General features: G+C 53.7%; 2 protein-coding genes across 6 annotated transcripts; one reads left to right on the forward strand and one right to left on the reverse strand.

Annotated features, from left to right (window-relative positions):
* The first annotated feature begins 305 nt into the window (after nt 1-305).
* On the forward strand, nt 306-12,009 carry INSYN1 (inhibitory synaptic factor 1). Of its 3 annotated transcripts, none has more exons than XM_042941452.1 (3): nt 306-913; nt 1,341-2,064; nt 11,264-12,009. In XM_042941452.1, exons 2-3 carry the CDS (start codon nt 1,909-1,911, stop codon nt 11,984-11,986), a joined length of 879 nt encoding a protein of 292 aa, XP_042797386.1. In that variant the 5' UTR covers nt 306-913; nt 1,341-1,908; the 3' UTR covers nt 11,987-12,009. The 3 variants fall into 3 exon arrangements, with proteins under 3 accessions (XP_042797386.1, XP_042797387.1, XP_042797388.1); XM_042941453.1 differs by lacking the exon at nt 306-913 and adding an exon at nt 4,927-5,098 and having other exon boundaries at nt 1,977-2,064; XM_042941454.1 differs by lacking the exons at nt 306-913; nt 1,341-2,064 and having other exon boundaries at nt 11,265-11,338; nt 11,434-12,009.
* Nucleotides 12,010-32,359: 20,350 nt separating this feature from the next.
* On the reverse strand, nt 32,360-60,228 carry CD276 (CD276 molecule). 3 transcript variants are annotated; one of them, XM_042941456.1, is made up of 10 exons: nt 60,194-60,228; nt 46,667-46,805; nt 43,770-44,108; nt 43,249-43,563; nt 42,269-42,607; nt 41,766-42,062; nt 38,551-38,685; nt 37,610-37,651; nt 36,126-36,161; nt 32,360-33,904 (listed from the first exon to the last, which is right to left on the reverse strand). In XM_042941456.1, exons 2-10 carry the CDS (start codon nt 46,749-46,751, stop codon nt 33,663-33,665), a joined length of 1,830 nt encoding a protein of 609 aa, XP_042797390.1. In that variant the 5' UTR covers nt 46,752-46,805; nt 60,194-60,228; the 3' UTR covers nt 32,360-33,662. The 3 variants fall into 3 exon arrangements, with proteins under 3 accessions (XP_042797390.1, XP_042797389.1, XP_042797391.1); XM_042941455.1 differs by lacking the exon at nt 60,194-60,228 and adding an exon at nt 47,821-48,176; XM_042941457.1 differs by lacking the exon at nt 60,194-60,228 and adding an exon at nt 47,821-48,176 and having other exon boundaries at nt 33,815-34,034.
* Nucleotides 60,229-69,632: the final 9,404 nt, after the last annotated feature.

The following is a 69,632-nucleotide window of genomic DNA, read 5'->3' on the forward strand; positions in this document are numbered from 1 at the left end:
CCGGGCCGGGCCCGCCGCGCGCCCCCTCCCCTCCCGTCCCCTCCCTCGCCGGCGCCTCGCCTCCTCCTCTCGCTCTCCTCGCCTCCTCTGCTCCGCCCGGCGCCGCTCCCGCCCGCGCCCGGGCCGCCGAACCCAGCCGGGCCGGGCCCCCTGCCTCGCGCGCTCTCGGCCGGGCCCGGCGGGGACCCGGTCCCCGCGGCCGCCACCGCCCCTCCCCCCTCCCCCCGGGGCCCGGCGGCTTCCGGACCTTTCCGACCGCGGACAGAGCGGTGGGAGCGTTCTCGCCCCCGGCGGGCGGGCGGGCGGCCGGGCCGGGCCGGGCGGAGCGGACCGTTGCGGCCGCTCCGGGCGCCGCGGGTGCCGGAGCGCGGACCTTCTGGGTCCCGGCTGAGCGCGCCCCGGGCGCCCGGCGGTGCCCGCTCACTCCGGGGCAGGGCAGGCAGACCTCGGCGGAGCCCGGAGCCGGCCGATCTGGACTGGACAGAGCGAATCCCGGACTGTGCAGAGCCCGGGGGATGCCGGGCGTGGGCTGAGGGGATCCCGGCGCCCTCCGATCCCTCCGACTTTGGCTCACGCGCTGGGACCGGCCCGGCGTCGCCTTGGTCGCCCTGCGCCCGGGTCACCTGTGGCCTCGGAGCCCCAAGCCCACCGGACCCTCGCTCGGTCCCGACCCGGAGCCCGGCGGGGGTTGGGGGAGATTTTTCCTGCCCCCTTCCTTGGAGCTCGGAGGCCCCGCCCCCTCCCACCGTCCAGATGTCTCCCGTGGCGGCTCTGAGGACCTCCCTGAGGCCAGGGGCCGAAGGGTCCAGAGAGAGAAGCCCGCCCTAGGGAGCCTTTGGGGGGGCCCCCCAACCTCCTCCTGGGGCTTGGCCCCCGACGCTGCTCGGAAGGAAGGCCGGTGCTCCCACCCTTGGTGAGTCCGGGAGCGGAGCTGGGGTTCTGAGGGAAGGCGGGGCTGGGGAAGGGAGGGTCCGCTGCGAGTGAGGGCACCCGGGGGCACTGGGAGGGAGGACAGAAGGACTGGAGAGGCCCTCTGGCAAACCAGCGGGACCAGGCCTGGCTGGGGGTGGGGAGGGGGGGAGTGGAGGCACGGGGGAGCTGGGGGAGCTGGGGCAGGGTGCCCCGTCGCAGGCTGAGGACTTCTGCCTCCAAAGCAGGGGCTCCTTTTCCTTCTAGAGGAGGGGCTATGCTGTAGACCATCTGCCTCCACCACCCCTCCCCACAAAGAAAAAAATTCCCCAGCGACGAAGGGTGCAGGCTGGCAAGAGGAGGGAGGCAGCAGCATTGCCGGCTGGTGCTGCAGCCTGGGAGGGCTGACGCCAGGCTTGCTCTCTCTGCAGGGGGCTGCCCTTCTCCTCCGACCAGCTCCCTTTTCAGAGCTGCCCACAGCTGGAGCCCCCTCCACATCTGGAAGACCCCAGCCACCGTCCCTCTGCAGGTGTCAGTTGCCTCAGGAGACCTCTGCCTTTGCAACTGCCTAGGAGTTGTGAGGGATGACTGCTGCCTTCCCCCATCCCAAGGGCATCTCCTACCCTTAGTCCCTGCAGAGTCATCCCCCTGCCTCTGTGTCCAGGCTCAGCCAGAGATCAGCTCAGCACACGTTCAGGCACTTCAAGTCCTGGAGGCCACTCCTGAGACCCGAGGCCCCTCCACCTGCTCTCCTGTGTCCTCACCTTGACCCCCTCTGTCAGACTCTGTCTTCCTCTGGGTGTCCCATTCCCCACCCAGAGGCAGAGGAGGCGGGGTGGCAGGGGGCAGGGGCTGGGTGAGGGCCACCCAGGGCCAGGGTGGGCTGGGGGGCCGTTAAGATGTGGAGCTCTGCCTGGCCGAGGGGGGCTCCGTGGAGGCAGACGCAGCGTGTGCCCGGCTGGGGGGAGTATGGGCAGGCCCGCAGCCACGTGGTAAAGGATGAACATTCGGGGCACCCCGGACCTCGGGCAGCCCAGTGACGACCCCAGCAGTGGTGGCCAGCGGGAGCGGATTCGACAGCGAATGAAGATGGTCATCGGGCAGCTTGAGGGCATCCTGCAGGAGCTCAAGGAGGTGGCCAAGGAGCTAAGGGAGGTGAGTGAGGGGCCGGCCAGACCCCAGGCCAGTTTTCCTGGGCCCGGCACCAAAACATGCTCATCCGTGTTTAAGTGTGTATGTGTACTCACAGCTGTGTGCACCTGTGTCACTTTGCTGGGGACTTCTTTTTCCTTCTTCTTTCGCCAAATCTGCTTTGCTAGAAATCTCACCATACTCCAGGACTGGAAGGGCCTCAGTGTTGCAGAGTTGGGCAATGTGTTGTGGGCCCGTGGCCTATGGTTAGCCCTCCGGGCTGCCAAGGTGACAAATATAGACTAAATCCTACCATAGCCTCTTAGTGGGAGACACTCTTCTGGGGCCCAAGCTGGCTTTTGACCCCACCATCTGCCTCGCAGACTCTGACCTACTCAGAAGGTGGCTCTGAGAGAGTGTTGCTGGCCCTACTGAGAAGCTCTGAGCATTCTCCAGAAATCACACAGATAACTCAGAACCCTTGATCCGGGAAAAAGTTAAAGCCAGCTAGGCCTGCCCTGCCCTGAGGTGGGAATGTGTCTGGGGGGCCACTAGTGGGTACCAGAGTTCCTGGGTACCTTGGCAGGGGCAGGAGTCTCGTCTAGAGGCATGCATCCCCGTCTACAGTTGTGAATGTTTTTGCCAAGGCTGAAAAGTCACTGAGAGATCCCGGGATGTGTGTCCCTCTCTGTCTAAGTGGAGCCCGGTTTAATTACTGCTTCCCACATCGCTGGGGTAATGAGGTACACACGTCCTCAGCCCTGCCCCTTGGGCTGTGTTCGAGCCCAAAATGCATGACCAGCGTTCTGGGCCGCTGGCCTGAATTTGCCCACTGGGTGCCATTAAGCCGGCCAGGTGGGCTTTAGGCAAATTTCAACTCCCTGTAACCAGGGCCCCTGCAGAGACAGCAGAGAGAGTGATTGAATGGGAGTTATGGGTTCATTCTTTCCGCAGCCAGCTGGGCAGGGAGGCTCCTGGAGGATTGAGGAGAGGGGGGTGATGGTGGGTACCCACTCTGGCCTGGAGAGCCAAGGAGCAGGGCATGTTTGAAGGGAGCTGTGTCCCAAGCAGAGGGGTTGTGGAGAGGCTGGAACAAGAACTGAGGTGAGGCAGGGCAGTCCCCTCAGCCCAGAATCAGCGTTGTGGTCGAAGACCAGATGCCCCTGAGCAACTCCCAAACTGGTTGGTCCAAAGGACTACAACTCCCCTTCATCCCTCTCTACCCCATCTTTTCCAGATGCTCCTGTGGGTCCGTCAGGGCCATGGGAACCATCCAGAGTCTCAGTCTTGGGCAGGGGCATGGGACCTGTGCCCCAGTAGGCCCACCCAGAAAAGAGCCAGGATGGACTCTAAGCCTGGGAGTCCTATGGCCCGGAGCCTACTCTCAACTGAGCATCTTCTGAGATCTGCCTCTCCTGTCTCCCCAAGCATAGTCACCCAGAGCTTAAAGACATCTCACAGATCACCCATACCAGCCCTGTCCATTTTCTGTTTGAAGAAACTGAGGCCCAGAGAGGGCTGGGGGCTTATCCAAAGTCACAGAGCCTACTAGTGGCAGAACTAAGCCCAGAACTCAGGTTCCCGTGGCCTATTCTGAGGCTGGAGCAGGGGGACTAGTGGGTGACCTTTTTGCATTTTGACAGGGGCCTTCTAGAGATGACACCTTCTGCTCGTGCTGTGATGCTCTGAGGGGATGCCCTTTCGAGGATGAGGCAGGGAGATCAGAAGCACTAGGATTTATTTGCAGATCTGTTAGATGTTCCCTCTCTCCCTTCTCAGCATATGTAGACCCAGCCCCATGTCCTGCACAGCAGAGCTTCAGGGTCACAGGCCGTGCAGCCCAGAGGCCTGAGCCAGGACAGAGAGAGATGAGTTCCCTCCCCCTACACACCCTGCAGGCCATGTGCCTCCACCCAAGACTTTGGCAGGTTGCTACGGCAACCAGCGTCTACCCCGTATGCCACAGCCTGCCCGCTGCCAATGGCACCCAGCTGGGAGGGGGGCAGGCCTCAGAGCTCCCCCAGCCCCCAGGCAGGGTCTGGACATGGGGAGATGGGCAGAAACAAGTGTTGGGGAAAGCAGGTAAGGCTCTGGGAGGCCCAGGCAGAAGAGGAGACACCATAGCTGACTTCCTGTGGGATGGGGTTTATCAGGAATGGGGTTACCTGGTGGGGGTGCCAGGCATTAGTTTGGGGTAAAGGGTTGCAGCCCTCTGTTCCCTAGAACCTGCAATCTTGGCTCTTGATCCTGAAAGGGGGCTTATAAAGCTGGATCTACCTGGCTCTTCTCAGTCCCTTTGTGTGGCGTTTTTCCATCAGGGGCATGGGTCGACCCAAGGTCTAGAGGGTGGCAGGCACTTCTTCCCTCATTATACCCCCTTCCCCAGATACCACCGGGTCAGCGCTCATCGGCTGGGTTGTCATCAGGAGAGCACATACCACTGATCAAGGCAAACCCTCCTCATCCTCTTGAGCACAAAGCCTGAAACTCACAGAGAGATGGGAGACCCTAAAGCACTTCCTCCTGAGGCCCCTGAGCCTCAGTCTACTCATCTCTGAAATGGGGATGCTGATCATTCACATCTCAGAGTGGTCTTGCAAGGGTTTATCGGAGGCTTGGCACGTGGCAAGGTGGGGGGGGGGGCGCAACACTCACACCCCTAAAGGTTTTGGAGTTCCCTCTCCCATACCTCCCTCACCCTCCCAAACCCCTGCTGCAGCTCTGTCACTGGCTCCCCAGGTGATAGGGAGCAAGTTCTGTCCCATGGGTGAGGAAAGTACCCTCATGGACTAAGTAAGGTAAAGAATGTAAACGTGCGTTGAAAGCTGAAGTTGTGTTCCAGAGGGATGTGACTGTCAATCATTAATTAGCCCTCATCCCTCCTAGGCTCTCCAGTACTCCAGGACGCCAGGCCAATCCCAGCAGGCTCTCCAGACTCCTTAAATTTCTGCGAATCTCAACTTAGATAGAGATGCAGCACAGCCTTAAGGCCAAGAGCATGGGCTCTACAGCCAGATGTCTCGGGTTCAAATCCAAGCTCCACCCCCTTCCTAGCTGTGTGAGCTTTGGAAAGTTACTTCACCTTTCTGGGCTTCTGTTTTCTGTTTTCTGGCAAATGGGGATACTGAATCTTAGCCTGCCCACCTGCCCCAGGGTTGTTGTAAGAATTAAATGTGATACCATGTATAAATTACATGCACCGTGAGGGACACCAAACTAGCTCCACATCTTTTAGAGATTATTAAGGAGATATTCTTGCACCAGCCAGCTTCTTACTCCATGGATGGCCTTGTTCTTTTGGAGTCACATCAGCTTCTTAGCCATGATCAGAGTGGTCAGAGCCAGGACCCTGGCCTCCTGGCTGGCACCCTTCAGTATCTTCGGCAGTAGGGCAGTGTCGCCCTCTTCCAGCATGGAAAGAGGTAGAGAGCGATGGTGATGGGGGGAAGGGGTCTCCAATAAGATGCCTTTTGAACGGAGACCCAAAGGAGAGGAAGGTACAAGACGAATGGGTATCTGGGAGAAGAGCCTTCCGGGCAGTGGGAGCAGCCAGTGCAAAGGTCCTGAGAAGGAAGTGTGGAAGTACGCTCGGCATGTTGGGAATCAGCAAGGAAGCCAGGGTGGCTAGAGTGGAGTGAACCAGGAGGAGAAAAGCAGGAAGAAAGGTCAAAGAGAGAGCCAGGAGCTAGATCACACAGAGCCTTAAAGGCCTTGGTATGAAATTCAGATTAATCCTCAGTGAGAATCCCCCACCGTCTCCAGGAAGCTCCTGCTTGTGTTTCTGGGTGGGAATCTGCCTCCCCATTGGGCTCCCTGTTCCTCACCAGCTGGGGGACCCCAAGGGCAGGGGGAAGGGCCCTTATCCTTGGCCCCTTAGATGGTGAGCGCATCTTAACCAGGTACTTGGCCTCCTCCTCCCCCTCCTCCCCAAGATGTCACTCAGCATGGGGGCTCAAAAGTGATCCTCGAGTTCGAGTTCGCCGCTGGTGACTGTCATGTCGTCACTGACTCTTGGGTGGGACCTAACTTAGGAGCATAGTGGCCCACCTGGCGTGGCAGCGGAGGGTCCCCCCACCTGATTTGCATGGGGAACAGGCCCAGTGGCAACCATGCAGTCCCATCAGCAAGGTGCTGCGTACGACGTGGCATGGAAAGCCAAGGGCCGTGCGGGCATGAGATGAATGTGGCCCAGCCAAGAAGCAGCTGGGGCAGGAGAGGCTGGGGACCACGGAGCTGTGCCAAAGTGGGTCAGCGCCATCACCCGCAGCTCAGCAAGAATTGTGCGGATTTTTTTCTTCTTATTTTTTTTTTTTTCCCTCACCTTCCTTTCCTCCCTCTTTCCCTTTGCGTTCTCCTCCTTTGGACAGATTCACAAAGCTCCCTGGCCAATTAGGCCAAATTGCAGGATGAGAGTCATGAATCACAGTCAACTCTCCCCACCCCCCACTCCACAGCCCCCCCCCCCCCGAAGACAATAAATAACATAATCACAGAATTAAAAAATAATCAGTGGTCATAAATAATGCAGATCCCCAGTTATGTAACCAGCTGCCTGGGGAGCTGGGCGGGAGGGGAGGAGGTAACAGCTTGTTGAGTGAGGGGAAGGGGCCAGAGGTGAGGGAGATGCTGGTTCTGGGACTCCTGGGTCCTCGGTCCTGGCTCTGGGGCCTTAAGGAACACAGATGTGCTTTCCTTGGAGAGGGGGCTCAGCCGGGGCTGGAGAGAGGGCTGGGGCGGGCAAGATAGGACCATGCAACTCCTTCTCAGAAAAGCAGCCCCAACAGTTTTTATCAGCCTCCTGTCTCAACTCATCCACTCATCCCATGGCTGTATTTGTGAGGAGTGTGCCAACCCCTGTGCCAAGCTAGGGGTGCCATAGCGGACAAGATGCTCCAGTCCCACCCCTCATGGGGCTTACTGTCTAGTGGGAAGACATCAATCCTGTAACATACATGTATATGCAATTGCAGCAGTGATAAATATTGGAAAATATTTTAAGGAAAGGTGCGGAGTGCCTTGAGAGCCTATCCTAGGGAACCTGTTCCCCACGGAGGATCAGGGAAAACTCCTGATGGAAGTGAGATGGGGTGAATAGAAAAAGAGGGAGCATTCCAGGTGAGGCCCAGAGGCCAAAGTGGGCTGGGTGGAGTGGGTAGAGCTGGGGAGGCTCGCCTGGCAGGGCGGTGGCTGCCTGCTGGAGAGAAAAGTCCCTGTGGCCAGAGTTGTGGGGTTTGTGTTTGAGACACTCGGGGGTTTGGGGAGCAGGGCGGTGCTGGAAGCAGAGGGGTGACGCGGTCCTGTTGGCTGATTCTGAGATGCCCTGAATGCAACGCGCAGCAGGAGCTGGGCAGGAAGCTGCCAGCAGATGGGTGCTCCTGTTCAGGTGAGGTTGCTGAGGCTATGAGCAGGACAGAGGTTGGGGGCGCCCTTGGGATGGGGCCTGGAACCCCGAGCCGGTCTGTCATGGCACTCAGCCCTGCCTTTCTAGTGTTCCTTCTTGCCTACTCTAGATCAGCTAATTCTTGTTCTTAAGGTGCCAGACCCAGCAGTCAGGACTCCTGACTTGTGGTCTCAGCTCTGCTCCTTCCAGTTTCTGGTCCTCAGTCTCCCCCTCAGCAAGCACAGTGAGAGGGGTGAAGCCGACAGCGACTCCAGTCCTCTGGCTTTGAGGCTCTAGGATTCTGCGATTTTTACGCTGTCATTTCTCTCTCCATTTGCTCTCTCCCCATCTCTTTCCTTCTGTATATATAATTATTTCCCTGTCCTCCAAGACAATCCTAAATTACATGTAGGCAAAATGATTATTAAATCTCAGAAAGAAATCACAGATTTCAAGGCATCCGAAGCAGAGGGGCAGGTAACGTGGGGCCTGCCTGTCCTTTGCCCGCCCCACTGGCCCCACAAAATGAAGTATAGGGACAGGTGGTGGGGTTTGTGGACTGACCCAGGCCCTGCATACAGGCTGGGTACCCTTGGCACATCATTCCTCTTTCTGGTCCTCACTCATGTCATTCATCAAGTGGGTGTGCCTGTCCCTAATGGTCTGGGCCAGCTTTGCCTTTGAGTTTCATTACCGTTTGGCGTCTAGACCCTCTTCTGCTCCTGCTCTGTCTGGAGACAGAGCAGAGAACATAGGTGCCACCCATGTGCTGGGGTTTGGAATATCCCATTATTCTGCCACAAGCATTGGAAATGTCCCCCTCAGAATGCCATTCTGTGGGTGAAGAAGTGACTCCCATCAGCTCTTGGGCCTGGTGCCAGGGGCCTGGTTCTACCTTTTCACCCACTGGTGCACAGTGGAGATTGATAGTCTTTGTTGTTCTACCTGCTTTCTGGGCATCATGTCATTAACTACTCCCAACAGCCCTGTCAAGTAGGTACTACTAGAATTCGCTTTTATGACGACACAGGCACAGAGACACCGGGTCATTTGGCCAAGGTCACACAGCCACTCGGTGGTTGCACCTAGCTAGGTCTGACTCCAGAGTCCAGGTTCGTAAGTGCTTGGCTGTGCTGATTCTACAGTTTAAATCACGTTCTATTAAACCCCCATCACCTTGGTGAGGAGAGGATTGTCCGTCCCATTTTTGTAGAGGAGGAAACAGACACGGGGAGAGAAAATCACCTGCTTCAAGTTCCTTAGCCAAGATGTGGCCGACTTGGGATTTGAACCCAAGCCTCCCTCTGTCCTGTCCCTCCACACCCCAGGATGGAACCAGAGAAGGGTGTTCTAATGGAGAAGGGGAAGGGCCTGAATGTGAAGGCTGCCTGAGCAGGTGGCCAGCCAGAAGTTCTTGGGTGGGAAGGAGTATGTCCAAGCCTGACAGCTTTAGGGCCCCTGCCCTGTGCACCCTGGGTCTTCCTCACGGGCATTAGGAGCCCAGCTTCTGGGCTTGGCCTGGCCTCAGCCAACCCTGTGTGGTCACACCCAGTCATTTAATGACATTTCTATTAGCTGTGTCTCCATGCTTCCACAGCAGAAGGCTCAGGCTGAACTTGATCAGGAGAGCCTAATTTGCCCCAGACACTCAGGGCCTCCCTTGAGACTGGCAATGCTCTGAGGTGCTATGTCTTTACCAGCTTAAATCCCCAGACCCCTAGTCCAGTGGTTCTCAAAGTATGCCCCCTGGATCAGCAGCACCCAGAAGCGTGTTGGATGTGCACCTTCTCAAACCCCACCCGCGTCCTACTGAATCAGAAACTCCGGTGTGCATCAACCCACTCCGGTTTGAGAGCCCCTGCTCTGGGCCAGGACTCCCACCCCTCAGGTGGGGCTTGGGTTGGACAGGGGCTTCTGGGGAAGATGAGCTTCTCTGAGGTAGGGGGAGTCACTCAGGGGTGGGGGACACAAGAAGGGATTGCCGGATTGGAGGGTGGGGCCCTCTCCACATTTCTTGCCCAAGCCCAGACATCACAGTAGCACCTCACGGTGGTGAGCAGTCTTGCAGGGGAGCGGCAGGAGAGGGTGGGAATCTCGGCTCCCCCCTGTTACTGGTGCCTCGGGTGCAATTTCTAGAAGCTCAGGAGGTGATGATCTCATGGGTGGAAAGCCTAACGCTTAGTTGGTGCTCAGAGATGGGAGATGATGTCATTTTTATCACCAGTGCCCCACAGAGCCCCTTTACTGCCCTTCTCACCGTTCCTCAATGAGGGCCCTGGTGAGGATGGTAGTGCTGGAGTCATTGTATTCAAATGGTGGCAAATGAGGTTTGAGATCCAGAGAGGTTGTGTGACTTACCCAAAGACACACAGAGCAATGTCTAAGCTGAATCTAGAACCCAAGTGTCTTGACTCCCCCAGTTCTGCAGGCTCCAGCCAAATGATCCCACCACCCCTGGGGCCTGGGGCCATGGGGAGTGGGTACCCCTAGGCATGGACACCCCAAAACAGCTTCTCAGTCATCCCTATAAACCCAGAGTCGTAGAATCTCAGAGATGGAAGGAACCTTGGAAATAAACCATTCACCCAACCTCCCCATCTACAGATGAAGAAACTGAGACCTCAGAGGGAAAATGACTGATCAGGTCACCCACGTAGGACCCTCTGACTCCTAACCAAGTAAACTTCTCACTGACCCATACACCTCCTGGCCCACTGTTTATGCCCTTGCTTTTGTCTTGCATTTGGGGGCATCCCCCACCCCCACCCCTCACCAGACACCTAGCACATCACTGGACAGCAGTCATCCTCATACAAGTTTGTTGGACTAGGGGCTTCCTTAGTTAATTCATTACCTCACTGCTCTGACCCCAGGGAAAGAACACCAGAGAGGCACCGGGAGCTTGGGGACACACTGTGTATGTTTTGTCCTTGGGTCTCTTGGTCCCTCTGCTTTGCTATTGTTGTTGTTTTGCTGTTTTTGTTTTTGGTCTGAATCGTTTCCCCCTTCTCTTACTCTGCCCATTCTACCCTCTCTGATGGGATCTCCCTTTTCCCCCCCTCACTGTCTTCATCCCTGATTTCTGCACTGACAGGGTCTAGGCGAGGAGTCCTGAGGCAGGGCACCTCTATAGAGGCAGGGTGCTCCTTCATGTGGGATGGGTGGGGTGCTGTGGTCTCTGTGACCGAGCTGCCCCCCACCCCCCGAGTGCATGTGATGAGCGGCCCTGGACCCAGGATGAAGGGTTTTCTTATTCCTTCCCCAACGAGCCAGGGTTGATCTCCACTCATCAGGGGACAGGAAAGGGAAGGAAGGAGGAGGTTCTGGGGTACGTGGGGGTATGGTGATGGAGACTCATGGGGGACAGTCACTGACCAGCGGCACAGGCTGGTCCAGGATGTTTTGGAAAACCTGGGCAGAGTCTTCCTCGTGGTCACCCCGTATCATTTCCTCTCCAACTCATCCATCATGTGGTCTGCTCATCTCTCCACCGTGTGGCCTGGCTGGAGTGTCAGCTTCTGTAAATGGCCGCCTCTCAATCAAAGGAAGATGGAACTCTGAGCACCAGAACAGCAGCTGGCGTGGGGGGAGAGGGGTGTGTGAGTGGATGGGGTGTGGGTCTGGAAGGAGGGACTGAGGACTAGAAAATAGGAGAATGGCCCAGACAGGCTCTCCTCACCCTCGTCCAACGTGGGCCCTCATTGGGGCAAACGAACCTGTGACCTCAAGCCCAGTCACCATCCTCTGGGGTCATCAGCCAGGCATCTAGCAGGGTGGGACAGGGGCACGCTCATACCCGCGTGATGCTAGGCCCCCCTCACTCGTCTCTCCTTCCGTGGCCAGGTGGTGAGCCAGATCGATAAGCTAACCTCAGACTTCGACTTTGAACTGGAGCCAGACGACTGGACCACGGCCACTGTGAGCAGCACCTCCAGTAGTGACAAGGCGGGCGTGGGCGGCCCCTTCGACCTGGGTCACCTAGACTTCATGACAGCTGACATCCTTTCGGACAGCTGGGAGTTCTGCTCCTTCCTGGATGTATCTACCCCCTCGGACTCCGTGGACGGCCCAGAGTCGACCCGGCCAGGGGCTGGCCCCGACTACCGGCTCATGAATGGTGGCGTGCCCATCCCCAATGGGCCACGAGTAGAGACCCCGGACTCCTCCAGTGAGGAGGCCTTCAGTGCTGGCCCCACAAAGGGCCAGCTGCCCCAGCGGACCCCAGGCACACGGGAGAGGGTGCGGTTCAGCGACAAAGTACTCTACCACGCTCTGTGCTGTGACGATGAGGAAGGGGACGGTGAGGAGGAGGTGGCAGAGGAGGAGGTGGGCCTGTCCCCAGAGCCTCCCCGTACAGAGGCCCACGTGGGCCCCCTCAAGCCCTCCCCGGCTCCCTACAAGCCGAGACGCTCTCCAGTGACCAGCCGCCGCTCAGGCCCCACCTTGGCCCCTGAGCAGACCCGAAGGGTCACAAGGAACAGCAGCACCCAAACAGTGTCAGACAAAAGCACGCAGACGTTGCTGCCCTACACGGCTGCCAGACAGAAAGCCAAGGGGAAAAACTAGGGGCTGGGGAGGGGGCTGAGGGGCAGTGGGCACATAGAGCTATAAATATATATATATATATATACATATATATATATTTAAACAAACGCAGTCATAATAAAATTTTAAAATGCTAAGGATCCAACCCCGAAGGCCCCAGAGGTTTCACGGAGCTCATCTTAGACACAAAGATGCCTACTCACCATCTAGGTCCCAGGAGGTGCGGCCGGAACCACCCTCCCTTCCTTCTCATTGCAGGGCTCCCTAAAGGGGCGTCCAAAAGCATGTAAATTAGGTGGGACTCCTCTTCCAGGCCCCCGAGCACAGTGGTGGAGTCTGGCTGCTGGCCTGGGCCCTGTCCCAGAGGGGATCCATCGACAGGTAGCAGGCTCCCAAGGAGCAGTGTCCAAGGCCAAGGGCTAACCGTAGGTCTGACTGCAGGATGGAGGGCCTCGGGGTGGCATCACTCCACACACACCTCCCCCCATACTTTCCACTCCGAGGCTTGTGCGTCTCCTTCCCAAAGGCAGACTTACCTGGAGATACACAACCCCACCCCACTCCCCTTCCATCTCAGGGTTCCCCAGGACACAGAGAAGGAGCAAGCTATTCCCATGGGACAGGCCTCCCTGCTGGGAAGCTGGGCTTCCCCAGACCCTAGAGGACCAGACTAGATTTGGAAGGGGTTTGTTTGGAGAGACTAGACCACCCCCATCCTTCCAACTCCTATCCTCAGCTTTGTCCTCTAGGGCAAAGCCAGCCAGCCCCTGAGTTGGCCCTGTGCAGAAACTGAGGTCCACGTGACAGGGCAACCAGCGGCCAATGTGGGGCTGTGAAAGGGCTAAAGGCAGGCTCCTGAGCTCCTTCTCTAGGCAGGCAGACCCAGAGAGGAATCCCATGGCCTTACTCTGCCCCTGCTTCCTCACACAAGGACCCCGAACCCACCCTCGCAGGTCTTGAATGACACCAACAGAGACGAGATGGGAGTCTGCAGGTAACAAGCCTTCATCTGGGGTGGGGGACCGACCCAGGCACAGCATCTGGATATCCTGGAGATCATAATCATAATCATTGCTCACACTTATTGGGCAGGCCTCTGGGCCACTCCTATGCTAAGTATGTTTTATAGTATTATCTCATGTAATCTTCGCAATAACCTCATGTGATAGGAAATGTTCCTTAGCCCCATTTTTCAGATGAAAAGGCTGAGGTTCAGAGATGTTAAGTCACTGGCCCGAGGTCACAGAGCCCGTGCCGCCCTGCCTCCCATGAGCGTGTGGTTCCCAGGCTATACCTGGCTCTGCTGTCTAGCAGCCGTGTGACCTTGGGCGAGCCCATTCGCCTCTCTGAGCCTCTCTACCTCATCTACAAAATGGGTCTAATAATCTTCACCTACCTCACCGGCTGCTGTGGGGCCTCAACAAGATGGGAAACGTGAAAGTCCTTGGGAAGCGCCGTGGCCCTGGATAGGCACTGTGGTCAGTGTGACCCCAGCCTGGATTCCAGCGTTTTCCAAGGATGAGGAGCTTTGAGGGGGGTGTGGGAAAGAAGTCACAGTCACGGGAGCTGTCCGCGGGTCACTGCTCTGCTTCGTCCTCCACGTCAGCACGATACACCGCCGTGCGCTCAGAACAGGGAGGTGTCGGTGGCGGGGGTGGGGGGGAGGTCTGCTGCACGTTTCCATTAAAGCAGATTAACAGCCCACCGGGACCCTTTGGAAGGGTCTCTGCTCCTCACAGGGGTACCTAGGAGGGCCTGACCAGCAGCCGGGTAGTACCATTGTCTCTGCCCGAGGGGAGACAGAGAGATTGTGCAGGCCACCTGGCGCGGAGGCCAGGGAAGCTATCTGGACGGCCCATCCTGATACGGGCCGGGTCGAGGATGTGTGGGCTGCAGCGTGGGGATCGTGGACTGAAGTCAGAGTCCTAAAGAGCTAGCCACGGTGCGGCCTCCGGGGTGGAAATCCGGGGGTAAGATGGGCCGTGCTAATGTCTGCCCCGGGCCAGGCCCGAGAGCCAGGGGTCTGAGCCCTTCTGTCTCCGGCAGTGCGGTGATAGGACGTGGCTGGGAGCACGAATGCCAGGGGCTGCCCCGAGGAAGGGGCCCGCTGGGTTCTGCCCTATGTGACCAGGAGGAGGGGGCAGTGAGGGAGTGCCCGGTACCCCTAGCTCTGAGGGGAGACATTCTCTTCTTTTTTTATATATATATGAAACCAACTTTATTGAGGTGTAATTTATCAGCTTTTTCGAGGTACCATAGCTGCATATCCTTAACGTGTACAATTGGATGAATTTGAATGTACGTACACACCCATGGACCCATTACCATAACCAAGGTAGTGAACATATTTATCACGGCAGAATTTTTTTTTTTTTAGTTTAAATCCAAGTTTGTTAACATATAGTGTAGTAATGATTTCAGGAATAGAGTTTAGTGGCTTATCGCTTCCATATAACACCCAGTGCTCATCCCAACCAGTGCCTTCCTGAATGCCCCACGCCCCTTTAGCCCATCCCCCCACCCAACACCCCGCCAGCAACCTTCAGTTAGTTCTCTGTATTTAAGAGGGAAGACATCCATTTCTACCTCCTAGACTTGTCCTGCCTCTCCAATGGCAAGATTGTTTCTAGACTTACAGCCTCTCATCTTTACAACAGTCAGGGGAAAGAAACCTACAGAATGGTCCCCATTTCACTGAGGAAGAAACTGAGGCCCAGAGCCAGAGATCTCTGAGAGAGCCCTGGGTAAGGCTCTGTCCTCTCCTGGCAGTCCCCCCCCCACACACCCACTCTGGCTCTGTGATCACATGTGGTCATGGCTGACATCTGTCGGTTGTTCCCTGGTTCACCACTTGGGTACTTGCCTCAAATGAGCCAAAGGGGCCAGGGGGTCCTGGAAGAGGGAAATGGGTATAGGTTCTGGACCAAAAAGTAATGGACTCCTCTCGTAATTACACCACACCCAGTGTGGGCCTCCCTGACAGTGGTGGGGGATGCCCGTGGCTTGCTTACGACCTGAAACGCAGAGTGTGGCCACGCAGGGAAGGAGCTGGGACCGTCAGAGCTGTTGAACCGTGGAATGCACCACTGCTGAGTAGTGAGCTCCCTGTCCCTCAGGCAGACACAGTCATCCCTGAGACCTTCTTCCAGACCTGCCCGCACCTCCACGGACAGCCCCTCACTGCCCTTCACCCCCACCTTGAAACCTCTGCCAGTTTCTGGGTATCCTCACCCACCCTGTCTATCAGATCCCCCTGTTTCCAGAAAATCATTTCACTGACCGGCTACTGCGTGCTCAGGCTTGTGCTGAACCTTGCTGGGGCAGAGGGGGAGGGAGGTGGGCACTTGTGGCAGAGAGAGGTCATAACGTAATAAACAGCTCACATTCACTGAGCATGTACTATGCACCGGGCAGTGTCCTAAGCATACGCCTCCTCTCATTTATTCCCCACAGCAAATACGAGATCAGCAATTTTAGTCATGCCTGTGTTCCAGGTGAGGACAATGAGGCTCTGAGAAGTTAACTTGCCGAAGGGCACGGGGTGAGTCATGGCACCAGAATTTGACCCCAAATTCAATGAGCTGGCACTCAAACATCTGCTGCAGCCAAAATCGGTGGTGGAGCCATGGTCTCGTCTCTGAGGGTGAGGGAGGGGCCAGGGGTCTGAGAGTCAGGTGGCCCAGTGGGGATGGGGAGGTGTTGAGAGCAGGAAATCTGTGCATGACATCCAGTCTTTGGAGAGCTTGGCGATTGTTGACGCAAATGCCGTGGCCCTTGACAGAGCTTGGCACCAAATGGATTATGAGTCCGATAAATGTTTGTTCATTGAGTGAATGAGCCCCATTTGCAGAGGGGGCATCCATTGTGGCTTCGTTCAATCAACTTTTATTGTAGACCTCATGTGTGTCAGGTCTCACACTGCTTATGCACGGTCACACCCAGCTCCCCTGTGAGAATCTGGTCTGGTATGGCTGGGGACTGGACAAAGTCAAAAAGGAAGGGAGGGAAATTTCCGTGCTGAGAATCCAGAGGCGACACTGGGTCCAGACTCTGGCCCCCGGGAGAGGAGCCAGGTGCTGAGGCAGGAGAACAGCTTGATGAGGAGACCACTCTTAAGGAGGTGGGCACATGGCAGTGTCCCCGGTGTCTGAGAATCAAGAGGCACCACTGTCTCCATTTTAAAGGTGGACAGATGATCTAGTCTGCACAAGTGATCTGATGGGACCACGGGCAGAAAGGACAGAAAACGATTCAGAGACCCAAGCGCCACCCCCCAACCCTTGGAGGCAGAGCGAGGCCAAGTTGATAGAGGGGGAAATGGTGGGGAGGAAGCTGGGATTTCAAGGCAGCCCCAGCCTTACCCGCCTCCCCCTCCTGAGTTCCCTTCCTCCCTGCCAACCCCTCCCTCTCCCATTGGCCAGCTGTGACTTGTGTAAGAAAACTGACGGTTATTGACTACCTCATATACGCCAGGCACTATGCCGCCTCTTTGAACTAACAGTGAATGACAGGTTTAGTAATGCCCAGCACATAATAAGTTGCTCCATAATTATTTATCGAATAAATGAACGAAACGCAATCTTCATTTTATAGGTGAGGGTGCTAATGAATGAACAAGGAACGTGTTCCAAGTTGCACGGTCAAAAATTGGTGGAGCCAGGGATTTGACGTGGCTAGTATTATTTATACAAGAGCTACTGTTCACAGAATATCTACCACGTGGTGTGCTAGGCACCGTAAATTCTCTTCCCTGCTCCACCGACAACACCCCTCCAGGTAACTGGAACTATCACCATTTTACAAATGAGAAAACGGAGACCCAGAGAGGTATAGTATCCTGTCCCAGATAACCAGCTCCTAAGTACAGAAACGAGATGTGGATGGAGACTTCACACTTCCCCCGTGCTTCGGGGGGCCTGGAACCCCTGCAGGTTGAGACATTGCCAGAGCACAGATTCCCCCCCCTCCCCACAACTCACCAGTGCTCACCAGAGCTCAGGCCCCGCCTCCTTCCACTCAGCCCCCTCAGGCTTCTGGGAGCAGGAGGCAGGACTCCTAGAACCTACCCCCACTTCCCTGTGGGTCTGGGGCACTGCCCCAGCAGAAAACAGCCCCAGGTCTAGAGTAACCTTTCCTCTTCTCATCTCTCCAGCAGAGCCTGGAAGACGAGACCCTCAGCCCTTTCTGGTCTGGACTGAACTGGCATTTGTTAGGGGCTAGAGTATGTAGGAAAGGCTTCTGGGAGGAGGAGGGACTTGAAATGGAATGTATTTGCAATGGAGCAGAACTTGGGCAGCTGGAAGAGGGGGCAAGGGGCATTTGGGGCCGGGGAACTATGAAAAGATGGCTGGGCGGTCATTCAGTGGACAGCAGAAAGAGGCCTCGCTACAGCACAGGGTACCAACCCTAGCACCATTTCGGAAAGATGGGAGCATCTGCTCAGAGCCACTGCATCCTCTGGACTGTGGGATAAGGAATCCGGCTTTCCCGTCTAGTCTGAGACTGGGAGAATAGATTTAAGAGAGCTGGGTAATGCATTACCCAGTAGAGGCCATCGTGATAGGGACCCACTTTAATGCACAGATAAGAACAGTGCATGATTAGCGCATTGGTGAGTAAAATAGATATGCTAAAGCCCTTGAAAGTCATTGTGCCTTAACAGGTTAAACATCCCTCCTGCAGTGCATTTTCATTAAACCTTCCTCTCCCATCAGGACAGGGGTTGGGACACTGGGGCCACATTTGCTCCCTTCTACAGGAACTAGCCGAGATCCTGATGAGACCTGACTCTGCCCACCTGCCTGCCCTGAAAGCCAACTACACAGAGGAACACAGCCGCTGTCAACACCTACCTCTCCCACTTTACCTGTCCCCAGCCATGCCAACCAAGGAGACAGAGGTGGGTGACCTCAGGCCAATGCTGTCCACGCCCAGGCACCAAGCCTGACCGGATCTGACTCCCTGCCAGGAACACTCAAGCTCACACACCTGCCTGAGGCTCTCAGTTCCCCATTCAGGCTGCTCTCTCTCCTATCCCTGCTGGAATGGGCAGAGGGCAGGAGCTCCCCGCCATGGGCAACCACACGGTGGTGGGACCCAGCAGGGCACGCTTCCTGTCACCTGCCATCTTAGAAGTGCCACGGAACTCCAGTCTCCAGGAACCAACTCACCTACCGTTTACTCTGCCCCACCTATCCTCCACCCTCAAGAAGGCAACACAGGGCAGGGATCACTACAGGCCACAGCGTGTAGAGGAACAGTGGGAAAAGGCCTGGGGACCCTGATTTTTGTGGGGATTCTCTATGGTCAGCAGTAGGGCCTTCCTAGGAGACTTCTGTAGGGATGGAGAATTTTCCCTGATCCAAGCAGTATACTGATTGTGGGAAGGGTTCCAAAGGAGGTTGTAATGCTATGTCTACTTTGGAGACGTAGCGAAGGGAAGAAGTTCACTGGTGGCCCGGGAGTGCAAGGGACAGGACAGAACTCTGGCACCTGCTCACAGATAGCAGTCTGCTCATAGTACCATCTCCCTCCGCTTGGCCCCCAAGACTGACCACTCCCTCTGGGGACAATGTTGGGAGTAGGTGTATTTGCCCCAGAGACCCAGGGTGACAGTAGAGAGTTACCAACAGACAAGAGAGGGTGAGTCCCAGGTGAAGATGTTTGGGTACAGCCTATGATCCCAGAGGCATGGGGCAGGGTGGAGGGGGCGGGGGGGGGGGGACAGGAGTTGTCTAGGAGAGGAGCCAGGAGCATGAGCTGAGAGATCAGCCTGGTGAGGAGACAACTTTAGGACAAGGCCCAGGGGTACCCAGCCTGATACTCCTTCCCCAAGCGGTTCACTGCAGTGCCCCCAGTGCCCAAGAATGAGGCGTCATGCCTCTCAGCATTGACTGCACCCCAAATCTGGTGTAGGCAAGAGGAGGCGTCTTCCAGGGTGAGCCCTAGCCACAGAATACATTCTTGCCCACTCAGCAAATGGGTTCCTACCTTTCTCAAAAGGAAAGCCCCGTTCAGGCCCTTCCCTCTGGCTTCCTCATAGAAGGGTTTCTTGGGCTCAGGCTTTGGCAGGGAGCTGATCAGGGAAGCTGCAGGAGGTCCTCCTGCCCCAGAGGGAGCACTCTGAGAACTTCTCTAGCCCAGAGATCCCCGCCTCCAGCCAATTTTCCTGGGCATTTCTCTTCCTCTCATGCAGAGGTTGCACATTGGTGGCCTGCACACCTGTTTTGCTCCCCACACATTGTTTTGTTTTGTTTTAAGTGGATTTTATATAAAAATCAGATTTCAGTTTTTTGGGGGAGAAAAATCCCCTCAATTTCGCTATTAAAAAATTGTCTTAAAAAAAGATCTGACATGGGGCGTCTGGGTGGCTCAGTCGGTTGAGCGTCCGACTTCGTCTCGGGTCCTGATCTCGCGGTCTGTGGGTTCGAGCCCCGTGTCGGGCTCTGTGCTGACAGCTCGGAGCCTGGAGCCTGTTTCAGATTCTGTGTCTCCCTCTTTCTCTGACCCTCCCCTGTTCATGCTCTCTCTCTCTCTCTGTCTCAAAAATAAATAAGTGTTAAAAAAAAAAAAAAAAAAGATCTGACAATATTGGGCTGGTATCCCACATGGAAACAGCAGAAACGGAGCGGCCAGGACCCCCTCCAGGTGGGACGGGTGCTCACCAGTGCCCACAGAACCCCACCTCCGGGCTACCTCCCCTGGCGGCCCTCAGTCATTTGCCTTGGCCCCTTCAGGTATGCAAGTCTGATAACCCTGCTGCTCCCACCTGCCCTCAGTTCCTTTTTTTTTAGTGTTTATTTATTTACTTAGAGCGAGAGAGAGCACACACAGGGAAAGGCAGAGAGAGAAAGTGAAACAAAATCCCACACAGGCCCGTACTGTCCAACAAGGGGCTCGATCTCCCGAACAGTGAGATCATGACCTGAGCCAAAATCAAGAATAGGGCGCTCAACCGACTGAGCCCCCCGGGTGCCCCGATTTCATACTTCTTAATAAAGGAATCTTCAAATCGAATAGGTCTTGTAGCTGTTCCATCAATCCACTTGGAGCACCAGTTACAAAGCTGCCCTACTCTGACATTCAGCTTCCTGCCATCTCTATGCCTCGCCGGTGGGCACCAGTGAGGGCTGGGCTGGGCTGGGCTTGCCCTGCTTACCTGGTATCCTCAGACTGCTTCTCACTAAGACCCCACCTGGGTGTGGCTGTGGCAGGGCCTGGGGTCTGAGCTCTCTCCGAGAGGCCCAGCAGAGGACACCCACTCCAGGTCGTCCCTCTGTGCTCCCCCACCCCACCCCTTCCCGGTTATCAGGGAGCTACGGGTTTGTAATGAGAGCTTCCTTCCTTATGGAAAAAGCAGCTTAGTGTTCTTGAAACTCACTTTGCTCTCTTCCCCCACCCCTTTCTGCTCCTTTTCCTCCTCGGTTCATCAGGTACAAAGCGAGCATTGTCCAGTCATCCTGCATGAGGAAGCTGACACTTCTCCACTTTTTAAAGACGTGAGCTTGAGGCCACGGACACAGCAATAGAGAACATCTGTATTGAATCAACCGTCCTCTCATCGGAGTGCCCCAGTGACCAGTGGCATGCCTAGGATAATTGGAGATAAGGACTCAGCAGCTGGACAGGCTTAGTCTACACTCGGAGTTAGGGCTCAGGAAGAGGCCAAGGATAGGACTCAGTCTAGTGTAAAGGTAAGGTTTAGTCTATGATCAGAGGCCAGGGTCAGGGTGTGACCAGGGTCAGGACTCAGTTTGTGATCAGGATCCAGGGTCAGTATGTTACTAGGGTCCCAGGTCAGTGTGTGACTAGGGCCAGGGCTCAGTGTGTGACCAGAGTTGGGACTCAGTACATGACCAGGTCAGGACTCAGTCTGTTCTCTCTGACTCAGCTCCCCAATCTCTAGTATAAGCCACTCTTTACATACAAAATGCAAAATAGCTTGTCACCGTCCTGCTTTAAAAGCTCTTTTGAGGGGCACCTGAGTGGCTCAGTCTGTTAAGCATCCGACTCTTGATTTCGGCTCAGGTCATGATCTCACGGTTTGTGAGATCAAGTTCAACGTCGGGCTATGCACTGACAGTAAGGAGTCCGCTTGGGATTCTCTCTCTGCCTCTCTCCCCACCCCTACCCCGCTCGCATGTGCGTGCACACACGTGTGCTCTCTCTCTCTCTCTCTCTCTCTCTCTCAAAATAAATAAATAAATAAACTTTAAAAAAATTGTAAAGGGGTGCCTGGGTGGCTCAGTCGGTTAAGTGTCCAGCTTCAGTTCAGGTCATGATCTCGCGGTTCGTGGCTTTGAGCCTCGTGTCGGGCTCACTGCTGTCAAGTGTGGAGCCCACTTCAGATCCTCTGTCTCCCTCTCTCTCTGCCCCTCCCTCTCCCTCTCTTTCTCTCTCAAAAATAAATAAACACTTTTTTTAATTAAAATAAAGTAAAAGCTCTTATGAAAAGAAGGAGGAAGAGAAAGAAAAGAAAGAGAAGAAGAAAACTTCAGTGGTTCCTTGGTGGCCTTTAGGACTATAATGAGCATTACCCGGACTCGGCCAGTCTCAGCTTCCATTCAAGGCAACGAGCTGCTTTCAAGGCAACGAAACAGGCTTCAAGTGCCTGTTTCCCTCTTGCCTGTGTGCTTTTCGGGACTGTTTCCCTCATGGACTGACCCTGCTTCTCCTCGGTCCTGTATAGCAGTTAGAACTCGGGCTCTGCAGTCAAGCAAAGCTGGGTTCAGACCCTGCCTTTGGCGCTTGCTTGCTGTGGGACTTTGGGCAAATAGCTTAGCTGCATGGGATTACAGAGGACAGTTAAACAACACCCGCGCGTGGGCCGGGGTGAGGCTTTCAGAGTACGCCCACAGACAGGTTTTAAGGCATATTACTCATTGTAATCATCCATTATTCCCCGCTGGCTGACATGTTTGATCAACACTCAGCATCCCATTCCTGCCCCCTCCTAGTGGCCTTGCTGGCCGTCTGTGACTGGAAAGCTAAAAACGACACTTCCCAGGCCCCCTTGCAGCTGAGACTCTGTGTGTGAGCTAGGTTCCAGCAATTAGAGGCACTTTGGCAAGACTCGGAAGGCAGATTTGGAGGCTGTCGATGGCTGCTCTGGGCTGTTTTCAGCCAGCAGCCCAGTTGTGGAAACACAGGAGCATTTCAGCATTGAATCTTCAAAGTCAAGGGTGCGGAAAGGCAGCAGCACGATCTCTGATCCCTGGGCCGGGTTATGGCAGCATCGAACCCAATGATTCCAATGATTCCTCGCCCCCCCCCCCATATTCTTTTGTCACCATAACTGATGACCACAATTTAGAGGCTTAACACAACACAGATTTACTCTCTAATGGCTTTGGAGGTTGGGAGTCCAAAATCAATCTCACTGAGCTAAACTCAAGGTCAGCAGTCCTGTGTTCCTTCTGGAGGCCCTAGTGGAGAATCCATTTCCTTGCCTTTTCCAATTTCTAGAGGTTATTTGCATTCCTTGGCTTATGGCCCCTTCTTCTGTCTTCAAGTCAGTTTCTGCTTTTGTCATCCCATCTCCTTTTTTGTTTTCTCCCTCTTCTGATTCTGCTTCCTGCCTCCTTCTTATAAGAACCTTGTGATTATATTGGGCTCTCCTGGATAATCCAGGGTGCTCTTTCCATCTCAAGATTCTTCACTTAATAACAACCGGCAAGTCTCCCTTGTCATATAAAATAACATTCACAGCTTCCGGGAACCTGGTGGGATATTCAGCCCACCACAATGCCTTTCTGACTGTGTCCCAGCTGGTTAGTTCTGTGGTGTTCTGGGAGGCATTTTTGGAGACCCAGCCTCAAGCCTGCTCCTTCAGCCCTTCCAACAATTTCGTAAACACCCAGGACCCTGCATTCAACCTCTTTCTGCTTAAAATCCAGTGCCTGTTTCCTGCACCCAACCATGACTAAAAGTCCAAGTAACCTCCAAGACTCAGTTCAAATGTCACCATCTTTGGGGAGCCTTCCCCAATTCTTCCAGGACTTCTTCCTCCTTCCTCTGGACCCCACAGCTCTTCCTACTTCAAGTTTGTATAAATGTTATCTCCCCTAGTGAATCATGGCCACTCCATCCAACCATAGCCTGGGATCTCACATAAAGGAAGGCTGCGCAAAGAAATGAACCAGAGGCCACTGGCTGAGAGCCACTTCCTGAGCATCAGCTTTGGATGAGGATAGAGGCAGGCATGCCCTGGGAAGGACAGGGATCAGCCAGGGTGGGGCCAGGCTGCCTGGACAGCCAGCAACGCAAGGGGGAAAGCCAGGGATGGGAACACGATCTCAACCCCACAAGCCCGTGAGGCTCAGAGGAAGAGCAAAAGGTATTTTCGGATATCGAAGAAGCAAATCGGTAGGCGGACACATGTGAAGCAGTACATTCTTTAGCTCTAGAGCTGCTGCCCAGTCTGGGCCTTTGTGGCCCTGAGTCCAGAAATGCAGAAATAATGACATGGGACAGGAGGATAAGGCCTTGATACCCAGAAGAGTGTGGAGGGTCAAATCTAGGAAAGATACCAGTGAGCAGATCTAGGAAAGATACCAGTGAGCAGAGGACCCGTCTCCCTTCACTGGGGTGCAGAAGAAGCAACAGGCCAAGTGATGTCCCCAGTCCATGGCAGGCCCTGACTCTACCTTGCCTGGGACGGGACAAGCAGTCTATCCCCAGAACCCAAAAGGGGACATCCGTGCCTGGGTGTAAATGTAGCAAGAAAATGGTCCTTAAAGTATCAAATCAAATTCTGTGTGCCAACACAGATGAGGTAAGTATGACGATCGGGCAAGAGAGGAGGAACCGCCTGCCAGAAGGCCACCTCCACTGGCAGGCAAGAACTAAAGAGCCTGAACTGGAAAACCCAAAGTTTCTGCCCTGCGTGCGGCTGTTGTGTGCTGTGACATCGGGCAGCGCCTTCCCCCGCCCCCGCAGGGTCATGCATATCTATAGTGGGAGCTGTAGACTCTGTGCTGAAGGACTCTGTGAACAAGGAAAACCAGAAAGAGCTGTGCCAGGCAAGGGGTCAGGAAGGGCAGAGGGGTGGGAGACGCAGGCCCTGGGCCATGGCAGGAAAGAGGCTCCGGCCGGGCAGGGAGGCCTGGAAGGCCTGAGGTGTCGCTAATGAGGTCCCGACAGACGGAGCTGGGCGTGAGTGAGCTTAAGGAACCAGCCCTCCTCCATCCCGGCACTCAGCACACTTCAAATTAATAATTAAAATGCTTCCTGTCAGATTCCAGCCTGACACATAATTAGAGCAGCTCCAGGCTTTAGGCGATGGTGATGAAAACAGTTCTTGTTAGAAAGAGACTTTTCCGGGCATGAACAGGATAAGGATAGAACCCTTCTCTTCAAATTTCTCCATCAGGGCCTCCCCTCCATTCCAGACAGATAGGGACAGAGGCTTTCCTTTTAGCTTGAGGACAGGTGGGGGCGTGGGGAGGGGCAATCCGTGTCTCCATCTGTACCGGAGGAGGTAGGACAAGGTGCCATCCTAGCTGACATGAGAGTGTGGCACAGGGATTTGTGCAAGAAGGTGAGCCGGTGGGGGCTCCTTGGGGTTTCGAAGGCCGGTCAGACAAATCTGGAGGCCAGCTGCCGAATCCCATCCCCAACATGAACACACAAAGTGTTGATATCATATCTTTTCCCCACAGGGCTGCTGGGAAGTCGCTGAGCTCAGCTACTTACTATTCAGGGGCCAAGGCGCCCCTGGCCCCACCCCACCAGCCCATGGCATCCATCATTTCCTTCTAGAGCACAGCCTTCCCCCACTCCTATCAACAAAGTGGGGCATAGAACCAAGAGTGCTAGCTTGTGGGCCAACAAAGTGGGGCATAGAATCAAGAGTGCTAGCTTGTGGGCTTCTCAGACCCCCACGAGCAGAGGTCAGAGGTGCTGTCCATGGTTCCAGAGAAACTCAGTTTTCAGGCTTCTCTCTTGTCAGTTCTCCCAAGAGCCTCTGCCAGTCTCCTCCCTCCCTTGAACCATTCCCCCAGATGCCAGATGCCAGTCCCTGTGCCCTGTGAAACTGTCACAGCTCCACACCTGCCACCAGGCCAGGCCCCCCAAGAGAGGGAAGGGATCCCGCTGCTTAGCTCATTGAAAGAGAACCCTTTACCTTGATGGGCCTGCCCTCGGGAGTTTGGGACTTGGAGCTCATGCCAAAGCTACCTATGAGCAAAAGAAAATAATTTTAAAGCAATGTTGTGCTACTTCATTGACGTTGCCTTCATAAATATTTCAAAGGTGTTTATTAGGAAAACTACAGGAGTGGAGAGGAGGCTGCTGAGGCCCGGCTGCTGAGAGATGCCCCGAAAGGTCTCAGCTACCACTGCCACCACCACCAGTGAAACATGTACTCCTTCTGAGGGGCTGGCCTGTGGGGGCTGCAAAGAGAAGGCCACTCTGTTGGGCAGCCGACCCCTTGCAGGAGGCAGCTGCTCAGAAACCATGCTCCTATCCTCAGATTGAACCCCGTAGGGCTATATAACAGAGTCCTAGGACACAGCACTGAGCTGGGGGCAGGGGCCTCTTGGGTTTTCCTCTGAGCTTTGCTGCTAGTTGCTGGGCAATTGCTCCCCTCTTCTGAGCTCAACAGTACAATGGAGGAAGGCTGAGGGTCCCTTCCTGGGCAGGCTGACATACCCAGATTGTGGATGCTGTCCTTTGCTCTCCTCCCCCAACACCCCCACCCCGCCCTCGCCAGCCAAGGCTGAGTCGGACCAGGAGCGGCGGGGCCAGAGCAGGTGCACAGGGCCAGACTACCCCCCTTCTCCGGAGCAAGTCTCGGCTTGCCTCACCCCCCTCCAGGGGGCAGGGTCTGGGGAGGGGGTAAGAATGGTATCTACCTGCTGCCCCACCATCCCTCTCGCGGGGGTGGACAGGAATGGAGGCACCATGGCTGCCTCCGATGCAACTCTCTCCTCAGAAAGAGCTTCTTTCTCTTCCCCAGGCCAAAGCCAACAAGCCAATTAAACCCCGAGAAAGCAGGATCGATCGGCAGGCCAAAGGATTACATTGATCCACAATACTGGTACCCAGGGGGCCGTGGCTGCTTCTCCCTTGCACCTGGGGCTCCTTCAACTGCCATCTTCAGCTGAGCAATGAGCAATCCTCCCCGCCCCTGTCTCCATCCTCCCCCACCCCACCCCCACCCTGTCTGACTGTCTGTCCCCTCTCTTTTGGTCTCAAGCCATAACTGTCTCCTTTATCTGCCCTGAGCCTAATGCCATCGGCGCCGACTTCTCCTTTCACACTGTGTAAGTGCAGGTGGCCCCGTGAAGCCCCTGTCCTTCGGGTGATCTGTCTCCGTCTCAGTCAACCAGGGAAGGAGGGTGTTCCTCTCCACCCCATTTTACAGATATAGCCTACAAGGACACAGAGCATTTAGTACCCAGCTCCCCAAGGGTTAGCGCGTAGTGTTTTCTACACAGAACATGGGAGTGGGCGAAGGGAGCTTAGGGAACCTTCTCTGGTAAATAAAAAAAAAAAAAAAAGAAAAAGAAAATGACTTGCAATTACCATATCAATTGTTTCTGGGTAAATAGGTACTTCTAAGAGATTTTTAAAATAGATTATTCCCTTAAATAGGTTAAGCACCCTTTGGCAGCCTCATTTACATTACTCATTTGCTGGGAAATTCTTTTTTCAGGGACAGTGCAGAAGTAAACTTCAGCCTCAGTCCTTTCCCTTCGGAGACCAGATTAAGGTGGTCTGGGCGCTTCCTGGCCTGCAAAGCACAGGGTCTGCTCTGTGCCCAGGGCTGGGTGGGGGAATCCAGACCTGCTCTGGGGAGGAGGTGAACTCCCAGAGAATGGTGAAGGAGCCAGTGAAACACTGAGGTGCCGTCAGAGATGGGGAGGTGGGGGAGATCTGCATAGGAGGGAGGGGAGAGAGGGCAGATCCCCTGGGAATGGGGGCAGGGAGGGGGGGATCTTGAGCAAACGCTCGTAAATAGGATTGAATGTGGTGCATGCAACTTCTGGCACTCTATCAATCATCTCTGTCCCCTTCTCCCTCATCACCCATCACCCATTCTGTCTTCCACACAGAGCAGAACGCACTCACTCCTGTCTCAGCACTGCAGAGGCCATTCCACAAATGCCCTGGGTCTGGAATCCCTGGCTGCCAGCATTCTCTTGTGCTGACCCAGATCCTCCCAGCTGCAGCGGGCCGGCGGGCACCCAGAAGGGCAGCATGGATAGAGACGCCAAGGAAATCAGCACCCCAGCCATGTCACCCAGGCCCTTAGCATGGTCACCCAAGGAGGCTGAGCCCCATCTTGCAACCTGGGCCCCTTCGGGTTCCTGGAAGGTTCTCTGAAGGTGCCATCAGTGAGCACATGGACTTCAAAGCAATTACGAAAGCTATAGGGAAAAAAAAAAAATCGTGCGTTCGTTCATTAGCAGCAAATTACACTTGATTATCTTAGCGAATAAGGCAAAATGTCAGGTCAGCGACTGGCAGAGACTCATGTTGGTCCTTCCTCCAACACCCTAAGAATGGGGGTCACATTCTGCAGGAACCATTTTGGAGAGAATACCTAAAAATGAGAGCAGGAAGGGAGCAGAATAGGGTGCGGACCAGGCCCCCCCGGAGAGCCCAATGGCCCAGGGAATTAGGGGACCAGGTAGGCAAACTTGGGAAGGACTGGAGGCCAGACACCCCACAAGAGGGTGGTGGGGGGCAGTGGTAGAGGAAGGATGCTAGATCTGGCTGGTCTGTAGTATAGCGGAGGCTTGGGATATCCTGGTGCAGAAGCAAGTCTGAGACACGAAGGGAAGGAAGTTGGAAGAGTACAAGGCTGCTTCCTTGAGCCTGGCACAGGCGCGCAGAGAGCGGGACAGATGGTCCTTCCTTCTGTGGAGAACGCGGTGCTCAAGGGAGGGAGGGAGCCAGAACCAGCCACGTGGCTGTGCACATCTGGAGGCCTGGGGGCGACCAGAGATGGGGGGTGGGGGGGGAGAAAGGGAGGCAGTGGGAGGAGGAGAGGGGAGGGGCCCTGTTTCCTACACTGAGCTGAAGGGTCTGAGCCATCATCCATGGCACCCCATCCTCCCTCATCCCCCCTCTCCCCCCAGAGCCTGGGTGCCTGGTCTGAGAGCAAGGACTCAGGATTCCTCCTCTCCCCTGGGCCCCACAACACAGGGCCCCCTTTCTTCATGCACATAGGATCACAGATTCCCTCAACCTTCTTTGCACCTGTGTTTTCTGCACTTCCTGTAGTGAGAAAAAATGCCCCCTGGTCTGATACAGTGATCACTGAGAACAGTTGGCTTGTGTCAGGTGCCTTGTCTCAAAGGTCTCTGCCCTGGATTGTCCCTCTGAGCCCTGTTTTGGATTAACTTGTACGCTAGGCTAGAGCCTCTGGGTCACACATATCAAATATTTAGCAATGATCTCAACCAGTGGCATCAGAACTTCTAGGAATGGAGCCAAGGCAGCAGTCTCTTAAGTGATTCTAATGGGCAGCCAGGGTTCAAAACTACTGGACTAATGGAATCTGGAGTTGTATCACCAGGAGCATAGTGCTCAGGATCAAGGAGGTGAGAGAACGATCTATTATAAGCTGAAACATTATCAGGCCAGGGCTTCACTCTGAAAGGACAATGATGAAACATGGCCAGGGGAGGGCAGTGGGGGTGGAGAAATCATACCCGCCAAGGAAGGTTGAGGAGAAGAGGATGTTTTGCTGCTCAGACACTGGGGAAAGGCTGGGAGCAAAGGTCGGAGACCCTCTGTCTCTGAGGGCTGGGATGTATCTACCCCATGAGATCCTGTGTTTTTTGTGTTCTGATGAGCACCATCTCATTAGTGGTGAAATAGTCACCATAACTACCTGGAGGTAGGGGAGCCAAACGGCAGGTTATGAACATCCTCAGACACAAAGTGCAAAAGACTTAACTTGCCCTGAGGCATCTGCATCCGGTGAGGTGTTGATAAATATCCCCCTATCCATTACCCAGGTGTTCTGGGTACAGGATGTAGGAGGCAGCCTAGCCCGAGCACACACTCAAACCTCCACGCTGCTCCCACCCCATTCAGCAGGAGGCAGACACACTCACTTCCAGAACTGGAGTCCCAGAACCATGAAGACAGAGGCAGCGGGCTGCCACAAGGCAGATGCTGAAGGGGAAGGCGGTTGGTCCAAAGTGGGTTGGGGAGGAAGAGATGACCACAGACCCCCACCTACTCCTGGGTGGGGCTCCATCCCTGAGGTTCCTTTAAGCCCATCTGGGAATTCCCAGCACCCTTCCTGCCCTATCTAGAATCCATTCTGCTAGTGGCCCTGAGTGCTCTTTGCCTGCTCATTCTTGCTGCCACAGGGACTGGTGAAACAGGCTGTCAAAACAATCAGCAACTATACCAACATTTAAAAGACACAGGCCTGTGTCCCTGAGATCTCACTCCCCAGAAGTGCTCCCATACTACAGAAACTCAAGCACAAATTTGTAGTATTTGTATCCAAACTACAGGAACGGGCAAAATATATTCTAGAACAGCAGTACTATGAGATACTTACGTACCCCTTCAAAAAGAATGAGGGATGTCTTTGCAAGAAGCTAGACACAAAATAGTACGTACTGTAGGATTCTATTCACGTGAGGTTCAAGGACAAGCAAAATCCACCCATGGTGAAAGCAGCCCGAATAGCTGCAGTTGGGGCCATCGAGTGGGAAGGGGCACAAGGTAACTTTCTAGATTCTGAAAGTGTTTTATATCTGGATCTGGGTACCTTACCTGGGTAAATGTGGAAAAATCCATGGGGCCATACATTGAGGACCAGCATCTTTTAAACACTAGATGCATGTAACACCTCAATATAGAAAGTAAAGAAAAAGAAGAACTGTGTGGGGAAAATGGGAACGAAAACAGAAAACATAGCAGGACAATCCAGACAGTTTCGGTTGTAGAGAAGTGTTAGCCTAGGGAAAAGTCTAGAAGGATAGCAAGCCCTTAATAATGCTTCCCTCTGAGTGGGGGGACTGGAGGTGAAGACAACTCTATACATTTCGTTGTTAAATAAGGAAATTTAACCAAGTAAATCTGAAGATCTAATTGGCTTTCTTAAATGATTCGGGGCCTCTAACCAGTAGAGGGAAGCTCCCCGGAGTTGTACAAAATGGGGGGGGGGGGTTTACAGGAGGATGGGGCAAGGAAGTTTTTGGGAAAAGGATGTTCCAGGCAAGGCTGCTTTCTCTGGGTGGGGTAGAGCAACGGGAAGAGCAAGGGATCTTACCGTGCGGATGACCTCATCTTCCTTTGGGGGACGGAGAGGGTCCACGTGGCAGATTCATTGACGACCATCAGGAAATCCCTACTAAGACTGTATTTCTGGGGGAGGTCGAAAGTGCAATTAGATTGTGTATTCAGTCCTGGTTTAGGGACTTGGCCTAAGTGATGCCATGTCAGGCCTGTGGCATTTTGTTTTTGTTTGTTTGCTTATTTGTTTAACACAGTATTGTTCTCATTTAAACTGTTTAATCGGCTGCTCCCCCCTGTCCCCCCGCCCCAATGCAGCACATTACTTCACGGCTCCTTTGGTTCCTGCTTCCCTGGGAAACCCCTGCCCTTGGAGGCCTGGGATTCTGCTACTTGGGGCAGACTTTGGCTTCATGTCTCAGTTTAAGACTTGGGCTTTGCAGAAGGACCTCTGGACACTGCCCAGTTCGGAAGCTGCCAGGGTCTCTGCTCATTGGCCTGCATACTCAACGACAGCCTCCTGGGACAAGCCATGTCAGGTCCTCCCCGTGAACAGACCCCTGGAAGGCATGGCTCCTGCCTGTGAGCAGAAGCAGAATGCTCTGAAAGAGGAGACAATCAGGTAGAGAAAGGCAGGATGACTCAGGGCCCCCCCAGCCATGCAATTTTCACCGCCTACCCGGTCTCCTCTGAGTGATCGGTTCCACTAAGTGGTCTTCACAGCCATGGTTACAAATGCTCCTGGAGGTGAATTCCGGTCACACCTCGAGCCAGGCAAATGAACCCTTGCTCTGTCCCCTCTTTAATATGGATGTGACACCTGCAGGCTACAGCTTGTCGCACTGTGAAAATTATTTCTCCATTAAAATGCAGAAGTTGGAGCTTTGCCCAGGAAGGCAGCTAAAAATACTGCTCTCTGGGGGCACTTGTCACACGGGACTTCGTGGCCACCTTCCTCACCCCTCAGCCCCCAGGAACGCCCCACCCCTGTTGGCACCCTCCTGCAAGCACTTGATCCAGAGTCTGAGGCTTATCCTGCCCCTGTCAGAAAGAAAAAGCACTGGTTACCATGCCTATTTCACAGATGGGCAAACTGAGGTCACTGTGCCCCGTCTGCAAAATCGCCTAGGGAGTGAGAGCCTGCAGCCCCGGCCGCGGGGGAAGGAAAATAACCCCTCACATGCACCCAGCGCTTTATAGTGTGCCGTGTCTTCTCACCCACTGTCTTGTCCAACTCTCAGAGAGATCCCGTGAAACAAGAACTACCATCGTCCCCGCCTTGCAGGTAGCATTTAGCCTAGTGAGGTGAGCAACACGTTTGAGGATGCAGGGGGTAGTAAGGGGCAAAGGCAGAGCCCCAGTATGAGTCTTTTGATTCTAAAACATACCCGAGAACCAGCAGTGGGAGGTGTTCACCTCAAACGAGGTGACCGGTCTCAATGCTGGGGCCTCGGACTTTATAATAGGTGCCCTGGTTGGTAAAGAATGCCACATGCATTTCAGGGGAGGGCTCAGCACCCTACTTCATAGATAAGGAAATTAAGGTTCAGAGGTATGAAGGTCTTTGTCACAAGTCAGTAGTAGAGCTGGGAACAGAAGTCAAGTCCTGACCTCCAGCCCAGGTTCCTCCGGCTGCCCCAGGGGCTGTGGGGCTCTAGGAATGACTGGCTGGCCAGGTGCTGAGACCCTGTCACCCAGGGGCAGATGGGCACAGTACACCCTGCAGGGTCCCACATCCCAAAGGAACCCGGTCCTCTGGAAACCTGTTTGCTGCCTCTCTTCTCAGTCTTTGGAGGTGGAAGATGGTGAAATCCTCAGGCCTATTTTTCATACAAGAAAAGTAAGGTCCAGAGAAGGTAAATTTCCTGCTCAGAGTCACAGGGCAGAAGGAGGTCCCGGACCTGGATCTCTGATTCAAGTCTGGTGCCCATTCCACGGGGTCAGCCAACAACAGCAGGCAGAGCTCCTTCCCTGGCATCAGCTTCTTACCACATTTCAGCTTCCACATCTGTAAAATGGGGGCACTAGAAGTGGCCCTTCAGAAGCCCAAGAGCTGAGTCTTTGGAGACAAAGAAATTAGGTGATGCTTCCATAAGTGGGAGGCGTCCCATACACTGACCGAAAGCTTGGTTTTCTGGACAGCAAACTTCACTTTACCAAGAAGGAAACTGAGGCCAGGGAGGGGCTGCATGGCCTGGTCACAGAGATCCAGCGGTTTAAGGACGGCGAGAGGGAGGAGATACAGGCATCCCACTCTGGCCTCAAATGTCCCAGAGGGAATCCTTCCTGCCAAGTACTGCGCCCAACCTGCTTCCACACACTTCTCGGAGAAAAAGCTTTCTACAAAGCCATTTATTTTTCCCAAAATACACCCCCAGTTAACAAAATTCCTCAGAGTCCCACATTTAAATTAGACATGCCACCTCTTCCGTTCCTGGGGAAGGAAGAAATGTCAGCGGGAGGACATCAGAAGTTTTCCGGAGGCTGGAGGCCAGCAAAGGACAAGCCAGGAGATGTCTTCCCAGACCCAGAATAGCACCGTGGTTGGGGCGGGGGGTGGGGGGGGTGAGAGGGGAAGAGCTGTGTCCCTGCGGCCCTCCTGCCCCATCCCCAGGCTTCACTTAGGCTTCTGCTCTTCGGGGTCCAGAGTGCCATGGCCACCTGCCCACCTGCTCACGCCTGGAAGGACTTTGGAAACCATCAGATTCTCAGGTCTAGCAAGAGGCTCTGCCCCTCTCTCCAGGTTTCTGCCCGCAGCCCCTGCTCTGGGTAAGGATTAGGGAGGGGGTGGGAGTGAGGTATCCAGGAAGCTGTGGGCACAGAAAAGGGGTCCAGTAGAGAGCAGGGCAGGAGCCCCCGCACGAGCCGCAGGCTGTAGCAGGCGGTTGCAGGTTTCCTGACAGTTCCCAGCTGAAGGGCAAGCTCCTTAGAGAAGGGGCCTGTCCTCTCACGCTGGGTCCCAGGTACCTAACACAGTGCTGACACCCCACGGATGCTCAGTGACTGTTACTAGAATGGATGAACAAAAGGAAAGGAGGGGAAAACAGTGGGATAGAAGCTGACCCCCAGGGGGCCCACGCGGACACCCGGAGACCCAGTGTGACCAGCACATGCTTCCCGTGGAGGGGGAGCTCACGGGGCACAGCCCACGGCACCACGGAAGAGACTGGGCTAAGGGAGGTCCGAACGTGTCCCAGCACGTGACCCAGCACATGCGCCTGTGTGCCTCCACAGGCCCGGGGGAAGGGCGCTGTCTTTAGTCAGCGAGGGAGGGAAAGGCCGACGCTGGGGCCAGAGGAGGGGCGGGCAGGAGGGGAGCCGCCTCTGGACTTGAGGAGATGCTGAAGGCTCAGGGTCCCTGTCCGAGCAGACGGGCTCACAGGTGGGTGGAAGAAAAGGCTGAGAAATGATAACTAGTATATCAGGGCCACTGGAGAACCAAGGCCGGGGGTGACTGTGTATCCTGTCTTTGGAGAAATAAGGCAGAGCATCAGTCTGAATACTGAGTCCTTTGGAGACATAAAGGCAGCCAGATGGTCCGTGCAGCATATCCGTTGGAGAAATAAGGTGGCAGGGTGGTCTCTGTGTCATGTCCATAAGAAATAGGACAGTAGGATGATTTACGTATCATGTCACTGGAGAAATAAGGCAGCAGGATGACTTGGGAGTCACGTCCATCGGAGAAATAAGGCTGCAGGGTGGCCTCTCTGTCCTTTGGAGAGTGAGCAGGACCTGCCAGAGTGGGAGGCATCTGTCGGAGGCAGGGCTCACCCGGAGGCCCCAGTGCAGCCAGAGGTGGGAGCCCCCAGGCAGGGGCTGCAGCCCCCTGGTGCTCGCCGTCAGGCTATTTCTTGTCCATCATCTACATTTCACGATGGAAAGAAAAAGCAGGGGAAAAGGCATTAAATGCAGGAGTTCTGCTCTCGGGCCAGGCACATGGTCACACACTTTCGGGTGCGGAGTGTGTCTGGCGGTGGCCGCCGCAGTCTGACTAGCAGCTCCCTGTGCTACGCACTGCCCTGGAGGCCCAGACTGACCCCGACACGGGAGCTGAGCATCAGACGGACCATGAAGTCCCTGAGGGAGGCTGCCTAATCTTCCCCAGTCTACCCGCCCCACACCCTTCCCATCCACTGTCCCCTCTCCCTGGCACACGTGTCCCCTCCCACCACCACCTCCCTTTCTCTCCCCCTCCGTCATACCCTCCCCTCCACTAGCAAAAAATCCTTCCCAGCTCCCCCTCCCACACGGAGCTCCCCAAGAGCAGTGCTGTGGGGAACCTCCCTCCCTCTGGCTCTTATCTCTACATGGGGGGCACCCAGTGGACTCACACCCTTGGCCTCGCCCCACTCCCCGACCTGAATGGGGAGCTTAGAAGGAGGACCAGGGCATGTGTGATCCTTCCGCTCCCACCCTTGGGGCTCCGTGTGTCCCAGGGAAGTAGTCTTCCCTTCCGGATCCTGCCTCTGGGTTCACCCAGTGTGATCAGAGACTGGGGGGCCAGGCTGCCACACTCAGAGCAGGACCGGGCCATTCTGCAGCCCTCTTCCGGAACAAGGCTGACATTTTCATCTCCAACTGCTCGATCCTTCTATGCCTCATTTGGCTCAGAACAACAGAGAGGCAGATCACTTATCTCCATCCTTCTGTACCTCAGCACAGGCCTCCATTACTGCCATGGAACATTCTACAGCATTTAAAAGACTTGCTTGACAGAGCACTTGTGCATTTGTCCCCTGTCTAATCCTATCACAACCATCTGTAAGTGAGGGGCTCATTCTGCAGATGAGGAAACTTCCTGGAAGGTCAGAGGCGGAGACTAGACCCAAGGTCTCCCCTCCTAACCCAGGGGCGTCTACCTTCTGCACAAGGCTGCCTTCCTAAACACCTCTTGCTGCCTTTCGTGAAAGTCTGAGTCTATGGCCCTCGTGTACATGTATTTTGTGCAGGTTTCAGAGGGCCCCATTGCCCCCTGCCTCTGGAAGTTTCCAGGGCCTATGTCCTTCCCCTCTCCCCTAAATGCAGGGGTGAGCCTCCAGGAGCTCAGTGAAAGTTTATTTCCTGACAGGGACACCAAGGAACCCTTAAGAAGATTTAAGTTTCCTTTAACTGTTAGCAGCCAACTTGGACTTTTAGGCGGAAGCCATTCAGATCTATAGCGATACTGCCCCATGGAACGTTCTGTTCACAAGACACACACACACACAGATACACGGGTATCTCCACACAAACACACGTACTCAGATGTCGCTGTTGGTTACTTTCAGTAAGGATGAATCTCAAACTTACTTCTAACCAACCCCTTCTCGATGTAACCGCTGATGCCGTATAATATGAATAACGATGATTGTTAACATTGATTAACCACCTACCATGTAACAGGAACATGACTGCCTGGCTGAAAACTGTATTTCCTAGCCTCTCTTGTGCTAGGTAGGCGTCGTGTGACTAGGCTCTGATCGATGGATGGTGGAAACCGGAGTAACAGGAGCTATTTCCAGTCAAGCCCTAGGGAAAAAACCTTCCTCCCTTTCCTCTTTCCCCTTCCGGAGGGGAGGGGCGCGGGGCCACAGGAGCTGGAGCAGCCTTGGAACCGGGGTGGAAACTCCGCGCAGAAGGGGGCAGACACCAATAAATGGAACCTGGCTCCAGGACATCAGTGGCCTTACGATCACCTAATGCTTAGACTGTTACAGGAGAGAGAAATAAATTCGTGTCGTTGTGATGCCTCTGTCATATCTGCAACCGATTAGAGCAGCCAGGACCTCGGTTACTCTGCCTGCTGCCGTTGCACCAGCGGGGAGTCAAGGCTGCTCCCCCAGGGAGGGAGCCTCAGGTCACCAGGTGGTGAAAAGGTGATCACCACCCCCACCACCAAGGACCCTCCTCCAGCCTCCTACACACAGATGTGCAAACACACAGACACATGTTCTCAAGCACCACGTGTCTTTACCTTCTTTGCTTTCCGAGTGTTTCAGAGGCCGCAGGGCTGCAAAAAAGGAAGGGGCACATGGTGAGGGGGAACCACGGGAAGGGGAGGGGGACGGGGTCCCACAGAGGGACGAGAGCCGGGGAAGAAGGCGGGCCTGGATGACTGGGAGAAGCTGGGAGGATGAGGGCAACATCCCAGCACCAGGGGAGGGTCTTAGGCCACTGTCCCGAGCCCTGGCTCTGCTCTGTAGCCTGTCACTCCCATCTGGGCCTCTGTTTTCTCCATCTATACAATGGGAACAGCTACCCTGCCCTCCAGTGAGCTGGAGACGTGGAAGGACACCGAGTTTGCCCTGCAAATAAGGGCCAAGTAAGAAGCTACAGGAGGCCGCAGACGATCCCAGGTGGGCCTGGGGTCATGCAGACCTGACACTGAACAAATCTCTAGGCCACCCTCTTCTCCCCACCCCTCCCTCTCTCAACTACATCTGCCTCTGAGCAAGAAAAATGAGGCCTGATCCCAGGGCTGTCTCCACACCAAAGGCAGAAAATTAATTGGCATAATTTGCGGCAGTCCCCAGGTGTCCGTCTCCTGCTCTTCCTTCTTCGGGGGTGGGGAGGGGACCGGTGTCAACTGGCACCATCCCAAATGATTCAGCGGGAACCTGCCTCTCCCAGCCAGGAGCCCCAGAAGGGAGGGCAGTGAGGCCTCCGGGGGCCACAAAACACCAGTGCCTGGGCACCGGCCCCAAGCTGGGCTCCAGGTCTGTGTCCCCAAAGTCCCATCCCCTTTGCAGACCACCTATGTATCTGGTCACTTGAAAGAGCTTCAGAACAGCCCTCTGGTGCCATCAAGGCAGCGTCGGGATAACACTTTACAGATGGGAAACTGAAGCCCAGAGCAGCAAAGCACTTTGCCTGAAGTCGCACAGCCTCTAACCAGAATGGTACTGTCTTAAACTGCCGACTAACACGACTCCAAGATATCGAGAGCACTTACCAGGCACCAGGTATGGCACTAGGCCCTTTACATACGTTATCTCATTTAATTAACCCACACAACCTATGAAGGGAGGCAGTCATTAGGAGGAAACCAAGACTCAGAGATGAAGAAACGGAGGCCTGGAGAAGCAAAGTGACTTGCTCAAGGCCACTCCGCCTACAGGCTGGAGCTGGAACTTCAACCCAGGATGCCCTTCTCCTGAGTCCTCACTCTGCTTCTAGGAAGCCACCAGACCCCATGGCGCAGGGTCACTCAGAGGGGACCTGGCCCTGGTAGAAAGGCAAGGCAGGCAGGAAAGATGCAGCAGCCCCTGGGAGGGAGTCTAGGGAAATCCAGATCCAGGCCTAACGCTAAGCAAAGACCAGACTCACCTGGGTAGGAGGCCACAGTCCACGAGACACTTCATCAAACCTCAAGTGAATGTGGCTCCTCCAGTTGCTAGAGTCCTCATCCTGTCCCTGTGTCCTCTCAGCCAATAAGGCCAGCTCTAAGCTCAGACTCACCTGTTTTGGATCCTTCTCCATCCCCGTCCTGGTCCTCGGCACCTGGAAGACAAGGACTCAGCGAACAAGAGACCTTTGCCACCCACTGTCACTACCGCACTTCCCCATCTGAGAGCGCCCACCACTCACCCAGCCAAGCACCTTCCTCTCACCCCTCCACCCACCCACCCATCCACCCCATCACTCCCCCATCTGCTCACTCGCCAAGCCCGTCCACCACCAGCCTCCAACATAAGCACCACCCACCTGTCTGTCCCTCCTCCTCCACATCTGCACCCTCCCTCCCAATGCCCAGCCAGCTCCCACCTCTCACCGTCTACGTTCACGGTCGCCCCTGGAAGCCTGTGCGTGCCACCAGCCGGTACCAAAACCCCGCTCACCGGTGTGTGCTCACCTCCCACCATGCACCCGAGTGGTCATACTTACCTGCCAAGCTCAAACCACCTATCTACCAATGCCAACTCACCACCTGCCGGTCACCAAAGTCAACCCACACTGACCCCAGCCTAGCTAACGGCAGCTGCTTCAGACTCTGCCTGCCAGGAGGCGGACACACCCTTGCACAGTGAGACCCGAAGCCATGCAGCATTCACGCACGTGTCACTAAACTTTCACGCTCTATACCCACACCGCCACTCGCAGACACGCTCATATGACCTCCACCCTCACCACCGCACTTGAGCCCCACAAGTCCCCACCACTCTCTTCCAGTCCCACTCACACACACGCTCAGCCTGCTGTATTCCCACCCTGAGAGGCAGGCGTGCACCTGTTCACACACACAAGCCATATTCAGCCTCAAGGTCGCACGCGTGCAGTCCGACCCCATGGGCACACTCATGCTCATTCTGTCACTAGGAAGCGACCCGCTTGTTGATGTCACAGACACACCCACATGCCCAAAGACACGTGTGTGCATGCACACACTCTCTCTCGCTCACCTGCATTCTCCTCCTCACAGCTCTGCTTGATCTTTCTCCAGCACACGAAGGCCAGGGCCACCAGCAGGGCGACAAGGCAGACAGAGAGCCCCACGGTCACCCACAGGGCCTCGGGAGGGAATGTCATGGGCTGCCCTGGGAGGGGAAGTGGGGAGAATGGGAAGAGACGGTCATGCCCAGCACCCATGGCCCTGAGCACAGCACACCCTGGGGCCACAAGGTATGAAGGGAGCTCCCACCCTTGCTGGGCTCCAGCACTATGAAGAGACCTCATTTCAGTCCCCACGCCCCTTCCCCACACACTGAGACACATCCAAACCCTGACACAGCCATGGCTGGTGTGCAAATGCTTCAACCCCGGCAGGGTTGAAGAGTCTGAAGTTGATGATGCTCTAGAACCTTCTACGGCTCCCCACTGACACTTGAATAATGCTTCAACCTTCTGGATGACCTCTATCATGTGGCTACCGCTTACCCTCCCCAGCCTTCCTTTCCAATTCCACTCCAGGAACCTCTGCTCCAGCCGAACTGGTGCCCTGACCATTCTCTGCACAGACAACTGGTTCCTTCCAGCCTCCACACCACTGCTGTCAGGTTCCCCTACCTTAAAAAGTGCTCCCAAACTCTCACCTCGTTTAAGATTCCCCTCCTCAGGAGGCCCTCCCTGACTGTTCCAACCCCACCTGGTGATACGCCCCATCCTACAGATCAGGAGTCGGCAAATCATGGTCTGCGAGCCAGATCTGGCCTGTGGTCTGTGTTTGTACAGGCTGTGGGCTAATAATAGTTTTTATATTTGCAAAGGGTTACAAAAAAAGAAACAGGAGGCGCAGAAGGGGAAGGAAAAGCAGCAGCAGCAGCAGCAACAGAGATTGTACGTGGCCCACAAAGCCTAAAATATTTACTATCCAGCCCTTTACAGAAAGTGTTGGGGGAGCCCTGCACATAGATGGGGGTGGGAACTAAGGGTGCCCAGTGAGGGTTCTGGGTTTACCCAAGAGGAGGAGACTTGCCAGGGGAATGTTTCTGGGAAGCGTGGGGGCCCTCCTGTGAGCTATCTCGCAGCAGAGGGAAGGGCTTGAGGCGCCCGCACCTGGATCAGCCCCAGCAGCTGTTCTGAGCACGCTAGCCATCCGCCCAGGCCCTGGGCCCGTGCTGGGTCCTGGGCAGAAGCCTTGGGGACGTCAAATCTAACAAAAGACAGAGCTGCTTTCCTCTGGTCTCTGGAGACCCTGAGCGCCCAGGGCATCGGCAGTCTTAGGGGGCCAGCTGGTTCTGCAGAAGTCACCGTCATTGCAAAGAGCCGTGCCAGGAGGACCTTCAGCGAGCAGAGGCCCTGGCAGGGACACAGGCATGTGCAGCAGATGTTCCCTTCGGCCAGCATGGCTGGCAGAGCTGACACTCAGGACATTGCAAGCAAAGGGACACATCACTCAGGAGAGCAGGAGAAGGCAGCAGCTGACATGCAGGGCCAGGAAGGCTAGTCCACGAAGCCTGGGAAGGAAACCCCTGGGGATCCTCAGCGGGGCTCCTGTAGCAAAGGAGGGCACAGAGCCACAGAAATACCAAGGAGGAGGGAGGACCCCTTTCTACGTTCACCCCCTGACTGGTGTCAGTGCCTAGAACACAGGTCAGACATGCCCTCACTCAAACCGTAAAGAGCAGGGCTCAGACCTGGGTGTTGAGGTTCCATTTCCAGTGCTTGCTCCGTAAAGCCCCCTCCATGCACAGCACATTCGACTTCACTAACCTCCAGCAGGTGTGGGAGAGACCAGGCTGGAGGACTGACAGCCTGAATCCCAGAATGTTTTACAAGGCATAAAGCTGCCTGGAGTGAAATACAGGCCAAGGGCTCCAAAGTAGGCCAGACCTGCTCTTACAAAACCAGGAGAATGGGTGGTGGGGAGAAGAGAAAATTAGGCTGAGAGGCTAAAGGTTGGATTCTGGTCCTGGCTCATCTGCTCACCGAAGGATGCTGGAGTCAAGGGCCACAGACCCCACGGATGGGTTTAGAGGGGCCATGCACCCTCTAAACGTCAATGCAAACTATTGTGTTTATCATGTATCCAATTTTCAAAGAGGTGCCTGACCCCCCAAATAGAGCCACTTTGCCGGTCTGTAGACTTGGGAAAGTTCTCTCTCCTCGCTGGGCTTTGGTTTCCTCATCTCTGAAATAAAAGCACTCTCAATGTTACCTACTAAAGTTTAAAATAAAGGTGTTTTTTTTTCCCCTCCTAGGTGGGCTAAGCATTCTCCCTACAGTTCCACTCACACCCATAGACCCTTTCTGCACGGCGTGGCAAATATCCAGTTCAGCCCAGTGTGCCAATTATCACAAAGTCCACCAATCCTTCAAGACCCTCTCAACTCCTGCCTGTCCCTGGAGACCTCTCCTGACTGCTCCAGCCCATTCTGACTCCTGACTCCTTTCTCAGAAAGCTTCACTTTCTCCGTTGACCTCATTCTACCTGGTATTTCTTATCCTCTCTGGAAACACACCAGGCAAGGGAAAGTCATGGGAAGGGAAAAGAGGACAACCAGACAGACAGAACCTGCTATCCTGACACCAGAGTATGTGGGGAGGCCCCCTCTTCACACCCCGAGACACAAGGAGCACCCACTGATGTGGACACTACAGGAAGGGAGGGTGTTTGGGCTCGGACCCCAAACAAAACCCCAACCAGATAGAGGGAATCACCAAGAGGGCGGCATCAATCTGGTGTTTGACCACATGGGGGCAGCAGAGATTTCCGCCCCACCCACAACTGCTGCCTGGGTTGAGAGCTCCCGTGTGCAAGAGCTGCCACGGATGGGGTGTGGGGGACTGACCACCTTGACAGGCCCAGCTGTCCCTCAGGGCCTCAGATCACAGCAACACCTTCCCATCGCCCTGCCTCACCATGCCTTGTGTCTGCTCTGGAGCTCCCACCCACACCTCCAGATTCCAGGCAGCTACGCCCTCCCCCGTGTAAGAAGCACAAGTACCACCTAAGGCGTTCTTAGGAGGGCGAATATTACAAATGGCTTTTATCAGCTCGTTAAAGAAAGTCCCCTAAGGACTTCTTGGTGAAGAATTTGAGACAGCTGAAATGTATGAGAATGTTTTTAAAAAGGCTTCTGACCCCCCAAACCTAACTAAATTGCAGCTCTCAATCTAGAAAAAAAGGCAGCGGCTCCCTCCGTCCTCCCCATCTGTTCATCTGCCCACTACCTACCTGTGATGGTGACGGAGCCATGAGCGTCCTGCTGCAGCACAGGGTTGCGCACCAGGCAGCTGTAGGTGCCATTGGCGCCCAGCACCACCCTCAGGACACTCCGCACGTCGAATAAGCCCTGCTCATTGGCCATCTGCGACGTGGTCACGTTGCCGGTCAGGGGCGCACCCTGCCCGTCCTGCCAGAACACCTCGGCCTCCGGGTAGCCCCGGTAGCTGGAGCACGTGATGGTCACCATGTCCCCGGGCCGCAGGTCCTTGTTGGGCTCCAGGGTCATGCTGGGCTTCGAGTAAGGAGCTGGAGTGGGGCAGAGGGTAGAGGGCAGAGGTCGAGGTAAGGCAAGGATGGGGATGGGGGTCCGCGGTGCAGGATAGGGCACCTGGAGGAACAGGGGTCATTAATGGGGCTTGAGTTATGTATGGGGTTCGTGATGGCACAAGAGGTAAGGGGCGGCGGGAAGTGAGGCGTGCATCCAGGGGAGGGCGCCCCCTCCCGGCGCTCACCCGCCACCTGCAGGCTGACTGCAGCGCTGCCGAAGTCCCGGATGCTCACAAAGCAGGTGAAGCTGCCCTCATCAGCTACCCGCACTCGCTGCAGCCTCAGGGACGCATTGCCCTGAGCCAGCAGGTCGGGGAAGAGCGCGGTGCGGTTGGCATAGGCGCTGCCCTGGTCCCGGCCCTCGGAGAAGCTGTGCACCAGCTGTTTGGTGTCCGTCAGCTGCCAGATGAGGTTGAGCTGCGCCAGGCTGAAGCCGGGCTCGGGTGAGAAGGAGCAGCGCAGGGTGGCATCGGTGCCCACCAGGGCCACCACGGGGTCTTCGGGGACCTGGACCTCCACGGCGCCTGGGGGCGAGGTTGGGTAGGCGGTAAGGAGGGGCGGGGACAAGCCGGGGTACCAGCCCACAGCCTCACAGATCTCCTCCTCTATTAACTCCCAGTTCCTGTTCCATCTTCCCAGTTTCTCTCCAGACCCAAAAGCAGATTGAGTTTCCAGATTCCCAGACGTGGAGTCACCCTAATCTTATGACAAGAACCACAGCAGCTTGGCCTTGGCCTGATAATGCCTGTCCCCGGGGGCCAGTCCTAGGGCAGCATCCAACCCTAGCACAACCCCCCTCCCCTGAGATGGATCCGTTTCCCTCTCCTATCCGTACGCTCTCTGCTGAGATCTGAATGCTTCTCCATCCTTTCCAGAGGTTTCCTGAGCCTTGGAGTCAGGAAACCCGGAGAGCGGTAGAAGGCCTGTGGTCGTTGTCCTCACCCCCCACCACCAACGTGAGTTTCCCCGCCTCCCCATCCTGTTTATCTTTCCTGTTATCATTACAAAAATGCCACTGTTCTGGGAGACTGAAGACAGGGAGCGAGATTCAAATCCTGCGGCCCCTGCTGATAGGACCCAAACCTCCCGCCCTGCTGATAGGACCCAAACCTCCGGCCCTCACGGGAGATTTAAGCAAACGAAACCCAAAACCAAAACCAAAAACCTGTGGGGCTTCTCTGGGGCGTGATGGTGACAGAGCCATGAGCGTCCTGCTGCAGCACAGGGTTGCGCACCAGGCAACTGTAGGTGCCATTGGCGCCCAGCACCACCCTCAGGACACTCCGCACGTCGAATAAGCCCTGCTCATTGGCCATCTGCGACGTGGTCACGTTGCCGGTCAGGGGCGCACCCTGCCCGTCCTGCCAGAACACCTCGGCCTCCGGGTAGCCCCGGTAGCTGGAACACGTGATGGTCACCATGTCCCCGGGCCGCAGGTCCTTGTTGGGCTCCAGGGTCATGCTGGGCTTCGAGTAAGGAGCTGGAGTGGGGCAGAGGGTAGAGGGCAGAGGTCGAGGTAAGGCAAGGATGGGGATGGGGGTCCGCGGTGCAGGATAGGGCACCTGGAGGAACAGGGGTCATTAATGGGGCTTGAGTTATGTATGGGGTTCGTGATGGCACAAGAGGTAAGGGGCGGCGGGAAGTGAGGCGTGCATCCAGGGGAGGGCGCCCCCTCCCGGCGCTCACCCGCCACCTGCAGGCTGACTGCAGCGCTGCCGAAGTCCCGGATGCTCACAAAGCAGGTGAAGCTGCCCTCATCAGCTACCCGCACTCCCTGCAGCCTCAGGGACGCATTGCCCTGAGCCAGCAGGTCAGGGAAGAGCGAGGTGCGGTTGGCATAGGCGCTGCCCTGGTCCCGGCCCTCGGAGAAGCTGTGCACCAGCTGTTTGGTGTCCGTCAGCTGCCAGATGAGGTTGAGCTGCGCCAGGCTGAAGCCGGGCTCGGGTGAGAAGGAGCAGCGCAGGGTGGCATCGGTGCCCACCAGGGCCACCACGGGGTCTTCGGGGACCTGGACCTCCAGTGCGCCTGGGGGCAGTGGGGTGGGGCAGTGAGGAAGGGTGTAGACACTGGGAGCCTCCCTAGCTCTCCTCCAGCTTCCATGTTAACCCCAGGCCGGTCCAACCCTCCTTTAAGGCCTGAGACCCAAAGTAACTTTATTATCTGTGGTCCCCATTCAGTCAGCGAGACTATATAGTAAGCACCTACTATTTGTCAAACATAAGGGTTAGAAATGCAACAGAGAAGACCAAGGTCACACCCTTACGGAGCTTACCTTTTAGTGGGAGAGAGGGTCAAACTAAGACAAGTTCTCATTAGCGTGGGATTAGGAGTAGGAAAGCCGCAGGTCCTTGTTGCGCTCCTTGTTGGCTCATCCAAACCCCGAAGGATTAGAGGTGGTAGCTTTTCAAAAATTTGACAGGTACTTTATACCTGTCTGAGCTAGCCGCATTTTCTCATAAGTATATGTTATCTTTATTAATCAGAAAGGAGAGTGTATATCAAATGTTAATAGTGGTTTTCTCTCGGGCACCTGGGTGGCTCAGTCGGTTGAGTGTCTGACTTCAGCTCAGGTCATGATCTCGCCGTTTGTGGGTTCGAGCCCTGCCTTGGGCTCGGTGCTGACAGCTCGGAGCCTGGAGCCTGCTTCGGATTCTGAGTCTCCTTCTCTCTCTGCCCCTCCCCCACTTGTGCTCTGTCTCTGTCTCTCAAAAATAAATGTAAAAAAAATTTTTTAAATAGTGGTTTTCTCTGGATGAGAAAGGATAACAGGTACTTTCTCATTGTTTTTTTTTTTTTTTTTTTTTTTTTTTTTTCTAAAAAGACATGATTAGCTTTTATACTGGAAAGAAAGAATGCCCATACCTTTCAAGGTGGTGGTGAGTCACATTCTCACTAAAAGGATATTAAGTTGAGATTTAAAGGGAATGAAAAAGAGCTTGATATACAAAAAGCTAGTGTCAGGGCGCCTGGGTGACTCGGTCAATTGGGCATCTGACCCGGCTCAGGTCATGATCTCACAGTTCGTGGGTTCAAGCCCCAAGTCTGGCTCTGGGCTCGCAGTGTGGAGCCTGCTTGGGATATTCTGTTTCCCTCTCTCTCTGTCCTTCCCCTGCGCGTGACCTCTCTCTCTCTCCCTCTCTCTCTCTCAAAAATAAATACATGAACATTAAAAAAAAAAAAAGAGCTATTGTAAGTGTGTTCCAGCTAGACAGAACAATGGGTACGGAGGCTCTGAGGCAAGATTCAGCTCCCTATGTGAAAATATCAGGTAGCTGTCCAGTGTGGCAGGAGAGTCTGGATGGGAGAGCTTTGTAAGACCAGTAAAGAATTTAGGTGTGCTACATGTAATGGGAAGTCACGGGGTGGCGGGGGAGGTGTTAATCAGCATAATCTGGCTATAATAATGCTTACAACTCACTCTGGCTCCTCTGTGGAGAACGGACTATTTCAGTGGTCCTTGTAAGACGGACACCAGCGAAGCAGGCACACTCAAAAAGTGTAAGGATAAAATAGTCATGACCCAAAGCTGACTGGGATATAGCACCCATTAAAGGTTTCTTGCATTTAGAAAAATAACACTTTACGGTTCGTATTTTTATTGCGAATTATACACAGGGCGAGGGGATCATAATCTTTGTAGTGTGTAGAGACCTCTAAAGGTCTTAACCTGGCCCTGGATCTCTTGCTGCAATCCCAGGCCCCAGGCCACCTCTCCAACTGGTGCCCCGTGGAAGGGGCATTTGGGGATGAAACCTGAGGAATCACCCAGATAAAGCTCTTTCTCTAAAGAAATCAGAGCAGCCGGGACCACAGAGTTGTTTCCTCTTTATGACCAGCAGGTGGCACGAGACACTCAGCTTTGTCTTCCCCTATGGCAGAAGGAGGCAGTCTCTCCCTGTGCCAGAGGCTAAGGATTTCAAATCTGAGGATGTGGTTATTAAAAGTAATGCCATTGTTGAATGCTGACTCTGTGCCAAGAGCTGTGTGGGAAGATTTACATCATTTATTCAACGTGGTGACTGAGCACCTACCGTGTGGCTGCACCAATCCCGGCCCTGGGGATAGACCTTGCTCTTTGAGCAGAGCAGGCAATAAGCAGGTAAACCTATAACATGTCAGGTGGAGGAAAAGGCTGGGAAGAAGCATGCCACGGTTGAGGACAGGGAGAGATGATGTGCTATTTCACACAAGGTAGCCAAGAAAGCTTTGCAGAGAAGGTGACATAGGAGCAAAGACCTGAACAAAATAAAGGATCAAGTCGTGCAAATGTCTGGGGACAGAAAATTCCAGCCAGAGGGAACGGTACATGCAAAGGCCCTCAGGAGGGAACGAACACACACTGCGTGCTCAAGAAACACGTTAGTGCTCACATCACCGGTTTACAGAAGAGGAGACAGGCTAACAAATGCAAAGTAAGTTGCCTGTTGAATCCCAGGGATGGAAAGGCGTGTGGCCAGGGCACAGGGGAGATTGGGAGGACGTTCGCCAAAACCCTCCCCATCCCTGCTAGACAGAGGCTTAGAAGAAGCCCTGGTGGGTGTGGGCACCCTCCCCCCATCCGGTCCCCACGCTGCTCCCCTCACCTGTGACGCAGACCCACAACACTGCCAGGGCTGTGGCCAAACGCACACGCACACCCACACCCGCGCTGGCCCAGCGACACAGCATCTTCCTGAGAGGCAGCTGACAGCTGGGCTCTCCGTAGTGGAAGGCTGCCCCTGCCTGCGAGGAAGAGGAAGTGAGGTCTTTGTCTCCAACCAACGGTCCTCCCCAGGCCCTCCCTCACCTCACGCCCCCTGGACCTGGAAGCTCCTGGAAGGTTTCGATTGCCCATTGGCAGGTCTTCCCTCCACACCCTACAAGGCTCCCCACTTGAGGGATTTTTTGAGAGATGCTAGCAAGAGGGCACTCACTGAGTCACTGGGGAGGCTAGACCAGGGCACATGGGGGCAGTTGGGACCAACGTTTCAGAACTAAGATGTTGGTATGAACTATAAGGAAGACAGGCAAGGCGGCAAGTAGAGGCAAGGCTGGCCGGCCCAGGGCAAGAATGTGCACAGGTCAGTTTGGCTCAGTTTGGCTCTAGACAACAGCTGGTGGGGAGAGTAAGGGCTGAGGCTGGAGCCAGACGTAGAGATAAGCTGAAAGTTCTGAAATTTATCCTGAAGGCAACTGGGAGCCACTGAAGGTTCTGGAACAGGAGAAAGGATATGGTCAGAGCTGTGCTCCATAAAAATGATGCTGATAGCATGTACAGGATAAATGAGAAGAGATAAAGCAGGTCTGGGTGAAAACAACAGCAGTGGAGGACGTGGGGAGAGAGGAAGGGAGCCGGAAGGGAGCCGTCAGAGCGGCCACAGTTTTGAGCCCGGTGAGCAGGCGAGACGGTCGCTGAGACAGAACATGGAGGCATCCGCTGTATGGTGTGTGAAGTTAGCAATGTTTGTGCAGAAACTTCAGGGGAGAGTTCTAGGAGGCAGCTGGTGTAAGCACAGGGGGCCCAAGAGACAGCATATTTGCTAGTTTGGCGCTCTTTACTGAGTTCCTGAGACCAATCGGAAATGGAAGAGGCCAGGCCTGGGGTGGACCCCAGAGGCTGAAGTCAGGACTGAGTGCGAAGTATGTGTGTGGTCACAGGTGAGACCTGAGCCAGAGAGGCCCATGCCTCCCTGGGCCCAGCCGTGCTCCCAATCCTGGCTGCCCCCCACGGTGTCTGACTCGGGCAGGCCGTACCCACCTCTACCCTGTCCCACAGCTGCTGCCTGATTGTTCATGCCACGTCCTATCGAGCCACATAACGAGTGTGGATTCGGTCTATCCAACACCGTTCAACAGGAACACAAACGATTTCACATTCTCACAACCACCCAGGGAGAGGGGGTGTTGACTCGGTCCCATTTTGCAAGAGAAAAAAAAAAAAAAAAAAAGCCCATACAAGTGAGGGGACTTTGTTAGTGTGATATAATTTGCCAGTGAGCACAGATGAGGAGGGTCTGGGTGCCCAGCCTCCTGCCACACCTTTCTGCCTCTCCCAAGGAGCAAATCTCACCCACAGCTGTCAGCATCATGCGGGTCACAAGGGACCTGGCCTCAGGCCTTCCAGTCCCAGCCAAGCACCTCTCCCCCCACCCTTCCCCCCAACACACACCAGGCAGCTGGGCTGAGGGAGTCCCTCAGCCAAACCGGGTGCATCCTGCCCCCCCCACCCCAGCTGTCCACAGCGGGGAAGCCCTGAGCAGCCACTTCCTTCCCAGACACTTCCGGTCCAAACCTGGCAGCCTCAAAGCCTCGCCGCCTGCTGAGTCAGCAGCCTTCTCGCTCATTCATAAAGGCACCCTTGGCGGGCACCACATCCTGCTGACAAGGGCAACCACTGGCCACAGGAAAAGCTAGCAGGCAGCGGCCTCCCGCACTGCTCCCCACCCCCACCCCCAAGGAAGAACCAGGGACTAAGGATTAAGAAGCTTCCAGATCCCAAGGCTCCCTTCCTCTCTTTCACCCCCAGACAAAACCAAGGCCTATCTGTTCTTTCCAGGCCAGCTCCTTCTCCCCTCCCTCTCTGTTTATGCCTGTCACTCCCACCCTGACTCATGGGGTCAGCACTCCTCTGACCCACCTGTGACCTTCCTCACTGGCCCTGCTATCTCTGCTCTGCCCCCACCAACCTCATTGTCTACGATGTCTGCTCTCAGGACCTAAGACAGGAATCTGCTCACATCCTTGCCCATGCTCAAGAACCTTTCATGGCTCCCCACTTACCACTGAAATAAAGCCACTTTGCTCTGCCTGGCACTCAACACCTTTCTTATGAAGTCTCCAGACATTAAGCCAGGGTCTCTTGGGAATGCCTGCCATTCCTGGGTAGGGGAGGTCAGGGAGCACCTCTCTCCTAATCAGACCTATCAGAGCTCTCCAAGGGCCAAGCCGTCCTTCACTCCAGAGGGAGAATGAGAAGCTTTCCAGGGGTGGGCATTGGGCTTGCCCACCTTGATTACCTTCCTAGATTCTGAACCCAGGGAAGTTCCCACCCTCATGGTTTACCCTCGGGAAAAGCCTGAAGACAGTCTAAAACCAAGATGACCTGAGAATTCCACAGCACCAAGAGGCTCCTACCCCAACAGCTGGGCCCCTAGGGGCTGAGGGCCCGAGGGAGAAATGCATCTCTGAGACAAGGTGCCACACAGGGAATAGGGGCTTGGCCTGGAAACAGAAAGCCAATCACCGCCCATTGGGAGAGACGAGCTGCCCCTGTCTCAGAGCCTCATGGAGACGCACAGATCGCATGCTGCATTTGCACAGCCCTGCCCACCTTCTCTACAAAGGGGAATTCTCATCCCCTGGCAGGACGGGCCCTGGAGTCAGCATGCACCACCCCTCCCCATGAGTCACCAGCCAGCCCTCCCTCCTCCTCTTCCTTCATCCCAGTCTCAGCCCAGTGTGGGAACTCCAAGGAGCCCTGCCAGGAAAGAACACAGAGTGCCTTGGCTTTCCCGGAGAAGCAGGACTGAGGGGACCAGCCCACCCTTAGCCTGACAGTACAGGAAGTTCATCCAACCCCAGCAGAGGTGTGGCCACAGGGAAGCTCCCAAGAGAGGACCCAAGATATGCCCCCATTAAGCCAAAACCAAAAACAAGATACCTCGAACCTAGGGATGCTCAAGAGGAACTCCTTGCCCCCACTATGACCACCCCATACTCTCTTAACCCCCTGCCTCCTCCCAATCTCTGCAGGGGCCACTTGGACAATGCTTCCCACCAAGAGGGCAAGAAGAGTCAAACCGCATAACTAGTGTCAATCTGTGCTAACCAGCATAGCACAGAGGCAGAGCTTCTGAAAACAGCAGTTTAGCACCTGGATCAAGCTATGCCTGAAGCACACCTAGACTGCCCAGATACTTGAGTCAATCTTTTTTTTTTTTTTTTAACTCAAGCTACTTTCAGCTAAGTTTTTATTATCTGCAGTTGAAGGACTCCTTGAATATACATTCATTTGTATATTCAGTAGTGCATTTAACCACTCACTGAGTACCTGGTAGACAGGCCTACCAGATCTGGGGACAGAGAGATGACTAAGCTGTGTCTGTCTTCAAGGAGCCTGCATTCCAATAGGGAAGTGCATGTAAATCACTGCACTTCAATATAGTATATTATTTAAGACACTGTAAGAACTACTTGGAAGCACCTCAGAGACGTAATAACCCTAAAGGTGAGTCCTGAAAAATGACGAGCAGCTCCCCAGGTAGACAGGCTGGGAAGGGTAGCTCCTCCCCAGCCCCAAGTGACCTGTCCTCCTGGCACTACCTATGTGCCCAGATCCCTTTGAAATAGTAGGAAATGAGTTCCAAGTTTGGCGTTCTGCTCTCAGCTCTGACACTGCTGTGCAGTTTTTAACAGATGACTTCCCCTCTCTAAATTCAGTATTCCTATGTATAAAAGAGATGCTTTGCTGGCACCGCCCGGGGGACTCAGTTGGCAGAGCATCCAATTCTTGATTTCAGCTCAGGTCATGATCTCACGGTTCGTGGGACTGAGCCCCATGTCGGGCTCTGCGCGGACAGCACAGAGCCTGCTTGGGATTCTCTCTCCCTCTCTCTATGCCCCTTACCACACGCATACCCTCTCTTTCTCTCTCTCTCTTAAAATGAATAAATAAACTTAAAAACAAAGTACGACAAATGCTTTGCTGGACCCTCGTGGAACTTGATCAGTACGTTAAACTTGTATGTACCGTATCCTTGAGGTATAGCCAGTTAGTTAACTACCACGCAGGTCACATTGAAATGTACAAAATGACTGCAGCGGAAACCACCAGTTTCCCCCTATACCTACTCTCCCTTTCTGTAGAATTTTGAATTAGGCACATGGCCACTCAGCTAAAGACTACAGAGCCCAGCCTGCCTTGCAGGGGAAACGTGTGTCCGTGTGACCATCTTCCGGCTAACCGGGTAAGAGAGGAACTGAGGGCGCATACCCTCTCTTTTCTCCTCCCCTTTCCCACTAGCTGAAACAGCTGGGGTGGCCATCTGAGGCCACGCTGCCAAAGGCAACACTCTGGGGACTTCAGAACAGCAAGACACAAGGCCCCCTGAGGGGCTGCAGTATCAGCCCTGGACATACCCGGACTGTCACATGGGTGAGAATAAGCATCTACTCTAGCGTCACTGTTATTTTGGGTCTTTCTTAACAGCATCTGAAGTGACTAATTTAAGGAGCCATCCCTCCCCTCCTTTCCATCCTTCTCTCCCAGCTCTTCCCACCCCATGAAAATTGCCACTGCTCAGAGCAGCAAAAGGAAACCACATCTAAAATAGGTGTTTCAAAATACGAACTGGACACTGTGTCATTTCAGTCACTTAATGATGCCTGGGCCCAGCTCAGGAGATATTTCAAGGGTAGATGTGACCTGGCTTGGGGATTGTTTGTATGGGAAGGAGGGGCTGAAAGAGGCAAGGACATCCTGAAGGCTTGAACAAATGGGCACATGTGCGCACCCATCGTAAGATGGGGAGACCTGGAAATGAAGCATGTTTAAGAGGAAGCTTCCCACCGGGCTTGAGCTACAGGTCATCCGTGCCAAATGTCACACGGACTCCTGGACACACAGAGCTGGAACTCAGAACAGGACAGGGAGATATGCACGCGCTCATAGGGATGGGAGCCAAAGTTGGGATCATTGAAGAAGATTTTGGAAAGAGAACAGGTCCCCCAACAAATTCTGGAGAAACTGCAGAAGTTAATGATCAGGTATCAGAACAGGGAACCTCTCTCTGGCCACCCTCATGACCCATTTGCCCCCTCCAGTGATGGGCACCCACTACCTCCCAAAGAAGTCCGCTGGTTTTGGGGCAGCTGTCACCGGTAGAAAGCTCTGCCCTATCCTGAGCCCAAATCTGTCTCCCATACAGTCCTCCTTTGACCTTGTAGAACAAGTCTGCCTCCTCCCTGCAAGTTTTAGATCTTCTTCTCCCTTGACGAGCTCACACTGGGCAGCCATGCAATAGTATTCACCAATATGACCCAAAATAACAGAGGCCAAGTTGTGGCCAATGACCGGAAGCCATTTAGTCACATTGCTGCTGATTCTCATCTCTGCCATCCTCTTCTGACGGACTTGGGGAAGGGGTGGAACTTTATGGGATGTTTCATTAGGGTTCCCGTTACTTTTCAGCCAGCTAAGCTGAGTCCATCACTCCAACTGTCACGATCTTCTCTTTCAAATTGTGGCAAAATGTAAGGAACGTGAGGTTTACCAGTTTGACCATTTTGAATGTACAGTTCGGTGGTGTGAAATACAGTCACAGTGTTGTGTAACCATCGTGATCTTTTCAAGTACTGTTTTGACAGTTCCTGGTACGCAGAAAGCAATCGATAATTTTTTGGTGGATGAAAACAAGAAAAATGAACGTCACCCCCCCAAAATTGCTCTCTTCTCTGTGCTTTGTTTCTCGTGTCATCAAGGTCCTCAGGAAGAGGACAGGAACAGGAAGACCCCGCAGCACTAGGTTCTGTCCCTGGATCAACGTCCATCCGCTATTCAGGGCTTTGAGATTAGGAGTCTTCCTACCCAGCTGCTCATCACATGTCCTATCCGCAAGGTGTCACTACTTCTGGCAGACGACCGGTCAAATGCAGAGAACCAGGAAAAAAAAAAAAAAAAAGGCTCATTTGAAGAAGATGTACTCTTCTTCAAGTGCTCGATTAATGACTGGTTCCAGGATTTTGTCAGGGGTGAAGGACACGATCACCAATCTGTTGTTCCCATAATTGGCCTTCTCTCCCCTAAAACTGGCCATCTGCTCATCTCAGGCGTCCTGGCATTCACTTCTCCATTCATGCAACAAACATGAAGAAGTACTATGGGGGTGGAGGGTCCAGCAGTTCCCTGGAGGGGTGGGGAGGTTCCGAGGAGGAGAGATTTCAGCAGTCTGGCAGCTTGAGCAAAGAGTGGGCCCCCACAGCACCCTCTGAGAAGACAGGGGCTCTGAGGAATGGCAGATGGGGCAGGGGAGGTGGTCAGGGGGTGGTTCAGGATTGATTCTGTACACTGTGGGAAACCGTAGAAGGCTATGACCCCCACCCCCTCTGTCTACTCCAGTTGTCCTGAAATCTCCCGGACAGCTTCTCAGCTACCTTATCTCCAAGTTCACTCAGCACCAGGTCGGACAATCACAGGGGCCAGAAGATAAATCCATGTGAAGCAGATTATCACCTCCCCACCTGGCCTGAACACCTTCTTCACAGCTTCTGCAACTTCCTTCTTTGACAAAGAAACAAAATAGATACTGAGGAGACGTTCTCTGCCTTCAGTAGTCAGTCTTGATACTCTTTGTCACTTTCCTCCGCATCCTTCATTCTAGAGTGCTTCTCTCTTGTTCTACACTGGCTCCTTCTAAAAACAAGGCTCCCCTGTCCTGCAGGGAACCTAGTCCATGTGGTGCTGGTGGGACTGACCCCCAGTGTGGGGCCTCGGCGGGTGTCCAGAACGGACTCATTGGAGAACCCTCAGTGATTGGCCCTGGAACAGGCCTATGAGCCAAACCACACCCCATCAGACTTCCCAGAGCTGTTCTGCTGGAGCTAGTGGAAAAGACTCTTTCTGTAAAGGTCCAGATAGTAAATATTTTAGGCTTTGCAGGCCATCTGATATCTGTCACAACTACTCAACTCTGCCATTGTACAGGGAAACAGTCATAGACAATGTATATATGAATGAGCAGAGCTGTGTTCCAACAGAACTTTATTTATGGACACCCAGATTTGAATTGCATGTAATTTTCATGAATCACATGATTTTTTTTTCAACCATGACAAATGTAAAAACCATTCTTAGCTGTGGGCTATACAAAACAAGCAGCAGAAGATTTGGCCCACGGGCTGCAGTTTGTAGGAACTGGATTACAGATCCACTACCTCCAGTCTCAAAGACGCCCAGCTAGCAGCAAAAATGGGAAACAGTGGGGAACTGGTACATTAATTATGGTGCATCTACGTAAGGGAATAGCACATAGCTTTTGAAAAGAATGTGTACTAATATGGAAATAATTCCACGGCATATATCATGTCAATAAAGTATACTGTCAACTGTATGATCTCATTTCTATATTAACAAATGGTCCCATGGTCCTCTCTCTCTGTGTCAGTATCACCTATGTTTCAGTACAGGTCCTTCCTTCTCCAGCACTGAACCTCCTGGGGTTGGCTCCTAGGCCTTCTCCTCAAATCTCTCTACTATTTTTTCCTAGATGACTTCATCCACTCCCGTGGCTTTAAATATCATTTATATGCTGGCAACTTCCAGATTTTCTTCTCCAAGCCCACACCTCTCTCTCTGAGCTCCAACTGTCCCCTCAACATCTCTGTGCCAGTGACTCACTTTTAACCTGTCCCTCTTCAATCTGTTGATGTACCCCTCAAACCTGTTCCTCCCCAGCTCTTCCCACATGGGAGAGGCACCGCTCTCCACTCTCTGCTCAAGCCAGAAACCTGAGTTTCTCTCACCTCGAGAATCCATCACCAAGAACAACCATTCCTAACCCCAAAATATATTTTAGGGGTCGGCAAACTATGGCCTGAGCACCGGATCCAGCCCACTGCCTGGTTGGTCAGCTCACCAGTTAAGAAAGGGTTTACTTTCTTACGTGGTTGGAAATCAAAAGAATATCTCATGAGACACGGAAATCACACAAAATTCAAATTCCAGCATCTGTAAATAAAGTTTCATTGGAACATAGCCACATTTCATTTACGTATTGTCTGTGGCTGCTTTTGCACTACAAACAGCAGAACAGAGTAGTTGCAATAGTCACAAAGCCTAAAATATTTACTTTCTGGCCCTTTGCAGAAAACAAGTCTGCTGACTTTTCTGATAGTTTCACTCCTGCTTCTCTCCACCTGTGCGGTTCTCTCTGGTCTGCCAAGTCGTCATCATCTCTTGCCTGGATGACCACAAAAGCTTTTTCACTGGTCCCTCTACTTTCTCTCTCGTCCCCCGCCCAGTTGTATATTCCAGTCTTGACTCTACACAGCAAACAGAATTACTGCTATAAAAACATAAATTGCAAAAAAAAACCATAAATTGCATCAGGCCAACACGTTCAATATTTAATCAGCTCCTCCATGGCCCACAGAGCCCTACCCGGTCCGGCCTTGCTCACCTCCCCAGCCTCACCTCCTCCCATCTGCCCCTCACCGCAGCGGCCTCTTCTACGTCCTATAACATGCATGACATAGGTAACATCTCTATCCTGAGAGTCACCTTGGCAGAAAAGCCAGGCAGAGATCTGCCACTCCAAGGAAATCCCTGTTACTCACTGCACAGCTTTCTTTTCCTCATGTCATACTAGAACCTCCCGGAGAAGAAACAGCATCTGCTCTATTGACTATTGTATCCTTAATTCTTGCAAAGTCCCGGCACATAATGAGTGCTCAATGCATTGTTGAATAAATGAAGGAGTGCGTGTGTGTTTAGATAGATGGTAAGAGATGGATGTTTGTATGTGGGAAAAGGGTCTGGAAGTGTGATAGTGAACCCAACTCCGGGGCATGGGAATGAGGGTAAGCGTCTATGTGCACTTCTTGATATACTTCTGTAACTTTGACAATGAGCATGTGATTCCTTTGCAATTAACAAAAAGAAAACAGCAACTTCAAAGATTTGTATAGATTTTAGACCAGGTTCCGTCACTCACTTGCTAGGCTCCCTAGGGCAAACCCACGTCTCTCCAGGTCTTTATCTCCTCAGTCCTCAAAGGAAGGTCCCACCACCATCCCGTGCTATAAGCTTGATCACAGGTTGAGCTGCTGTAGAGAGAAGAGACTTCATGGAAGAAGTGAGCCCTGGTGTTTAAGGAGATGCCTCTGGAGTCAGAGATACAGGTTTAAATCCAGACTCCCCACTTCCTAGTCATGAGACTTTCAGAAGACATCCTCTCTGAGGCTCATTTATAAAATAAATTTATAAATTATATTTATAAATTTATAAATTACCTTCTAGGATGATTATAGGACAGCCTGCGAACGGCCCCCCTGTTGACCTTCCCTTTTCCTGATAACCTGAGTCAGTTTGGGCCTTTTGTGTTGTTAAATGGAATCGTGAGGCCACCTTGTCTGCCCCAGGATACAGTTTGGGCTTAGGAGCAGGCAGCTCCCGGTTCAAATTCTGACTCAAAAGTTTTGCTAAACACATGATCAAGTATAAATGACTTAACTTCTTTGAGACTTGGTTCCACATCTCTAAAACAGGAGTCACAATCCCTACCCCACAAGGGCTGCTATGAGAATAAAATAAGACAATATACAGAAAGGACTTGGGAAAGCACCCAGCACCTACAAACAGCAGTAATAATTGTTATTCCTATCACGATTATTGCCATAGGCATAGGGATAAGGCCTCCTGGACCCCCTGCACTGAGCATCATCCCCGCTCCCCAGCCAGGAGCTCCTCTGTTGGATTATACATCAGGTCCCTGAGACCATTACTCCTTCTATGACCCCCTTTCCACCAAGAATCCCACCTGCACCCCAGCTCCAAAGCAGCAGACTCACAATCTGGCCCCATCTCTGTGTCTGGCTCATCCCTAGCGGTTCTCTCCCCCTTCCTCCTCCCAAATACAAGATCACAGCACCAAGCATCATGGGCTCCAGCCCCTACTGCCCCTGCTGCTACCATATCCCCCAGTACAGGGCACAAACTCCAGTGTCCCCTGAGGGAAGGCCCAGTCCCTGGGAAGCCATGTTGACTTTAGGGTAACCTGGGAGCCCAGAGATAGTATCTCTTCCTACTCCCAGGATCCCAATAAAAAATGCTTCTCATTCCCCACTCCTAGTGGGTTTCCCTCTGATACTCTCCCTATGCCTCAGGAAGGCCAGATGCCCAAAGGAATTAGGGGCGTGGAGGAGGCATCCATTCTCTGGACCACAAAGAGAATGAGAGGGAGAGTGGGAGCAGCTGGCAGGGAACACGAGTCAGAACTGGAGAGTGGAGGAGGGGCTTTGGAGGCACGAGAGTGCTGAGGACTAGGCCTCTGGAGAAGCAAGCACTCTCAGCAATGGCCCCGGCTAGGATACCCAGGTCAGGCCTGCTCTCTCCCCAGCCTCCCGAATGAGTCCCCTCTGCCTTGCCGTCGGGACCTTTAGCACGTCTTGCCAGACTCCAGAAGCAGGGGTAAAGCCTTTCCCTGCCTCCAGAGTGGCAGAAAGAACCTGTTCTAGGGACAGACAGCATTCCAGCTCCAGCATTTGCTAGCTGTGTGTCCTTGGACATGTGACTTCCCCTCTCTGGGCCTTGGCTTGCCCATGTATACAATACAGCTAATGATACCCTACTCCACAGGACTGATATGATTCAATGAGATGATATCTACTAAACATCCAGAACAAACCTCCCCCCACCCCAAACCTGAAAACTCCATGTTCCTATCTGGAACTTCATACTGCAGGGGTGGCAAAACCAGGATGCGGCAGCCAAGGGTTACATAAAAGCACATGTGCCCTCTCCCAAATGTTTGATCCGCTTGAGACCAAAGGAAATTTCTCAAGGATCACATCCACCAGTTCCCACCCTCTTATTCCCCTAAGCCCAGACTATGCTTCCCCATTTGCTAGTGAACCTCCCTGTCACTCCTGGCCTGGGGTGTGGAAAAAAGACAGCAATGAGAAGTGGATACCCCCACCCAGAGGATAAGCTCATGGGCAGTGACATCATCCTGCCTGCCCTTCTTCCTCCTCCCTTGACCCCATGACTCAGGTCCACAGCCTCAGGTCCCATGTGGTCATAATCCTGGAGGCTGCTTGGATTTGGATCATTTTCTTCACATTTAAAATCCCACATGTCCAACCAAGAACCAGCCAGCAGCAGGCCAGAGACTTGTTCTACAACACTGTCTAAGAATCTCTTTGGGTGCTGTGAAATCACAGCTCTGTGATCACCCTGACAATCGGACCCCAAACGGTACTGCCCAGCTCACTGTCAAGGCCAAATCCTGCCCCAAAGAATGAAGATTTATAACTCCAGACAAGACAAGACTACAGGTGAAGGGTGGAGGAATTCTCCCAGGAAGGCTTCGAAGTCACCCTCACCAGAGTAAGGACACAGCCTCCTCAGAAGGGACAACATTTCCATAAATGTCACAACATTCAAACACCCAACCTGGCTGTCAGGCATCGGAGCATCTCCAACTTTCAGCCAACCTGCCTCCATTGGGTACCTGGTCAGACTGCAGAGGGCCAGGAACAGGACAGAAAAACAGGTCCCCAAATCCCAGCACTCATGCCCACCATCAGGCTTGCATTAACACAGGCTTCTCACCTCTAACAAGCCAAGCCCCCCAGTGGTCTGAGTTCTTGCAGCACAGGAGTCTGGAGTAAATTGGAAAGCTCACTGAAGGCAAGCAGGAGAAACCACTACTGATGTCACTGAAGAGAGGAAGAACTCCAAACATCAGTCATGGGACCAATAAAAGCATTGCTGAGGCCACTTGGTGCAAAGCTCACTCCTTCAAAAGTCCCCTTGCCCTACAATCCCTTAGCTCAAAAACCCACGTTCACAGCCCTGACCCAAAGTCAAGAAGAAAAATTTCACTGATGCCAGACGTGTCCTAATGTCAGACTATGATGTATGTAATATGAGACAGAAAGGGTTCCGTGCTCGATAGTTAAACATAAGTGTTAGTGCTAAAGCTTGAGAACTCCAGGTATCAGGGAAATGTACTCACCCCAAAATATTCCCATCCCCAAATGAGCTGGAAATATGAGCCATCACTCATTGCCTACAGCCCCAGAGCCCTCCACCCCTCCCTGCCACTCAGATGGGCCCAACCCATCAGACAAGTTTCGACTACAATTTCAAGTTCAGACTTCAATTTCCCTCAGCCCCCAAAACTACAAGGAAGGCTGCACAGCATCAGATTTCCTAGGGCTTTCTGGGAGGCCAGAGGGAATGAGAGGAAGTCAAACTAAATGAATAACTCTCTTAAAGACAGAACAGCTTCATTACTTTCTAATACAGAAGCTAACTTCTAAAGACATGCGTGTAAAAAGGGACCTGGGGCCTTAATTTAATGATGAAATTGACTCATTACAATTATCCACATCCAATTTGAAGGTAAATAGTTTTTCTCAATTAAGTCAAACAAACCCTTTCCCTCTTCCCCCAATGTTTTCTGCTTTACTATTTTGCCTAACGTTTTCTTTCCCTCAGCGATAGATCCATCCATATCTGAGTCATCTGTCACGCATTTCTCATTAGGGAAGGTCTGGCTTAGAAATAAATCCCCTTTTCTGGCAGTTCACTGCCTTAGGCCACCAAACCTGCCAACTCCCTCCCTAAACAGCAACCGAGGGCCTTGGACTCTCCTTGGGAGATTCAACCCCCTCTCCTCTAGTGTGTCCCCACCCCGGTCCCCACCTTCCCGCCACCGAGTTCCCCGTCTCCTCTCCGTCCCACCTCAACCACCATCTCCTGGACGCTTCCCGAGCCCAAATTGCCCGCCCCATCCCTGCTCCCTCGTGTTCGCCTCCCACCCCCAACACCTATTCAACCTTTCACCCTGGTCAGCTGTCCCTACCGGTTCTCGGAATCGGTCCCCCTTGCTCCCGCTGCTGCCCGTGAAAGTCCTCTACTCGGTCCTTCAGGGCCGAGCAGAGTGGGGCTCCCTTCTCCACCCCTCCCCTCCCCGGCAGCTCTCCCTCCTCGGGGATGGGACTCGGTGTTTTCTTCTACAGGCCCGGGAGACCCCGCTTCCCTCCTAACTCCGGCTGGCTTCCCTGAGCCTTCCAGAATCAACACAGTGACAGATCTGTCCCCACGCCCCTGCACGCCCAGGGCCTCCGGTAATCACAAGCACCCACCAGCCTCCTCCAGGGCCTCCCGGGTGAGGGCAGGTCCCTCAGTACCCCAGCCCCCTCGGCGGCGAGGTTGGGGCGGGGTTGGATTCCGGCGGCCCCCGCGCGTCGGGGGCCCAGAGCCGGGCTGCGCCGCGGACCCGAGGAGATGGCCGGGTGCGGGCGCCCGGCGAGGGAGGGCACGGCACGCGGTTCGGCGGCCCCGCACCGCTCGGCCGCAGACAAAGGCCGCCCCCGCCCGCGCGGGCCCGCGCCACGCAAGCACTCACCGCGCCGCGCCGGCTCTCGGGACGCGGGGACGCGGGGACGCGGGGACGCGGGGTGGGGGGGGGACGCGGGAACGCGGCAGAGCGCTGTCGAGTATCCGCCGCCGCGAGGCCGGGCCGGAGTTCGGGGTCGGGGGCGGCCCCGCGAGGCCGAGGGGCGGGGCGGGCTGGAGGAAGCCGAGGGCCCGGAAAGGCAGCCCGGGTGTGCCCCAGAGGCGGGATTGGCCCCGCGGCGGCGGGCCGGCAGAGGCCTGAGCCCTGAGCCCGCCCGCTGGGCAGGGCATCGGCCCGGACCCCGCCCCAGACCCCAGTCCGTACCCTGGAGTCGGGCCAGGGGGCGCTGGTTTGATCGTGCCCATCCCCCCGCCCTGTTCCCACACTCCCAAGATCCAACATGTAGTTTCTGCGAGAGGGGACAGGTGACTGCCCGCTGACTACCCCCACCCTCCAGCCTGCTGGCGGCAGAGCCACAACCCAGATCCCGCTGGCCGACCCCAGCCCCGTGTTCTCCCTATGCCACGGGTTGGTACTGCGGCCTGGAAAGGGTTAACTCGACTGCGAGGAATTAAGAGCTGCAGGGAGCTCTCTATAAATACAGTGTCGTGGGCGCCTGAGCCAACCGCAGGGTAATTTCCACTGGGCTGGTTTTCCTCTTTTCCTCCCTCCCACCCACAGCCACCCGACCAGCCCTGCCCCCAGCCCCAGGCCAGGCTCCAACAGGGGGAGCAGCTCTGACACCCCCACCCCCAACACTTTGCCTGGGCTCTGTCCTTACAGGACCCAGCTCCAGCGTGGGAAGATTTGGGGGGGGGGGGGGGGGGGTCAGGCCCTTGCCTTGGCGCATCCTGTCCCTGCACCTGTTCTCTGACCTGTTCTTCATCAGTTACAGACAGTAACACCTACAGTGTAGCCAGGTTTCTTTGGGCCAGAGTCTAGTCTACTAGCTTTCCTTGCTGGGCCTGTTTAGGTCCTCACAGCAGCCCCACCAGGGGTAGATAATATTATCCCCGTTTTACAGATGAGAAACCTGAGGCTGGATGAAAGGACTCTAACCTTGTGCTTTTGCCAGGCCCACCATCAAGTGACAGCAGCAAAAGGGGAAAGGGCTCAGGAAATATGAATGAATACATACGTGTCTCTGTGTGCCAGCCACTGTTTTAAGTTCTTTACCATTTTATCTCCTTTACTCTTCACGACTCAGTGAGGTGCATACCGCCATTATTATCGTCATTGTTACAAATAAAGAAATTAAGACACAAACAGATTAATAACTTACTAGAGGATAAGACTGTTAAGTGGAAAAACAGGATTTGTCTCCTTAAGTTTAAGTGCTGAATGCAAACTTAATTCTGTGTGTGTGTGTGTGTGTGTGTGTGTGTGTGTGTCTGTGTCTGTGTGTGTGTGTCAGTGGTGCATGGATATGTGTGTTTGTGAGCAATTCTGTATTGGAGTCTATGTGCACTTGTGTTTCTTAATATAAACTTGATAGCCAGTGTGTCTGTGTAACTGCTTCTAGGGATGCGGGCAGAGAGCAGGCATTCAAGACCTGGCCATCTGGTCCAGGGTCCTTGGAGGTCATCAGCCTCCCCGCCAACCCATGCTGCTCCCCCTGCCCTGTCAGGGCATGTCCAGCCTGGGCCTGGCCTCGTAGATATCAGGATGAGCAGCCCCCACCAAGCCCCACAATTTGGGGAGAAACATCCAAGGAAGAGGTGTTGTCCCTAGGCTGAGAGCCAGGATCCCTGCAGCAGGACCCTGGAGGTGGCATTTGAATGAATCTAGAAGGTACTCTCCTTCCCTCTACCAAGATTCAACCCTGTGCCTTGTGCCCTGCAGGGGCGACACAGGTCCTGTCCCAGAGAACTCATAATTTGCAGACATATGACTCAGCCATGATGGACAGTGAAGGAATAGCACAGGGCAATTTATATTGGCATGGAGCAGGGGGGAGACTTTTACCTTAATTGTTTCAGAGATCAGGTCAAATGGGAAGGAAATGAGTATTGCCTCTCATTACTGGAAGCAGTGGCTTGAGAGGATGCTGATCCCCCTGAAAGGGTAAACAGCTAGGGCAGGGAATAGACAGAGTGTCTGCAGGACAGGCTCAGCTGAGACTCAGACACCTGGCCTTGACACAAACAGCCAGAGTGACCATCCCAGTATACAGCAATCTCCTCAGTGCAGAGAGAATGTTTATTCTATGCCTACTCAAAAATACATCATTTCCCAGACTCCCTTGCAGCTAGGAGTAGCCACGTGATCCGTTGTAGCCAATGAGATGGAAGTGAAACTCGCTGGTTGGGGCTTGGGGAAAAACTTGTTAAAGGAACAGGCTTCTACTATGGAAAACAGCATGGTGGTTCCTCAAGAAACTAAAAATAGAATCACTGTGGGATCCAACAATCTCACTTCTGGGTATAAACCCAAAAGAATTGAAAGCAAGGTCTCAAAGAGATATTTGTATAACCATAGCAGCATTATTCACAATAACCAGAAAGTAGAAACAACTCAAGTTGTTTGAGTGGATAAATGAATAAATGAGTGGATAAATAAAATGTGGCAATATGTATAATGGAAAATTATTCAGCCTTGGCAAGGAAGGAAATTCTGATACAAACCACAATGTGGATGAACCTTGAGGGCATTATACTAAGCCAACTAAGCCAGTCACATGAAGACAGGGGCACCTGGGTGGCTCAGTCAGCTAAGCTTCAGACTTTGGCTCAGGTAAAGATCTCACAGTTTGTGGTTCAAGCCCCCCTTTGAGCTCTGTGCTGACAGCTCAGAGCCTGGAGCCTGCTTTGGATTCTCTCTCTCTCTCTCTCTCTCTCTCTCTCTCTCTCTCTGCCCCTTCACTGTTTGTGTTCTCTCTCTTTCAAAAATAAATAAATAAACAAAAAAGACAAATACTGTATGATTCCACTTACATGAAATACCCACCCAATGTAGTCAAATTCATAGAGACAGAGAGTAGAAGGGTGGCTGCCAAGAGCTGGGGGAGGAAGGGATGGGGAGTTACTGTTTAGTGGATACAGAGTTTCAGTTTTACAAGATGAAAAGAGTTCTGGAGATAAGTTGCACAATAATGTGAATGTACATTACACTACTGAACTGTGCACTTAGAAATGGTTAAGATGATACGTTTTCTCTCCTGTATATTTTACCACAATTAAATATATATTTTAAGTTTATTTTGAGAGAGAGAGCACGCATGTGCACAGGGGAGAAGCAGAGAGAGAGAGAGAGAGAGAGGAGAAAGAGAAGCCCAAGCAAGGCTCTTCACCGTCAACACAGAGCCTGACTCGGGGCTCCCTCTCATGAACCGTGAGGTCATGACCTGAGCCTAAATCAAGAGTTGAACACTTAACTGACTCGACTGAACCACCCAGGTGCCCTACAATTAATTTTTTTAATGTTTATTTATTTATTTTTAAGAGAGAGAGAGAGAGAGTGCGCGCGCCCATGAGTAGGGGAAGGGGAGAGAGAAAGAGGGAGAGACGGAGAATCCCAAGTACACTCTGCACTATCAGCACACAGCCCGACGTAGGGCTCAAACCCATGACCCATGAGATCATGACATGAGTCTAAATCAAGACTGGGACGCCGAACCGACTGAGCCACACAGGCGCCCCCAACAATTAAATATTTTAAAAAATGATAAAAAGGAGCAGGCTTAGCTGGCATGTGCTTCTGCCTTTTGCCTGTGTTCTTCTTTTTCTTTGTGCCTAAAGTGCAGACACAAAACCATTTGTAAAGCAGCCATCTTGCAACTATGAGGACAAAAGCTAAGGGTGGCCGTGGAGAAAGCCAGAAAAAGTCTGGTTCCTGAAGGCATTGTGGAGCTGTCACCCCAGGCTGGATTGCCTCCAGCCTTTGGCCTGCCCCCATTGCTCATTCAGTATTGACTGAGCGATGAATGGTGACCCTCAACAGTCCTGTCCTCCCCAGGCTTTCTGTAAGGACCATCATTCTGGCGAAGGGACGGGGTGATCTGACCCTCTTCTTACTTTCCTCAGAACAGAAATTCTGAGTTGCTGGTAAAATTCAGAGACAACTTCCTTTTGCCTCCTTTAACATACAAAGGGACAAGAATTTTCCTCGTCTATTTCAATCCACTTTTAAATCAAGCAAACTGGATTCCTTAACCCAGCATTAAGGTAGGGGCTTTTTGGCCCCTTGGAGCAGCCTAGCAGCCCATCTTTCAGAAAGCAGCTCAGGGACATTGGCATGCCTCACCTAAGAACAATACCCAGAACTATTCATTTCCATAAGAAAGAAAAATCCAGTCTAGGCAATGCTGGGGACTGAAGGCCCCATTGGGGCATTTTTTCAAAGTTCTCTGTGAAGCTTACCAGTATCTTGGCCTTGGCCTCCCCCTGCTCAGGCTGCACATTACCTCCAGAATTGTTTGCGTTTTCAGACCTCCCGTCCCTGATGTTTTGGCAAAGGCTACCACCCTACCCAGCCCCACCCACTCATTTAGGGCTGAAAGGGCTGCCATCTGGAGCCAGCCAGCCAGCCAGCCAGCCCAGACTGTCTAAGGCAACCAGGTTTCCCCTAAATGACTGGATCCAGTATCGGGTTGAAGATGGTCACAGCTCTCCTGCTTTCTGCTCTCTTATTCCTGGCTCTTGAGTGTTGGAGTAGATTTCAGGTGTCTAGATCCAAATACTTCCAGCTGGAAGCATCTGGCCGGCAAAATAACAGGAGCAGCCTGCAAAAAAGCATGGAACTGATCCTTCAAGACTATCCGCCCCCACCCCCCCATCCAACATACACACCGCAAAATAACAGCACATCTTCTAACCAAGCTTGTGTAACCAGCTTGTGCCCCCGTCTGACCCGCGGTCCCCTCTTCTTTTCTGATCACCATCTCCAGTGTTTGTCCTCCTCCCCTAACCCTGGTGAAGCCATTCAGCCTCCTCCCCCTCTCCTCTTCCTTCTCCATCCCAGGCTTACAGCGCTCCCATTACCAGGAATCCATCTTGGAGCCTGTCCTGCTGCTGGAGGGTCGGGGAGGTTCTCTGAACGGCAGGGCTGGAATGGAGTTAAGAAACAAAGCAACAAGAGTAAAAGGGCACTGTGGTGCCAGGAGACATTTTCCGTAACATTTGGGAGTTGTGTTTGTTGTTTTTTTTTTTTTTCCTTCTGCCAGGTTTTTTGTTTGTTTGTTTTTGTTTTTGAGAGAGAAAGAGAGAGAGCAGGGGAGGGGCAGAGAGAGAGGGAGAGAGAGAGTCCCAAGCAGGTTCTGCGCTGTCAGCACAGAGCCCCCATGTGACGTGCGGCTCAAAGTCACGAACTGAGAGGGCATGACCTGAGCCCAAACCAAGAGTTGGTTGCTCAACCGACTGAGCCACCCAGGCGCCCCCATCTGCCGGTTTTTCATGCCAATCCCTCATTTCTGAGGCAGGACGACAGTCAAACCCAGCCCCTTTCTCTTGCTGGCTTCCCCCCCGCCGCTCTCCCTCTCATCTGGAGATACGTGTTATGTGATGGAAGTGGCCCCTCTTGGACCATGCCTTGGCTGTGGCTCGGTGGCCACTCAGGTCACTGATCCTGGGGAAAAGCCCAGTCCGAAGCAAGCAGGCTGTATGAGCTGCAGTGTCCCCAGTCAGCCCTCCCACCCAGCTTCTGCCACCAGAAGTGGGCTCTCTCCCCCTGGCCCAGTCCCCAAGGACACTCACTTCATCAGATGTGGGGATTATTTCTTATTGGCCTAACTGCTTTTTCCACTTTTGTGGTTAGCAGTTGTTAATGAATACAATCTTGCGATTGTTTTCTTAAAACAGGATTTTCAGCACAATAACATATTTGGCATCTCTTCTTTCCTCGTTTCCCACGATGAGATCATCACAAATATAACTTCTAAAGAAATCTCTACAACCAGACTTTCAGAGGAAACCCGACACCTCCACAGACAAACCCGTGCCGGGCCTTGGCTTTCCAAACCGGGCCTTTAGCCGCAGCACTGACTTTATCCACTCAGGAAGATGCATGGCCACCTCTGAGGAATGACCCCAACCACCCCCAGGGGGGGTCTCCACTCACCCTAGAAACTCCCTGGTCAGCCCTTCACCATTCTGTTGGGGGCAGCATTGCTGTCAAAATGTGGTCTCACTTTATCATCCTTCACACCCTCCGTGCCTCCGTAAATACCCGCACAGCTCAGTTCCCTCAGTGTCCCTCAGGGAAAAGGAGCCTATCAGAGGTAGGCCTCTCAAGCTGGACAAATCCACTTAACTTCCCTCCCTCCTTCAAGAAGCACGTGCCCAGCTGCCCCGTGTTCTCTGCATGGCCCACGTAATTTCGAGGAGACTTCCTCAAGGCCGGACCCCAGCTCATTCCCCTCCAGGCTCCTCAGCCAGGCTCCCCTCCCCCACCCCCACCCCTTCTCACGTTGTAGTTGAAAGAAAGCTCGAACTCTGGAGCGAATGCCTTAACCCAGGCTAGGAGGAACGGGGTGCAGACAGGACAGTAGGCTGGAAACCAGGACACCAGGGCCCCCCTCCCAGCCCTGCTGAGGACTGTGACCAGGCTAAATGGGTTAGCTGTTCTGGGTCTCTGCCTCATTTTCCTCTGAAAGGGTCTTGCCCAGTCCCCTCCAGGGTGTGCTGAGTCACCTGATCGTTTCTCACTGAGAGCACCTGAAGGATGTCCCCCGGGGACCCTGAAGCCGGCAGGACTGATGAAACAGGCTAGCACTTGTCCAAGCCGTCTGCAAAGTCAGGAAGGGACTCACAGATGGCCCCCAGCTTCACCACGCTTTTGCAAGTTCTCCCCACTGTGGTTGACAACTGCACTTGCTACACTGAGCCCCCTCCTGGTGATACGTCGAAATGCACGCGAAGGGGCATCCATCCTCCCTCCACCCTGGGTCTCCAAGGATGCTCCTCGATGCCAGCTTTGAGGTTGGAGGAGGAAGTGGGAGGGCTGGGGAGGGGGAAGCAGTGTGGGCTGGGGCTGCAAAGGTTAGGCAAGGGTACCAGGAGGAGATGGGCTTCTAGACGACTTTGAAGAATGGGAAGAATTTGACAAGTGAATAACACCAGGGGCTGTCCGGGTCTGGCACTGGTCTCCCACTGCACAGGGTGGGAAGACCCTGATCTGACTACCCCAGGGGTGTGCCTCATGGATCTGAGACCAAGAAAAGGGTCAGGTGGTGGAGGCAGAAGGGGAAAGCCACCCTTGAGGACAGCAGAGCTAGAAGAGGAGAAAGAACAACTGGGCCCACGTGCTCTGCCTGCCCCTGGTGCTGTGGGTGAGACTGGGTGCTCTACGGAGGCCGGCCCCCGCATGTGTCCTCTCACCTACTTGAGGACATTACTCCAGTCACGCTCCCTCTCTCTTGCGTCATCCGTCTTTTCACTCTCTCCCCTGATTTATTCACTCTCTTTCTTGAAGCACTTCTACTTCTAGAACATTCCATCCCTTGCTTTTCATCTCCCTTCACTGGTTGCTCCTTCTAATATCCTGGGCTGGGTGGTTCTCTTCCCCTTGACCCCTTCGTGATGGGGAACACCAGGACTTAGTACCCAGAACTCTTTTCTTCGGCTCTATGCCCACTCCCTTCATCCTCTCATCTTCCAATCGCTTTAAATATTATCTATGCGATGGTAACTCTCAAATTTAAATCCCTAGCTTGGGATGTGCCCTTGAATTCTGTGTATCTGTCTGCCTTCTCAACATCTCCACTTGTCTCCAATCAAGCTTATCATTTCTACTCACCCCCACCCCTCATTATGGAAATAAAATAAAATACCCCCCCCCCAAAAAAAAACCCTTTTCTCCTGCAGCCTTCCCCATCTCAGGTAACGACAACTCTGTTCTTCTGGTAGCTCAGGCCAAAAGTCTTGCAGTCATCCTTGATTTTTCTTCCTTGCAAATCCCATATTGGCAATCTTACTGTATCTACTTTCGAAATACATTCAGAACCAGATGACCCCTTTCCATCTCCACTGCTACCACCCTGGTGCAAGCCATCTTTGTCACGTGCAATAGCATCCTACTCGGTCCCTTTGCTTCCTTTTCTGTCTGTGGTTTACTTTCTACACAACAGCTAGATGGTCCTTTCAAATATGGGTAAATTTTGGTTCCTCCCAGATTTCTCCAAGGTACAAGCTGAGTCCTTATGTGGGCTCACAAAGTCCTACATGACCTGACCCTCTGCTCTTCATATGATCCCATCTGCCACTCTCCTCCTTGCTTCCTCTCCATGCTCCCTTCCTTGTTGTTCTTTGAATACACCAGGCACATTTGCCTCAGGACCTCTGCATTTGCTATTCCCCCTGACTGGGACACTCTTCCTCCAGGTGTCCATACAGCAACTTCCTTTACTTTTTTCCGTATCTCTGTTCAGATGTTACCTTATCATGGCAGGCTTCCCTGACCACCCTATATAAAGTGATAGGCACCTAGCCCCCATCCCCAGTCATCTCCAACTCTTTTATTCTGCCTGATTTCCCCCCTTAAAACCTATTAACCTTCTGACTATGTTACTCGCTTATGCATTTATTTTCTGTATCCCTCCACGGAATATAATTTCCGTAAGAATCAGGACTTTCTTTTGTTCATGCTGTATATTCCACCTAGAATACTGCCTGGCACGTAGTAGGTATTCAATCAAAGTTTGCCGAATAAGTGGATGGGTGAACGGAAGGACCAGTAGCTGAAGAGCACACAGATGAAATAAGGTTGCAGTGCTTTTTTTCAAGATATGAGAGACCTGAGCTTATGTGCTCATGGTAAGGTACCAAGAAAGAAAGAAGACAAGTTGCACGGGGAGAAGGGGTATGATATATGGTACATAAAGATTTCTGAGAAAGCAGAAAGGGACAGGATTCAGAGCCTGGGGGGAAGCATCCCTTCCTGGGGCTGGAGGGAAGGAGGCGACAATGGAGTAATAAGGATGAGAGATGGGAAATCAATGTGACCCTCAGTTTTCTCCCACAGAACATTTGCTGAGTGCTTGAGTGGCACAGGAAGCTGGGGGCATGGTGGTCGGGGCGAGAGGGTGTGGAATAACAAACTGAAATTTCCCACAGGCTCACAGTGCTTAGGACACAAAGTCCTGCTAGAGAAAGGGGGAGGTTGTCAAATATACAGCTCTCTCTTATGATATTTGCCAAATTTTGAAGCTGTGTTGGTTGGAGGCTAAAGAGCTAAGTTCAAACCTCTGAAAGGCATCAAGGAATTTCCCACAGTGTCTTATAGCCAAAGAGGTAGAAACTAACCAAACTATATTGTGATTGTCCCCTTACCTTATCTGCCTAATGAAGTAAGGGTAAAACCTATTGGGGGAAAATATCATCTTCTTCAGCTTCAATTCATGTATATACAATCTCCAGTGGACAATAAAGAATTATAAGGCATGTGAAAAGGCAGGAAAATGTGATCACACATCCTCAGGACAAAAAATAATAATAAGAGAAGATCTACAGATGAC

This window comes from Panthera leo, chromosome B3 (genome assembly GCF_018350215.1).
Source record: "Panthera leo isolate Ple1 chromosome B3, P.leo_Ple1_pat1.1, whole genome shotgun sequence".
Taxonomy (NCBI): Eukaryota; Metazoa; Chordata; class Mammalia; order Carnivora; family Felidae; genus Panthera; species Panthera leo.

Coding starts and splice junctions, on each gene's coding strand:
- CD276 (XM_042941456.1), bottom strand. CDS start 46,751: ATGCTGTGTCGCTGGGCCAGCGCGGGTGTGGGTGTGCGTGTGCGTTTG. Junction 43,564..43,769: donor AGTCAGCCTGCAGGTGGCGG/GTGAGCGCCGGG, acceptor GCCCCACTCCAG/CTCCTTACTCGAAGCCCAGC. Junction 38,686..41,765: donor TGGCTCCGTCACCATCACAG/GTAGGTAGTGGG, acceptor TTCCCCTCCCAG/GGCAGCCCATGACATTCCCT.
- INSYN1 (XM_042941452.1), top strand. CDS start 1,909: ATGAACATTCGGGGCACCCCGGACCTCGGGCAGCCCAGTGACGACCCC. Junction 2,065..11,263: donor TGGCCAAGGAGCTAAGGGAG/GTGAGTGAGGGG, acceptor TTCCGTGGCCAG/GTGGTGAGCCAGATCGATAA.